General features: G+C 40.8%; 1 protein-coding gene across 3 annotated transcripts; it reads left to right on the plus strand.

The window, feature by feature from the left end:
* Positions 1–1,748: 1,748 nt before the first annotated feature.
* INHBA (inhibin subunit beta A) lies at positions 1,749–26,346 on the plus strand. Of its 3 annotated transcripts, XM_019958976.2 has the most exons (4): positions 1,749–1,923; positions 5,525–5,708; positions 10,452–11,010; positions 20,864–26,346. In XM_019958976.2, the coding sequence occupies exons 3-4, from the start codon at positions 10,623–10,625 to the stop codon at positions 21,751–21,753; spliced, it is 1,278 nt and encodes a 425-aa protein (XP_019814535.2). In that variant the 5' UTR covers positions 1,749–1,923; positions 5,525–5,708; positions 10,452–10,622; the 3' UTR covers positions 21,754–26,346. The 3 variants fall into 3 exon arrangements, with proteins under 3 accessions (XP_019814535.2, XP_070644153.1, XP_070644154.1); XM_070788052.1 differs by lacking the exon at positions 5,525–5,708; XM_070788053.1 differs by lacking the exons at positions 1,749–1,923; positions 5,525–5,708 and adding an exon at positions 5,792–8,016.
* The last annotated feature ends 45,743 nt before the right edge of the window (positions 26,347–72,089 follow it).

Raw genomic sequence — 72,089 nt, forward strand, 5'->3', positions numbered from 1 at the left:
GCTGTCAGAGGTTCCTCATCTGATAAATAGGAGATAGGGAAACTGGGCCACAGAGAGGCAGACTGACTAGTAATGGTCAAGCCAGTAACGGGGTCAAAATGTGCAGTCAGGGCTGGCCGGACCAGTTTGCCTTAATGCCTTTTCATAGCGCATTTCTCATCTTTTCAGAGCCCTACACAGCAGTTTCCAGAGAGGTCAGTTCAGCCAGCAAAGCCTTTTAGAGAAAGAAGTAATACTAGTGAGTAACATTAACTCTGTGCCAGGCATTTTTCTTTATGCCTTGCAGGTATTAACTCATTGATTCCTCGCAACAATCCTATGAAGGAGAGGCTAGTATTATTAGCACTCAATGAGAGCTAAGTTAGCAATATGGAATCTGCCCAGCATCCTGCAGCTTGAAGGCGACCCAGTCCGTCTAGCTGCAGGGCCTACAACTTAACTACCTACCGCCTTTGAGCGCATCAATCCAATGGTGCTTTTCATAATTCAGATCCCTGGGGTGCAGAGATTGTGTCCTTGGTGATCATGAGACCCTGGGGAGCCGCATCTACCCACATCCTTCTGGTCCTCTTTAAGATGAGCTGTCCTGTCCAGTCAGAGGCCAGAGTAAACCAAGAGTTAACTGGGATGTGATGGTTCTAGAGACCAACTCCATCTTCATCTTAAGACCAGGAAAAGCTGTTTTGAGTAGGACCTTCCTCTTTGGGACAAGGAACCTTGGTGAGGTTTGGCTCCTATATGCCTCCACCTGAGAGCTAAGCTTTTCTCTGGGAGTTTGAATTTGAAGGTTAGGGATGGTGGCTCAGAGGGGGAAAGTGTGAATTGGTAATCGCTTTCATATGACTCTTGAGAGATGTTATAATAAAGCTGAGTAAATTGGAGCATGAGTTAGCCGGCCCTTTGCCTAATGATGTCACCCACTTTCTGCTTCCTCCAGCCTATGATTAATAAAAGGGGATTATTACAGTAACTCACTCCTAGTGGGCAGTAGTGACTTCAGCACCAGCTGAGCAAACTGACTACATTTAGTCGTGCGTGTGCATGTGGGCATTTTTTTTTCCCTGTGACTAACATGAAACTAACAGCATCTAGTAAAACAAAAGCTCCTTGAAATTTGGGGAACTTATTGGGTGAACTTTTTTCTTCAGGGATCACAGTTTTAATTACTCTCATTTCATACTTAAATGAGGCAAAAGGACAGGATTGGCTTCATGTCCCCATTTATTAAGTGATCACAAATTCACCCTTGGCTTGTTGGAAAAGAAGTGTTCTGAAGTTTTTTTTTCCTTCTAATACATTGTCTCTTTCTTCCTCCATCATTTGATCCTATCTTTAAAGAGGAACTTGGTGAGTATCCAGAAAAGGGGGACAGGGGCTGTAAGTTAATTTTTGAAAGTCTAAGGCTAGTTGTAGACTCCAGAGATTTCAGTGAAACTCTCCAAATATTGTGTTTAATTATAGTGTGCTTTCCCAAGTTGATAAAGACTAACAGAAGTCCTGCCTGCCAAGGCACCATTGCAAACTTGACCTTCCTAAAATTAGGGTGGGGCACCTGTAAATATTTACTAACCAAGCCACAGTGTCAGTGTCTGTGAAAGTACACTGTGCCCAGAACAAGGGCACTCCTGTCATGCAGGCCTGGATGGGCCTTGGGGGTGCTCCAAGAGAGGGGTAGAACCTTTGGACTCTCTATCAGCACAGGAGGGAGGCAGCGATTCACTGATTAAAAAAAAAATACACACAGGACTTTCCCCATTCTTTTCTGTGTCTTTCCTCCAAAGCTACAACTTGGGAGCAGGTTGTGGATGGGCAACATTGGATTAGGATCAAGATTCCTTCTTTTATGAGTCTAATGGCATCTGTAGGCTAAGCTTCTGAGTCCTTCAGGCAGCAACATGGAACTTTCAACCCAAGGGGATCCAGGTGAGAACCACAATTACGACTATTTGTTATTCATTCCTTTGCAAGCATTGTTCATCATCTTCTGGGGCAATAGGAAGAGCAACCAGATGTTCCCTGATTGGATTAGAACTGACTTTTGATAAACACTTTTGAAATATTATGTTGGTTAGTAAGGCCTTTTAGTGTTAGTGTTGCTTTTATTTCTTTTTCAATATCAATTTTTTCTCTAGAGGTTATAACTGTGTATTTCTCTCTCTAGATTGAGTTTTTCACCAGGACTAACTGATTACTTCTTGGGAAGAAATCCAGGCTTTTCTGAATCATTTGGAAGTGGATGGAAGTCTTTGGTTCTAAAATAACCATCTATTGCATAGACTAGATTCAGGTGTTGGCGTTGATGAGATGGCGTCTGAGTGTATAAGACGTTCCCCTCTTGCTATGTTCATCTCAGAACATTCTCTGACTGACCCTCTCCTCTCTGGATAACCCAGGTCACTTAGGAACTAAGTGATAAGCCTGGAGAGCTGGCCTTATTGTGCAGAGATCAGCATTTCACATGTCAGCTAGATGGATCCAGCCAAATTCCCTTTTGTGGGTTTCACTAGCCTTTGTTGATGATGCTGATTATTTTCTGTGATATGGGCTCCTTCACAATATTTCCCCCAGTCCTCACAGGACAGCAGCACCTGAAGGGGCATGGCCTTCCTTGAACATTCATCCCACTTCCTTTACAAAGGAAGTTTGGCGAATATAACGTTGCTTGGAACATGCATTAGGATTTAGCAAAGCACTGTTTTCTCTCTGTGGATATTGACTGTGTGTCATTCCCCCAAGGTATTAAACAAACAAAATCAGCCACATCATATTTGCTTGCTCTGGGAGCAAGGCATGGTAATCTCACTTTTGCAAATTTCACTTCAGGGAATTTTCTAGTGAGTGGATTTCTCAGATACTGACTTGCTCAAATGAATAACTCATTCCTCATTCACTTTTTGTTTTCCATTACCTGTTGCCTCCTAACAGCTTGGGTGGGGGCCAATTCATCTCGCTTTGCTGCCGGTCACCAAGATTCTGCTTTTGGTTAGAACACAAAGCCAGAAGCAAATACTTGGAGGCCTCCCTGGAAAGTTGGTGGGGATGCTTGAGAAGTACCCTTGCTGTGTCAATATCTGCTCTGCTGTGCAGGTTTCCGGTAATCAGGAAGCCCAAGACAGACAAGGAGGCAGAATTACTTGAATGATTCCTTTCTTGCATAGATGCCGAGGCCCTTTGGAGCATGTATGGGAAGGAAATTAGGTGAAACTTTGGAACAATAACTCAAAGTCAGGGTTTCTCCACTGCAGAGGAGTTACCATTTGGGGTTGGATGATTTCTCTGCTGAGACGGCTGTTAGGTGCATCATTAGAATGTTTAGTGGCATCCCTGGCTTCTACCCACTAGAGGCCAGTAGCACCTTCCTTCCCAGTTACACCAAGCAAAAATGTCTTCAGACATGGCCATATGTCTCCTGGGGATCAAAATCATCACAGTTGAGAGCCACTGCTGTAGATGGAGTGATAACAGTTTATTTACTGAGGTTTTTCTTTCTGTTTTTTCCTTAATCATGTTAATTCCAGCATCTGGGTTCCCTTGGTCCAGGTAAGGCACTTCCAACTACTCTTAAAATAGAGTAGTTGCACATAGCACAAGGCCTTGTGGGATATTCTGGTGGTTCGAAAGAAACAGGATGCTTAGGAATAAGAGTTTTAGTTTAACTATTTCTGATCCTGTTGTATTCTAGTGAATTTTGGAGGACTTTTTATTATAAATTTATTTGATTGAAGTATAGTTGATGGGCAATGTGTTAATTTCTACTGTACAGCACAATGAATCATTTATACACACATATGCCTTCTTTTTCATATTCTTTTCCATTATGGTTTATCACAGGATATTGAATATAGTTCCCTATATGGTAGGAAGTTGTTGTTTATTCATTCTGTAGAACAAGAGTTTGCATCTATTTATCCCCAACTCCTAATCCATCCCTTGGAGGAATTTTCATGTTTCACTCTTCCTCTCTATTGAGTTGTATTTATTCATTGATTTGACAAGCAAACAGCTTCCTAGTTCAGTTTAGAATGTGAAATGCTCATTCTTCCTTGTCCCAAATCTCTCTTCCTAACCCAGCGCCCAGGAGATGGGCAAGCTCTGGCTGTCCAGGAAACAGGCAGGGATTGCCAGTTCCCTATTCAACCCAAACCATTCGATGAGACTCCGGAAATCTCCCGGCAGCAAATACCACTCTGGATCCCGCCCACGTTTTCTGGATCCGGAGAGGCTCTGCCTCTCGAGGGAGTCACCACTCCCCACGGAGGCAAGGTTTTCCTGCCTGGAGCCCAGAATAACACGTCAAGCTGCTGAGAACACCTCGAATCTTATTGATTTCTCCCTCTAGTCACGTTTTCTGTTCGGTTTCCCAGACGGGGGGATGAACCAGAAATCATGCTTTTGGGGGAACAGATTTTTCATAGGAAGGAACTAAAACACCCTGAATCGTCAGCAGCCTAGTTAGTGCTGTGAACCCCCAGCCTCGTGCCATTTCGACTGAATCAGATGACAAGGTCCCAGTCACCTGCTTGGGGCGTTCACGCCTCCTAGTGGGTATTTTTTTTTTTTTTTTTAACAGAATAACAGGAGAGCCAAAGCGTGAGCAGCAGCTAAAACAACAGAGCCATGAAAAAAAAAAAAACAGTCCCCTTTTCTAGGCCTGTCTCCTTGTTCCAGGAGTAGTGAGCAAAGAGACCAATTAATAGCATGGATGGAAGCCGAAGGACAGACGGTTTGCTTGAGAAGGAAAATGAACATTCTCGCTCCTTGATCTATGCCAATTTTGCACGGGGACAGCTGCTGCCACGGGTAAACTCCACTATAGGTTAGCCGTGCCCCAAGGTGTGTGTCACCGCGGTCCCAGGATGGCACAGGGACTCTGGTCTCTCCCTCGCTCGCACCGTTGAGCTCTTATCCTTAAACGAACTTGGTTTTTTGACCAGCTCACTAATTGTGATTGAAAACACCAGCTTTCCCAGCAAGGCACAAGCCCTGGAGTTTAGCAGCAGCAAGACAGGCCCTAATTGCTCCATTTACATAAAAGTAGAAACATACAACTTCTAAATATAGATCTCTGGCACATCGCGCCTTTTGCAATTACAGTAAAATAAGGTACCACAGTTTCCCTCCCGGCTCCTCGAAGCAAGCTGCTCCACCGGGTTCTCCAGGGGCCGCTCCTCCAGGCGAGAACAGAGCCCTGCAAAAGGCTCCAGCGAAGAGACGAGGAGCTTTGTGAAGGAGTCAGTAAATCAGGCCTCCTGCACTAGGTGAAAAGCGCGGTGGCAGCCGGCCACCGTGCTAGCGCAGTGGCGGGGAGGACCGGGCTCTGCGATCCGAAAGGGGACAGAGCTGGCCGGGCGGGAGCGCTCCCCGCGCGTCTCTGTCCGCCTGGGAGCCAGCCCGCAAGTCCCCTTCCTGGTCCCTGACATTGGCCGTGGCTTTCAGTCTTGGCACTGATAACTGGGTTCAGAGATTCCCAGCTGCACTTACTGATCAGTGATTTCCCTCCCCCCTCCCTCTCTGAATTCTCTAGCTGCCAAAAGGGGGGAAAAATCAAGAGCTGCTCTTAAAAGAAGTTGCCCTTGCTGGTGCTCCGGGTAAAAATAGAGGCGGCCGCTGCGCAAGGCTTGGCCCAGACTCCAGCCCCGCGAGCCGAGCTCGAGCAGCGGCCGCGATCCGGCGTGATCCCCGGGAGCTGCCAGCAGGTGTTGCTCAAGGTACAGTAGCAGGCCGAGCAGCGGGACCGCAGGGCCGGGGTGGGGGAACTGGGGCGCGGGGGGAGGGGGCAGGAAGTGAAAGAGAAACCAAGTCGAGGAAGGAACTGGAGATGCTGATCAGGAGCTGAGCGGACCAGCTCCTCCACTCCCCGGAGCCCTGGAGTCCGGCAGGGAAAAGATCATTCCCCCATCCACAAGAGTCGACAGAAGTTATTTTAACCTGCCTGCTTCCTCTACCACCTCCACTTCATTTCCACTGAGTGAGGAGGCATTTCCCGCGTGGCTCAGCTCTGAGGTTGGGGATTCAGGTGGAGAATGATATCACAGCTGGTGGGCTGACCTAGGCAGGTGGGCACCTTGGTGGCATCCGTGGCCAACGCGATCTGAATCACCCGAGAGAGAGGGTGGCTTCTGTGGTCGGGGTGCTGCATATTCTTGTGACACATATGTTCAGAGAGAGGCACCAGGAAATCTTTATCACCCAATATTTTCTGAGCACGTGCTTGATCCTGCAGTGGAGTAGGTGGATCCCACTTTATAGATGAGTACACTGAGGGCTGAGGTTATCTGGTTGGTAAGCATTAAAACTGGGGTCTCATCCAGGTTGATTTGTGCCCCGAAACTCATAAACATGGTGCTATTTCCAGGACACCAGGGTTCATGTGGGGAGGAGGGGTGAATTTAGATGCCCCACCACCACCCCCCAGGTCTCATCCAAAAAGGATCGGGAAGTTCCTTTCTTATAGAGAGGTTGGATCCATCCAGTTCAAACCTGATGGGCAGCTTTGGAGTTAACCAACACTGATCCTGTTTCTATCTTTCCTTCTCAGATTCCTTCTGTTTCTGTACAACCTAACATTTTATTTCCTACTTCATTTCTGAATATGCAATTCTCAGACTACTCTGCCCCACCCCAATATACAGTTCAGCACCTACACGTGCTCTGTGTTTAGCCAAGACAGACCCCTTGAGACAAACTTCTGGTGTCCTAAAGGAACCTGCTTAAACTGCACATCAGGAGACCAGAGTCTCTATATTTTGCTTGTGGGCACAGTGAAAAGTTTATTTTATGCATGTTAAATCCTGCATACAAAACAACATATCTGGTCATATGGCTTTCATTAGCTCCCAATTTTGCACGTTTTATTCAACTTGTCATGAATACCCGACTTAGGCTTTAGCTATGCTTCTTCTAACAACCCTTCCCCAGCATTCTTGTCTGAGAATTCCTTCCTCCTATGTTATCCCTGACTAGCTAACTCTGCCTCCTCCCTCCCCCAAAACACCCTGACCAACTTAACTCCAGTTTCAAGAAATGTTCACTTTTTTTCATTAATCTCACGTTGTATTTGTAACAATTTAGAAATCATAGGACTTGAAGTTCTGATAAAGAAGAATCATGTAGGAGATTTTTTTTCTTTTCTTTTTCTTCTAGTTAGATTGGGATTCTAAAGGCTTGGGAAGCATACTTATAAAGTTCACTAGCAGAGAGTGACTATCTCCAAAGTTCTCAGTGATAAATGATTTATAAAGCAGGTATTCAATTTCAAGATGTAAAATAATAGTGTAAGTCAAGAGAGGGAAGAACATCATCCCATAGGGATACATATTTCCCTTGGCTTTTTCTCAATAAAACATCTTATTTTAAAAAATTAAGTTTTTCAAGATGTTAAATAATGCTGTAAATCAGGGGAGAGGCGATCATCCCATACAGGTACACCTATTTTCTTATTTTTTTCCTCCCTGGAATATCTTATTTAAAAAAGTAAAATCAGAATCTCTAGGAAGAGCACTGTGAACTTTCTTCCCTGTAAGAAACAATAAAATACTTTGTAAATAGAGGCAACTTCATGAAGTAACAGATGCTTATGTGAAGATATAAAACTGAGCCTGAATATAAGAAGAAGTGTGTGCTCGATTGGTCAAAGAAAAGTTGAAAGTTGGACCCTCAGTGAGACAGAGTTTTTGGATTCCAGGATTGTTCCAAAGGGGAGTCCAGTCAGTCAGACATTTCACTGGCTCACTGATCGCCCAGTAGTGTTACTGAAGCCAAGAAAGGCTTTCCATTAGATAATGAGTTATGAAATATGTCTCACACTGGAAAAACCAGTCATCTGCTGATGTCATGCTGATTCTAACCAATCCCAAACAAAGCCCCAGCCCTCCTCTGCTTGACTGGTACCCATGTGTGACTGTACAAATAAGTAGTACAGTATAAAACTCCTCAGTGCCAATACCATGAAGAGGAACCCGGACAGCTCTTACCACATGAGACAAGAGTCTGCTGGTGAAAGAGAGGACCGGAAAGGTAATGCTTTTTAACTTAACTTCTGAGCTCTTTCCACATTCCTAGGCAGGATGGTGAGCAGGACTTTTACAACTTCTTGGCACATCCATGCAGATTGTGATCTGTACCTTTTTATGTGTTTAAGCAAGTGAATAGTGTTTTTAACAGTAGAGCATGCAGATAGATTATGTGTTTCTACAACCCAATTCAGCATCTCTAGGCAAGGACTTGTGTCAAAGAGAAAGCTAATTTTTAAGTTACATTCACAAATAGTAAATTCAGGGAATACACACAAACTCACATACAGAGAGGGTCCTGATGATGAGTTACATTTATCTAAATGCAGGTATTGGGACTCTCAAGTTGTTTGGAGTCATTAAACTTTGAGTTCTATTTCAACCTCTCTTGTAAAACTTAATTGGACTGCAAAATGCTTTGGGTACTGCATATGGGACGCCAAATAGGTAGATTATGTTATAAACCTTCAGTTTCAAAGATGTTTTATTAAGCAATTATTAACACAAATGCCACCCTTTCCCCATTCTCTTTCACCATCCCCCACTAGAAGAAAATTAGACTCTTCAAGGAATGTTGACAAAATCTGAACAGTAATACCAGGGTAACTGATGTTCCTAGAGGTAAAAATTCTAAAGGTGGCTGGTCACAGAGAAAGTCTCACAGGCAGATGCTTTAGAAAAGGGGGATGGGGTATCCAATTCAGAAAAGCTTTGTTACCTGTGCAAACTGTAATTTTAACTTAGTATCACACTGGTCTCACCCTCTTCCCCTCGCTCTCAGTTCTTATGCTTCTAGTAATGTTATTTATTAACTTTTCCCAACCAAAGTGCATTGCTTGACTATAATGCTCTGAACACACTAGGTGTCAGATATAAGCTGACTGTATCTACAGAAACTGAGAGGGCTTGCTTATGTGTGGGAAAGAAACTGAGAGGGAAGGAAAGCTTTAACAGATGGACCTCTTAAAGATACTTCTGCAAGATAAAAGCAATAAGACAGAAAAATGAAAAAAAGGAGGGGGGCGGGGGGAGGAGAATAAAAAAAAAACTCAGAGAGGCATTGTTTAAAAATTCACATTTTTCTTTTTCTGTGAACACTGAAATCCATGATGATTTCATCTGTGCTGTTCCTTTGAGAGAAAAAGAAGCCAGTCTGTTGACTGGTCCAGGATGCGGGTAAGGGGCAGGCTGAACAAACTACCCCATGACAGAGAAAATTATTTACCAGTATATTTTAGAGATTCTTCCCCCCGCTAGGACCAGTTATTCAAGTCATAGGAGCTCACTGTTTGTATAAAATAATGTGGGAAAAGCCAGCGGAATTCTGCATTTTACCTGTGAAGTCAGAGCTAGTGGTGGTGAGCTGTCATCTGTGAGTGTGTGTGCTGGGCAGGAGGGGTGGCCACTAAAGACAGGGCACAGAGCCTCACTTCACATGACACAAGCGTGTAACCCGCTGCCTGCCTGTGGATCTTTCAATGCCCCGCTGCCTTTTGCAGTTGGAAAAAGTAGAGTGTATTATATGACCCCAAACAAAAGTTCTGTTTGCACTCCCCTCTGATCGCCTGCCAGTGTTGATGGCCCTGAACATTGAGATATGAATGAATGGGGGAAAGGACAGTCTGCAGGATTCCCTTCAGCCGGAACAGTCAGCTGGCCCCAGTGCCACAGTGGCCCCTCTTCTTGACCTTCACCACCTGCCTGCCCACCTCTGGGCACCCTGAGCCCCACCTTCCAGGCAGTGGCCAGGCAGGGTGGAGGGGCACTGGGGCAGGCTGTTTCAGTCTGGTCCTCCCTGTTGATGGAGACAGGGCGTTGCTTGGGGCTTTGCTTGTCCCTCTAAAAGAGGAAGAAGGTGAAGCAAGGGGACTGGGCAGAGAAAGAAACAGGGTCGGGGGGAAATGAAGAAGAAGTAGTAGAACCGAGTCAGGAGAATTTCCTTCAGAAGGGAAAGTAGAACTCCAGAGAATGGTGATATTTGAAGAGAGGTGTGTGTGTAAGGGAGCAGAAGGCAGGCAGCCTGTCAGAAAGAGCTGTCCCTCCCCTTCCTAATCACAGCCTTTACTCACAGACAAACTCCCTCCCTCTCCCATTCACTCACTCACTTAGGGCCAATCGCTCCGTCTCTCCGTCTCCCTCTCTCTCTCCCCCTCTCTCTCTTTCTCTCTCCCTCTCTCCCTCCCTCCCTCCCTCTCCCCCTTCTCTCCCTCTCTCTTCTGTCTCCCTGTCTCTCTTTCCCTCCCGTCCTCTCTCTGTCTCTGTCTCCCCCCCCCACCCTGTCTCTCCCTCCCTTCCTTCTTCCCTCCCTCCCTCCCTCTCTCTTACTCGGAGACAGTCAGAACTCTCCTCCCTGACAGCCACAAACCTACAGCACTGACTGCATTCAGAGAGGGAACCTGCAAACAAAACTTCACAGAAAACTTTTTGTTCTTGTTCCAGAGAATTGACTGAAGAGGAGAAAGGAAAAAAAAAAAAGAAAGAAAGAAAGAAAGAAAAAAAAAAAAAAAAACAAAAAGGAAAAAAAAAAAAAAAAAAACCAAACCCTGTGCGTGAGGGGGGAGAAAAAGCAGAGCCTTTTAAAAGGGCAACACAACAACTTTTGCTGCCAGGATGCCCTTGCTCTGGCTGAGAGGATTTTTGTTGGCGAGTTGCTGGATTATAGTGAGGAGTTCCCCCACCCCGGGATCCGAGGGGCACAGCGCGGCCCCAGACTGCCCGTCCTGTGCGTTGGCCACCCTCCCAAAGGATGTACCCAACTCTCAGCCGGAGATGGTGGAGGCCGTTAAGAAGCACATTTTAAACATGCTGCACTTGAAGAAGAGACCCGATGTCACCCAGCCGGTACCCAAGGCGGCGCTTCTGAACGCGATCAGAAAGCTTCATGTGGGAAAAGTGGGGGAGAACGGGTACGTGGAGATAGAGGACGACATCGGACGGAGGGCAGAAATGAATGAACTTATGGAGCAGACCTCGGAGATCATCACGTTCGCGGAATCAGGTGGGTGCCTGCCCGGGGATGGGGGTGGGGGGCACACTGCTCTGACAGCCCTCGGCGGCGACGGAACTTCTTGCCCTCCAGCTGCACCCTGCCTGGGAAGGTCATGAGTTATTAGGGGACGGTAGCGGATGGACCGCGGTGGGGGTAGGGGGGTGGGGAGCGGGGTAGAGACCTCCCAGAGCTGGGGCGCTGGGGTCCTGGGCAGGAGATGGCTAGCTTACACTTGCTCAACTCAGCCGGTCGTCCCGGAGGAAGCTCTCGGCCCAATGTGGAGCAGGAAGGCAGTCTGAGAGAGGCTCCCTCGCCCTGCCTGCCCGGGGAACTAGATCAGAGGAGCCGGAGGAAAGTCGGGGCATTTTCTGGTGCTGGAGGGAAGCCCGGAGGCTTCCGGACCCCATCTGAAGTTTTTACTGTGGGTGGGTGGGGTGGGTGGGGGGATGGCGGCAAGCGCAGGACCGGGATGGCATGGCCCAGATGAAGTCATTGTCTTAAAAACATCCCCTTTTCTTTAAAAGTCCAATCAGGGGCCACATCGAGAAGCAGGGCATATTAGTGACAGTCATTTTTACCTTTAGAAACTCTGTCTTTAAAGACACAAGCATCACAATCTAGGCAGTGAAGAACGACTTTGGGGGGATGGGGTGGGCTAGGGAACAGATGACATTGAACCATCAGTCACTTTTGGAACACTGACTTTTGCTCTCTGAACTAAAAAAAAAAAAAAGAGTTTTGTTCTCTGTAAAGTTACTAAGAGCTCTCTGCCAAGGAATGCAACCTTGACAAAGTGCTCTCAGATACTACACTGAACTCCCACTCAATCCTTAAGAGGAAGAACTTTAATAAATAGATTCTAATCGTTGGCTCAGGACCACGCTAACCTGTTGCTGAAGAAAACAATACCTGTCAAAAGGGCCTGCTGGAGACCAGGGGTCAGGTTATTTTTACAGTTATGTGACCCAGATCCTTTTGCTTGTCTACAAGCCCCTGTGTGCTGTGCCTGGGCACACACAGATGTGTTAATTTCATGTTACTTTCATGGTAATGCCAGGCTAAAGAATTGCATCTCTTGCCAAATCCATTTGAAAGGAATGCCATTGTTTTGTTTGGTAGAGCATATGGCCAGTAAAGTATGTGCCGGGACTCCCAGCATTGCTGTTTAAAAGTTTGCCGCAGCAGTATAAACAATTAAGGCAACACTCAGAATTTCCAATCCTGAAAACCTGTTGACTCAGATGTTATATTTTCAAGAAAACCACGTGAGACCAGGGCATCCTTCTGGGGGATGTCACCCAGACATTCTGGGGTGGGGGGTGGGAGTGGAGCAGATAGCCTGCTGACTTGCCGGCTCCCCCTCCTAGGAAAAGCTCTGGTGTCCCGCAGGCCATTTAGCTCTCACCAGAAGCGTCTTTCCTTTCAAAAAGGTCTGACTTTCTTCCCTTAAAGCTCTTTTTCGATGCAGTCCCAAAGGACTTTTGACTTTATCTTGTGAAGCTTACTGAGGGAAAGAGGCAGGTTGGAGTCTTTCTGAGCTGCTACCCAATTTTTCTTAACATTTTCTGAGGTCCTGAGCGGGGAAATGGATTCCAGTGGTCTAGGCGCTGCTCCTTCTGCCACAATAGGGACCCTGTATATGTTTTTATATACTAATTGCCACACAGAATGGCCTTAATTGCAGCTCTTCCTCAATTGGCTTTACCCACATCATATGACTAAGCAGGCCTATGCCTTTGGCCACTTTTAACTGTACACCTGATGCTCGCAGTGCACCCGCTTCCTGACTTCTCCAACTTGTAAAGCAAATCACTCCTTTGGCATTAAGAGATTTTGCAGGGAAAGAATTTGAGTTTTTGCCTTCTTTCTTACTTATGGCCTTCATCTCAGTGCCAATCTTTTTGTCAATTATTTGAAATCTTGTCATTTTTCAAAAAACCTTTTCTGGTACCTGTTTGGTTTGAAAGAAATTGAGCTACTTTTTGAAAAGGTGGATTCATTTAACTTACGTGTTGACTACAGTTTAAGGTCTATGATGGAAAACTCCTCCGGGTTGAGTTTACAGCTTGACTTGGGGCAAGTTGCTGGCTTCTTAGAAAAGGTTTTTGACCCTTGCTCATTTTTCTCATTTGAGAAGTCTCACGCATCAACTTTAAGGCGATTTAGTATGATTTCACAAAAATGATTGCTATAGGGACAATCTACTCTCCAAGTAGAGTAAGTACTCTATGAGTATTTTGCTGCTCCTTTGCTAACCCAGAAGAGAGATTTATCATCAGAACAATTGTCGTGAATATATAAAAATGTCTTGTTGCTTTTGGAATAATTCAACCTTAGTAATTCTCAAATGACATCAAACATCAAGATTTTTAAGAATAGCAAAGGACATTCAGTTTTGTTTTCTTTAGATACCATTCTGTACAGCATAGAACTCAGTGTCACCTGCATGCATGTCACAAATGCTCACCCATACACGCATTCTTCAGCCTCATGATTCCTCACTTGAGGAATCATGTTTATTGTTCCCTCTACTCATTATGACGGTTGAATAAGGCCAAGACATGGACTCACAAAACTCAGGTGCCAGGAACTTTTTGAACTGAGTCTGCCCCTTGTATTCAGGTGGAAAGCACCCACCTTGGTAAAGCTGATATGAGTTGCTGTTGACTAAGCAGTACAGCATTGCCCTCAGCTTCTCTGAAATGTATTCTCACAAACAACAATGATTTTGTTTTTATATCTGTAACCCCAGATTGCTTACCAAGGTGACTGCATTTTTTGCAAGGCTGGCAACAGAATCCTTTGTTGTTTAACACCTTAAGGAACAGGAGGAAGAGATGGGTAGAGTCAAGCCAACTATCACCATAATTATCATTGAAGCCAAATTAGTGGTCTTCTTGACTTCTCTCTCTATTTTCTCTTTTTATGATTTGTGACAAAAGCTAGTCAGTCAAAGGAGGATAATGGTATATTTGAGTCTCATGCTGATTCTGGTGATGAGGTCAGCAATTGATAGCACTTACTGAAGAAAGTATAGGGAAAGAAAGACAAATCAAGCACCAAGAAATAGAAAATATGCACACAGCCAGGTGTTGTTGAAAGCAACACATACATTTCCTTCCTTGGAACATTCTAGTTAACAGAAGATTTGAGTTAAAATGTACATACACAAATGTTCCCAGACAGATGTCTGAGGTGGCTTGCTAGGATGACTGTTTTCCTCCACCCCAGGAAAGCCATCTCAAGGTGGAAATGACTCCCACTACCCCATGCCCATCTTCTGAACTTGCTGGGAATTCACCCTCACAGAGGTTATACACTCTCTTCTCTGAATAATGAAAATAATCGGCCACAAGAGGGCGCGTTCCAAAGACTTTTGCTCCTTACCAGTTAATCTTCCAGGGAAACAATTTCACCTACTGGAAGCCCCAGCCTGCATCGCCCTAATCTTGCTGATTAACAATCCGCCCTCCCCGCCCCACCCTCCTTCCTTCCATCCTGCAGGAAAAGTTAAGATTTTATGGGTTGAGAGGAACATGACTACCTGTAACATATTACATGAGACAGAAGGTAAAGAAATAGGAATTCTAGTGATACATATGGACATTCCACAGCTCTATGGAAGACAGAGGAATGATAAATTTCAGAAGCAAACACAGCAGAGCGGGGAGAAGTGTGACCGTGAATCATCAGCAATCCTGATTTGCTCACACATCTCTCCCTAATACAGCCGCCTGGGCTTTGACAAAACACTTCTTCCGTCTCCCATGATGTGGTTGCCTAGTTGGCCTGTTTTATCAGCAGTTTTTACCAGCGACAAAGGACAAGTGACTTCAGACAGGGAGGAGAAAGTCTATTTATTTAATGCCTTGTGGGAACAGCACATAAGGCTTTGGAGGATGCGTTTGTTTCTGCACGGAGAGTGTAGAGAGAAATGGTGGAGAAAAGATGTGAAAAGAGATGGATTAGTGGTTTGGGCCAGAGGAGGAGGTGTATTGGAGTGCGTGTGGGGGAGGATCAGGGTAGAAATTCAGTTTTCATATTTGGAAAACCCAGAATCATACCTTCCCAGGCATTTTGCGTAAAAAATACGTGTTTCTCTTGGCCCCTCTTCTGCTAAAATGTACTCAGGCACGATGTCTTAGCTGTAGTTCAGAATGCTTTATACCCGACTGGTTCCTAGCTCCAAAACCCAAAGTGTAAAAGTTCTCAGGAACTTTGGAAGAAGTCTCTGAAAGTCCGAGGGTTAAACCTTCAGAAATTTTTTCTCCTTTTCGGCATCTAAAATCCCTTCCTCTCTAAATATTTAACCTTTTTTAAAATTGCCATTTAAATGAAAGATGCAGGAATGTGGCCGAGCATTTACAATTCAATAGCAGATCCTAAGCAAAGATAGTAAGTCTTTAAAAAAAACAAGATAATTTATAACCAAAGTTCTGCTTTGGCAAGACCCTCTCCTGCAGGTTAAAGGAGGCATAACCTTCAAGGCCTCACTTGCTGCTTTTAGCAGAAATCCTTGGGAACAGTCCAGATGCAAAATTAGTGCTTCAGGGAACACACATGCTGTATTCTCCCATCAGTGACTGTACCATGTCTAGGCACAGGGAAACGCTGATGAAGAATGGAAAATGAAAGTAACAGCTGTGTTTTACAGCGAGCCCCCCCACCCCCATGTGGTGAGTTTAACTCCTCCATAAACAACAAGGCTCTTTACATTAACATTAGAGACTTAATTATTACCCACATGGAGAAGGGCAGCATACTTTAAGTAGGACCCTGGTGAGGAGAACAAAACATATCAAAAATGAAACACTGCATGTTAGTATCATTTATTTCATCGGAATTGCTCATGGACCCATGATCCTGAAATGCTGGTGGGGTTGGGTAGGGTAGGAGCAGCATTTTGTATCCTAGTGTGGGGGAGGGGGAACAACCCGGAACTTGGCTGCTTAACCCTTGGCATGCCTGCCTATATCCCTCAGTGAGTTATGAACACATTTGAAAAATTCTGAAAGCATCAAAGCAAAGGAAAATGTGCTTTCAGGTATTTTCACTTGCAGGTTTCCAAACTCATTCCTCCATTCAATGCCTCCCACTCAGAAACATTTCTGAGGTGTTCCCTACAAGGTGCAGTAATCATCTCTCCTATCCGTTTTTAGACACTTTTTTTTTTTCTCCCCTTGGTATGTGTCCACCAAACTCAAGAGAGGTTTAAGTGATGAAATATTATCACCCACATGGGTTTGCGTGGGACTTCTTAGTGAATTACTCAGGCAGAGCAGGCTGTGATACAAGCGTTGCTCACAAGCCTCGGGAGGGAAAAAATAGCACAGAGGATGAAAAGAATATTATCATAGAGTAGGTAATGAAAGGTTAGCAAAGCCAGCAGCTATATCTAGTTAGGTGGGAAATAGTGTAGGAACCCGGTACACACCTGTATAAACGAATGCTGTACCACAAAGCACTATGGGAAGATTTCCATTCCAAGATTTTATAGCAGGAGATATTTAAGTCAAGCCTGAAACTGACTAGTAATTGATCCTAAACACCGCAGCCTTAGGCAAACTCCTTCCATTTTTCGAATTGCTGTGCGTGGAGATTTGAGGATTGGAGCATCCTGAAAGCATCATTGCAGTATAGCCATCTGTCTCAGATAAAACACAGATAAAGCAAATGTAATCAAGTGACTACTTATATTTTTCATGCCTAAGAAATTTGAGGGTTGTAATATCTTTCTGAAACCTACAGCCCTGGTAAATATGAATTCCATCCAGCACCTAGCTCTCTCATTCTGTGCCCCCACCACTTCTGCAAGGAAAGCTAGATGTAAAAGAAAAAATAAATGCACTGCTTAATAAGTCAGAATATAATAGAACTTTGAAAATGTACCTGCATATAAGGTAGACATTAGGAAGCCTTGAATCTCTCTCTTCCCCCTGTTCTCCTGAGCATTATGGCAACGGCATTTTCGTGAAATTGAATCTCAGTTTTATTTTTTTTTCCCTGATAAAATATCATGCAATATACAAATAGCAGTTCCAGAAATGGACACCAGGAGAAGGAGGCGACAGGCATGTCAATTAGTAGGGGAAAATCCAAATGTCAGAAATCTGGGGGAGAGATCCAGCACGCAGGCAATGGAGGCAAATACAGGGAACCAAGTCTTTCTGCTCAGATCATTAAACTGATGCATATTTCAGCACTGCGCCTCTTCCCAGTACGCAGGCGATGCCATGCAGTTAATTATCAGCCAGGACCAGGATGAAAGTCATTTTATGATGACTCTCTGATCCTAATATAACAGCACCTGACAGATTGAGTCCCCTCTAATGAGTACTCTCTTTGTACAATCCTCTCTCAGGAACACTAAATCATTTGCTTCCAAGTACAGCTGCCTGTGGAGAAGGGGTGGGGCTATATTGTGCATCAGAAACCACCTCTTGAGAAATGAGGGGCTGCCCTGTAGGCTGTCCCTGGGAGCAAGGGGCCTCGGCTCCTTGACCCTGTGGAGGCAATTTGCATGTGCTGTCAGTGGTACAAGTCAGCCAGTTAGCGTCTCACCACCTCTTCCCAGCATCTGTAGACTTCTCTGGATTTTATTCAAGGAAAGTCCAACGTGGGTGGGTCCGCACTGCCAGCTGGACCCTCTGTTTACCCAGGACCATCTACCTTCACCCTCAGCTCCTGCCCCGCTGGTTGAGGAAGGATTGTAGCAGAGCAGAGCCTGCGGAAATGAGTTACCTGAAACCCAGAGCGCCCTCCCAGCCTGGGGCCAGTCAGACTCTCCCGTTTCACACTCTTTCCTAGAAAAGCAAATCAGAACCTTGTGCCCTCTGGCTCCTCTAACTTAGCAGCTACTCTATCTCTGTCTTTAGAGTGGCACCCTGTGTGGTTCAGGGTTTCAGAAGTTGGCCTGTGTGGAGGCAGAAGGGAGACCAGCAGGGAGCTTGTTAACATTCTCTGCTGGGCAGGGTGGCTGTGCCCACACTGGAGGGGACCACAGGCTCCTCCACGCCTGTTCACGGAGCCTAGGGCAGTTTCCAGCTGCCTTTTCCTCTCATCTCTGGAGGACCCTACAACTCAGAATCTACAGCTGATGATCATTTTAGAGTTAAGTGATGAAGCTCTGCTTTGTGGTCTCTTCTCTTTTGTTTTCTTAAAAGATAAACAGTAACAACCACCACCCCCCAAACCCCACCAATTTTTAGCAAAGGGGAGTACTGGATTCCCGTTTTGAAAAAAAAAAAAAAAAAGTCCTCATGCTTCCTTAAAAATGACAGTTTTCTCCTCTAATTGTTCCCCGCTCTGGTGATCTAATCATAAACCTAACTTCATGATTCATTTCAACTCCTGCCAGAGATGCGAGGTTGGAGGCAAAGGAATGCTGCTCACCAGCACCACCACCATCAGAGCCAATGTCCTTTCAAGTTTATACAGGGATACCAGAGAACCCTTCCTATACACATGCAGCCCTGCTGGGGCCCCGGCCTCAGTGAATTTACCACTAGCACTATCACACTGTTAAATTAAGAACAGAATCTACAGCTCTCCCTACACGGAATAGCCTTTCTGCTGCAGAGAACTTGAAACCATGCCTAAAATTTATGGTCCCGTAAACATCTCAGGGCTGAGAGTGATAAGTATGGCTGGATTTCCGTTAGCTATAGAAATCCAGGCAGGGAGACCCCCTAGGGAGTTGCAAGTTCTAAGAGGAACTTTCAGATGGTTCTCAGATTTGTGCTCCTCCGGATGCATGTACTCGAACAGTCGGAACCAGGTACACAGGGGCGGCAGTTGAGAAAAAGAGAACTTGTTTCAGATACCACCAAGTGGTAGCAGGGGAAGTGAGGGACCTCACTTTAATCAATCAAAGAATTCTACTCTGGACACCCAGTTCTTACAGTAAGTGTTGTTGCAGGAATATAGGTGCTTGTAGTAAAAGAAGGAAATGAATGACTTTTTCTCATTTTAGAATTAGGCAAGAACTGAGTGGTCCCTGCGTTCAACTGCTCTGCCAATGTAGGGGTCTCCTCTCTTATTAAGAGCTGTTGCTATTTTTGGACTCTCTAAGCAGCATTCAAGGGCTTCCCTGGTGGCTCAGCAGTCAAGAATCTGCCTGCAATGCAGGAGACATAGGTTTGATCCCTGGGTTGGGAAGATGCCCTGGAGAAGGAAATAGCAATCCACTCCAGTATTTTTGCCTGGCAAATTCTATGGACAGAGGAGCCTGGTGGGCTATAGTCCATGGGATCACGAGAGTTGAACACAGCTAAGTGACTAAATCTACAAACTGCATTCTAAAGGAAAGGAGGCAAAACTGAGGGATACAGGGGTAGGAGGTGGATCTCTTCTAGTTCAGTGCTAAGGGTGCCTCCATTTGTTAATAAAGAAGCAAGTAATTGACTACTTCCTGCTAATTCCTGGGCTGTGACAGTGAATGAGATAGACAGGACCTCAGACCTGGGGTGTCCTCAGCTGGACTGGCAGGAGAGTGGGGGTGGAGGTGGAGGGAAGAGGGGTCACTTCTAGGGGAAGATGGGTCATCCCATCTAAAAGTCAAAGCTTTATTAAGGGCAGTCACTATGGATGGTGTTTGGGGAGCAGGGGTCTTTTAGGTAGAAAGAACAGCAACTGTCAGTGCCTGGAGATGAGAGCTGGTATGAGATGTTCATTCTGTGAAGCTGGACCACAAAAATGGGGTAGTGGGAGAGAACTGAGCTGGAAGGTGGGAGAAGCTCAGGTAGACCCCAGAGTTCCATACAGTTTCTGTGTTATATTGAGGACAGTAGGAACTCAGAGCAGGACTGGACGAAACAAGTGATGGGAATGAATCCACCTTTCCTTTATCAGCTTAATGGAGAAATGATGGGAGAGGGGCCTGACTCCATGCTGGCCTGACAGCTTGCACATAAAAGAAATGGCTGTTGCAGTGACCCAGGAAAGGAATGGTGGGGCGTGAAGCAGGTTGTGGCCATGGAGGAGGCAAGCCCCATGGGTACATGCCAGGAAGTGCTGTGCGTGCTTAGCTGCTCAGTCGTGTTCGACTATTTGTGACCCCAGGGACTGTAGCCCACCAGGCTTCTCTGTCCATGGGGATTCTCCAAGCAAGAATACTGAAGTGGGTTGCCAAGACCTCCTTCAGTGAATCTTCCTAACCTGGGTCCCCTGCATTGGTCCCCTGCATTGCAGGTGGATTCTTTTATCATCTTAGCCACCAGACTCTACGGGCAGTCTTACATAGCAGGGGTGTTTGCATATTTGTTTCAGGGATAATAGTGTTTCCACAGCTTGCTAGAGCTTATACTATGTCTTCATCTATCTTATCCTGTTGGGTCCTTCCAAACCTGTGAGATAATGGGCCAAATGTCACTATGTTATTCCCATTTTATAAAAGGTAAGACTCAGGTTAAGCAGTTAGTCAGCAGACCCAGGCTCCCAGACACACTCAGATCTAGTCTCTTCTTTCTAGAGTAAGAGTTGATGAAGTTTTTTCTGAAAAGGGCCAGAGAGTAAGTCTCTTAAGCTTTGTGGGCCAAATGGACTCTGTCGCGGCTACTCAAATCCAAGTTCTAGTGCAAAGCAGCCACAGACAACCTGTAAAGAAATGAGCCTAGCTGGGATCAAAAATTCATGGGTACTGCAACTTAAATTTCATATAATTTTCACATGTCACAGCATCTTATTTTTCTTCAGCCATTTAGAGATGTCCAAACTGTCCTTAAGATACATAGGCCTTCATTCGCAGAGCCTGGTTAGAGATGATTTGTAACAGAGGCTGCCATGCTTGCCAGAAATTAGGAGGTGGCCTTGAACTTGACACTAACATATCCCTGCTCTCTTTTATGCTGTGTTTCATCTTTAGGCACAGCCAGGAAGACGCTGCACTTTGAGATTTCCAAAGAAGGCAGTGACCTGTCCGTGGTGGAACGTGCAGAAATCTGGCTCTTCCTGAAAGTTCCCAAGGCCAACAGGACCCGGAGCAAAGTCACCATCCGTCTCTTTCAACAGCAGAAGCACCTGCAGGGCAGCTTGGATGCAGGGGAGGAGGCTGAGGAAGTGGGCTTGAAGGGGGAAAAGAGTGAAATGTTGATATCGGAGAAGGTGGTGGATGCTCGGAAGAGCACCTGGCACATCTTCCCTGTCTCCAGCTGCATCCAGCGCTTGCTGGACCAGGGCAAGAGCTCCCTGGACATACGGATTGCCTGTGAGCAGTGTCAGGAGACCGGCGCAAGCCTGGTGCTCCTGGGCAAGAAGAAGAAGAAAGAAGAGGAGGGGGAAGGGAAGAAGAGGGATGGAGAAGGAGGGGCGGGAGGGGACGAGGAGAAGGAGCAGTCGCACAGACCTTTCCTCATGCTGCAGGCCCGCCAGTCTGAAGACCATCCTCACCGGCGCCGGCGGCGGGGCCTGGAGTGTGACGGCAAGGTCAACATCTGCTGTAAGAAACAGTTCTTTGTTAGTTTCAAGGACATTGGCTGGAATGACTGGATCATTGCTCCCTCCGGCTACCACGCCAACTACTGTGAGGGTGAGTGCCCCAGCCACATAGCAGGCACATCGGGCTCATCCCTCTCCTTTCACTCGACGGTCATCAACCACTACCGCATGCGGGGCCACAGCCCCTTCGCCAACCTCAAGTCGTGCTGTGTGCCCACCAAGCTGAGACCCATGTCCATGTTGTACTATGACGATGGGCAGAACATCATCAAGAAGGACATCCAGAACATGATCGTGGAGGAGTGTGGTTGCTCATAGAGCGCCCAGCCTGGGGGGGATGGGAGCGAGACGGTCCAGAGAAGACAGTGGTGACACGAAGACATGTTTAAGGTTTCTGACTGAAACAACCAGGAAAAAAAAAAAAGAAAAAAAAAAAACTGAAAGCAAAACCTGAAACAGATGAAGGAAGATGTGGAGAAATTCCTTAGCCAGGGCTCAGAGATGAAACAGTGAAGGAGATGGGAATTGCGGGGGAGAGGGAGAGTGGGGTACCTTTCGCTTCTTCCTCCAGCATCCAAGGGGTGACAGCAGTTGCTCAAACGGGAATATCGTCCTCTCCTTTTCAGTTCCCTTTCCGTATGAGCCTCGAAGTCAACCTGTCTGGTCTGCAGTAATGTGGGCTGGCACAACCCAAATAGCATCTAGAAAGCCATGAGTTTGAAAGGGCCATTTATAGGCACTTTCCCACCCAGTAACCCAGGTCGTAAGGTATGTCTGTGTGACCCTCTCTCTGTGTATATCAGCCCATGCACACACACAAAGACGCACACACCCCTCGCAGACACATACATACCCAGCACACACACCCCCCCACTACACACAGATGAACACACGTACAGACCACACACCCCACCACGTACACGTGAACACACACACAGACCTCATGCACGCAGAGACACACATCGAACACACACAAAGGCATTTCCACAGCACACACACACATACACATATTCTGGTAAAAGAACACTAGTGTGCAGGTGGTCACACCTTCTTTTTCTGCACCACTTCCGCAACAAAACAATAACCAACATGAAAAAAAAAATGAGAACAAGAATGGGAAGCATGAAAGATCAAGGAAAAAAGAATACCAAGTTACATTTCGTTAAGGTGCTTATGATCTTAGAACTATGCAACCTAATAGGTTTGAAACTGTTTACCTGAGAGAGAACAAAAAGAGAGACTTTTTTGTATTGGAAGTAACCTGATTAATTTTTATTTTCTTCAAGGAGAGATACTTGAAAGGAATATGTTTGTCCATCTGTTGGATCCAAACATTTCTATATTTTGTAAATGTTGTTTTTTTTTTATCGTTTACTATTTGCACTACAATGGTGTTCGACCTGTCTAATCCTTATTTAACAAGTATTTTCTTTGGGTGGGGGTGGGGTGGGGTTCAGAGCTGCACTTAATGTGAGCTATAAAAGAACTGCTACAGCACACAAAATAGCTATTTTTATTATTATAATTATAATTATTATTATTATTTTGTACCTTAAAAAATAGACACATACACCAAAGACATTTGTGTGAGCCTTTAAACAGTCTGTCTGTGGTTGGTATCATTCACCATCAATGAGTCAGGGGTTGGGATTCAAGGTTGAGTAAGGTGGATTGTGTTCAGGCTTGAGAGACCTGAAAAGTTTGGTTGTTGGTTTTTTTTTTTTTTGACTCCTTTTACATCCATGAAACAGGACATTTCATACTGGATGTACAGTAGTTGTACACTGTTGGATATCAAGTTCAATCAGATTCATGGAACGCTCCGTGCTCGTATGTGTATATACAGTGCTCGGGCACATGCATGTCTGTGTGTATGTATACATGTGGCGCATCGTGTCCATACACATTTTAAGCACTTCAGGCTGTCATTTTTTAATGTTCTTAAGGCAATGAATGTTTGTGTGCAAAACACAGTATTTTTAAGAAGGATAGGCTATCGTTTTTGCTTTTACTCTGAACTAGGTGGGCACATTTCAAAGATTGGGATGGGAAAAGCCTGGGAATTCCAGTGAATATTCAGCAAGACCCTCTTTTAATGTAAGGGATCCAATTCCCTCCTCTTTCTTGTCCTCCAACCCCATCCTACAAGTTTCTTACTCCCTGCAGGGAAAACAAAACTGGAAACTCGTGTTCAATCTAGGCTGATTATTTGGATAACATATGTATTATCTGTTGGAATCAATCTTAAATCAGAAGCTTTTTCAGAAAAAAAAAAAATTAACCTGTAGGCCAGGATAAAAGAGGTGGGTGCATTTTTTAATTTGTTTTTTTATGATTAAGGTCTGGTTGTGAGAAATATTACCTGCGCAGCTGGACTCAATAATGTTGCTGTCACTAGTTAAATGATAAATAATTTGGGGGAAGGTGTTTCAGAGCATGGGAGTAAGAAAAAGAATGGGAAACAGGAACGAGGGCAGTAGTAAAAATCCCTGATATTTTAATTTACAGCCCGAATTCTTGATGTATAATTGGCATGCATTGATTCAGATACGAAAAGAAAAAAAACCCACTTTGTTTTATAAATATCAAAGTACATGCTTAAAGCGAAATTGTTACTGATTTATTCTATGATATTTAGCTTGCCTAGGTCATATGTAATTCATTTATGTGCTTTTTAAAATACAGAGCCTTACTTATACTGACTTGTTGAAATTTGTGAAAGTTGGGGGGAAAAAAGGTCTCATGGGGGAAATTATGTTTGTTAGAGTTCTGTAAAATATTGAAGCTTTCAGCCCTATGCCAATTTGTAGATTTTTAAAAAAAATTAATAGTAGGAAAATAAAGTATCAGTGAGCAATCATTCCCAAGGTGGTTTAGCTCTTCTTGAGAAATAGACCAAATCAGTCTGCTACCTACTAGGCTGTATGTAAGCCGATTTAATGTTGTTACCTGGCTGTACAAGCTACAGTCTAGAGGTTCATCCTATGCAGGAAACCCCACACGAGTGCATAAGAATGGATTCTAATTAAGTATGAGATGGAGTACATGCAACATTGATACTTCCTCACCCTTAACCATTGACTAGGAAATTGGGCAGCTGAGTGTCATGAAATTTTCTTGAAAAACTTTGAGGGCCTTTTGAACTCCTTATTTAGCATTGGAATGAATAGAGGAACCTATGAAAATAGTATGGGAAACCAAGTCCTAGTTCACTGTGTAATAGCAGAGATGGCCCAGGCAATAGACAAAGCGAAAAGAGGTTGAAAAAACAGCTGATCTTTCTCTGTGGCTCCCATTCATCTCAAATATGTATGCCATCTACTGAAGCCTTTAAATCCTGGATGTGTTGAGGGTACAATGGAGTTTGATAAGTGGCCACAGTAATTAATAGCAGAGCTAAATGAAATTACATATGACAATACTTTAATGGGAAATTTTCATTTATTAAATTACACATCTCCAAACTTTAAAATATTTTATTAAATGTATATGGCCTTGAAATAGAATGATAAATTACAACTATCTTTGATAATCTTGGAAGTTATGCAACTTTGTAAACAACCATGCTGTTCATGGAGCAGTGTGAGGTCAAAAGAAAAACTTTTAAATTCCACCGGACTATGTCTTCCCTATCTGTTTTCCTAAAGCAAGTTTAGCTTCATCTGATTTGTGCTCTTTCTGCAGGGCTCATCTCTAGGCTCTTAAAAGTCTACCCACATCCACTCTTCAAAGATCTGAAAAGCATGTGTTCCCAAATAATTTTTAAGAATGCTAAATATGTTGTAGATTTGATTGACTTTTTCTTTTCCTTTTTTTTTTTCCCGCAAAAAGTAAGGTGAATTCCAGAACACTGAGTTGGGATTTTCTTGTCTCTGAAGACCAATCAATTCCATACTTATTTAAGATTGATTCCACACTCTGATTTTAAGGAGAGTATCTACCTTCTCCTCTTAGATAGAACAAGTGAATTTTTTTGTCACCCTTGAGAGATTGAACGTCAAGGTGACTCTAAAATCAGAAAAGGCAAATGCCTTAGTGCTATTAAGCTTAGACTCAAATTATCATGTTCACTTGAAAAAATGATTTCCTGTGGGCCTTTTGGCAACTTCTCTTTTCAATATAGAGAAAAACTTAGTCACCCTGAAAACCTACACAATAAATGGAACTTGTAGATGTGGGCAGAAGTCTTGGGGGTGGACACTGTGTATGTTTAAATTAAACCCTTTATCACTGAGAAGCTGTTGTATGGGTCAGAGAAAATGAATGCTTAGAAGCTGTTCACATCTTCAAGAGCAGAAGCAAACCACATGTCTCAGCTATATTATTATTTATTTTTTATGCATAAAGTGAATCATTTCTTCTGTATTAATTTCCAATGGGCTTTACCCTCTATTTAAATGCTTTGAGAAACAGTGCATTGACAATGGGTTGATATTTTTCTTTAAAAGAAAAATATAATTATGAAAGCCAAGATAATCTGAAGCCTGTTTTGTTTTAAAACCTTTTATGTTCTGTGGTTGGTGTTGTTTGTTTGTTTGTTTGTTTTATTTTGATTCTTTTTTTTTGGCATATTACATGCAGTTCTTTAACCAATGTCTGTTTGGCTAATGTAATTAAAGTTGTTAATTTATATGAGTGCATTTCAACTATGTCAATGATTTCTTAATATTTATTGTGTAGAAGTACTGGTAATTTTTTTATTTACGATATGTTTAAAGAGATAACAGTTTGATATGTTTTCATGTGTTTATAGCAGAAGTTATTTATTTCTATGGCATTCCAGCGGATATTTTGGTGTTTGCGAGGCATGCAGTCAATATTTTGTACAGTTAGTGGACAGTATTCAGCAACGCCTGATAGCTTCTTTGGCCTTATGTTAAATAAAAAGACCTGTTTGGGATTTATTATTTTTATTTTTATTTTTTTGTCTTATTGATTTCCCAAGATCAACCTTGCACACATATTGCCATGTCTTTTGCTGGGTGATAATTTTGTTTTTACCATAATTATCTGGAAGAGTATGAGGAAAATAGATCACATGGGAGAGACAGAACAAAAGCTGAACTCAGAGAGCTCAAATAGAAAAAGAATATATATTGCTGTGGCAGGCAGAGATTTGTAATGGATTGCAGGTACTTGTGAAGTGAAAGTGAAAGTGGGTTAGTCATATCCGACTCTTTGCAACCCCTTGAACTGCCGCCTGCCAGGCTCCTCTGTCTGTGGAATTTTCCAGGCCAGAATAGTGAAGTGGGTAACTGTTCTCTTCTCCAAGGGATCTTCCCAACCCAGGGATCGAACCCAGGTTTCCCGCATTGCAGGTGGATTCTTTACCATCTGAGCCACCAAGGCAGGTACTTGGACCAGAAATATTTAAATTAGATACATTTTGTTAATTTCCCATTTCTCAATGGCAAAATTCTTGTAAGTAACATGAAATAGACATTTCCTCTTTCTCTCCCTCGAACTTTCCTCCTTCCTTCCATCCCTCCTTCTTCTTCCTTCTCTTTTTTCTTCCTCCTTTTCTTTCTGGAGTTGCATGGGACTACCAGGTCTCAAGAACTACACACACAGGAAAGAAACAGACTGGTACCAACCGGACCCATTCAGAATCACACAAGTACAGTCCCAAACTGATCCTTTTCTTTCACTGTTTTTTTCATTGGTATTGGTGCCCATCTTAGAGATTATATGGAGAAACTAACTTCCGTGAACGCCAATACAAATAAACATGACTTCATGCTTCATGTTACTTGCAGTTCCCACCTCATTGTTTCAACCAACCAGAACACTAGACATTGATGATCCTGCTTTTAAAGATGAATCTGAGACATGGTTAAATAACATTAATTAGAACTAGTATTCCAAGCCAGATCTGTATTCAAGTCTCAGGTTAATCTTTTCTTTCTGTTTTATACTTCTAGTTTTTTTTTTGGTTAACTTCCTTATGTTCCAAGGGGAAAAAAGCTGATGGAGGAGGTGGAGGTTGAGTGTTGAACACACTTATATATATATTTTTTAATGCAAATACTTTACAACTGCCAGACAATTTACTTATCTCCAAGAAAAATGCCCAATTCATGTAGATTCATGTGTGTGTGAGTGCTCCGTCACTCAGTTGTGTCTGACTCTTTGTGACCCCATGGACTGTAGCCCTCCAGGTTCCTCTGTCCATGGAATTTTCCAGGCAAGAATAATGGAGTGGGTTGCCATTTCCCACTCCAGGGATCTTCCAGACCCAGGGATGGAACCTGCGTCTCTTGTGTCTCCTGCCTTGGCAGGCAAATTCTTTACCACTGTGCCACCTGGGAAAGTTCCAATTTTTTAAAATTGGAAAATGAGAATTGCTATAGTTTTGCTTTGCATTTATTAATTTCTCTTATTTTTTTTCTGCTTATATTTTGCTGGAGGAAACCTTTTGTCAGAAGTATTTTACTTTATAGGCCTAGCGATGTGTGTGTGTACACACACACAGGCATTAGCCTTCATTTCCCACCAAATTGAATAATGAATGCATATTAGGAACTGAGTAAAATCCCACTGAACTACAAATGGGTAGCACTATTATGAAATTTATAATGGACATTTTAAACATTATGGACATTATCATAAGTAAGAAAAAGAAACGAAGAGAAAACAAAAGTCAGTTATAGAAAATTATATAATTATGTATATATGTGTATGTATAAAAACATGTATGTATTTGTAATATATATATTACATATCTAATACACACACAGAGACATATGTTTGGGGCAGAAAGAGAGAGAATATGTCATTATTTAAAGGCACCATCTAAATCCATTTCATATAGAGGTTTGATCCTTTTTCAGAAATCAGTTGTCTGAGGAGTTGTCCAAACTGAAGGGAAGAGAGAAGTACAATAATTCTTTCCTGCATCAAAGCCATTGTCAGCTTCCTTAAAAAAAAATTTAGTGTTTTTGCATTTATCTTAAAATAATTTTGATGTTTTCCTTTCTTTGGTCCATGAAAAGGTAGGATCCATAGAAATTCTCCATTATTACCTTTTCAGGGTTTCTTTAATTATCATGTCATCAGTGCCTACAGTTAAAAAAAAGACAAATTGTTTATCTACAAGCCCAGCATCACAGTGCTGTTTCAAGAGTTCTTAGAAATAAAAAATTAATTGCCCTATTTGACCATGTCCACTTTTGAGAAAAGTCTGTCATCCTAGGAGTCCTACCATGCCTTTAATTCACTAGAGGGATAGAGAAGTACTTTTCCTGCAGGAGACTTGGCAGATAAAATCTGAAAGTGTTTTGGGAAATATTAGGTCAACTGATTGAATAAAAATGATGAAGGATCTTCTTTTTTAAAAAACTGATTTCTGCTCGGAAAACAGTCAGAGGAAGCGTTGCGGGAAGGTTTAAACACTATTAGAAAAAGAGCATCGAAAAAGCCTCCCAAGACTAGGGTTAATTTGCAGCTGTGATTCTCACTATCATGGTGGTGGTGTTGCCTGCATTATTGTCATATGGGGGACACAGTGTTCTAAGACAAACTCTATAATGTGGCAACGGAGGTCCCGTGGAGTACGTCTTTCATTACTGAAGTTGTCCACACAGTTCAGGGCCATAGCCTAAGCTGTTTGAAAAGCTTGGTACTCACAGGGGAGAAAGACAATCTTTATGGGGAAACTGTTCCATTGTGAAACAGAGAAAGAAAGAAAGAAATAGCAAACAGCGCTAATCTATGCCAGAAATGGCAGGCCTGAGGCAGGGGGATGACAAAGCACTGGGCTTCAAAGTGTTTATTGTCCTAGAGCTGCCAAGCACTTTGAAGACAATCATCAAACCCTTCTAAATGGAACCAGGGAGGTTTCTCACCATTGATCTCAGCAACAAATGTTTGTGTTTCATGGTCAGTTTTTTTTTAATCCTTCAAAGACTCTAAGTAGAATTGTCATTAAATAGGCTATTTTAAAAGATAAAACTAATTTTCCATCTGAGTAATCATATCCCAAACATGATCAAATGCCAACTAGAGAAATGGCTTGAAATGGTATCCAACAATATATTCAGTAGCTATTATTATGCCAAGTTATTATAGGGTTCAGGATCCTGAAATCAACTAACCATTATGTTCTCAAAATGATGAATTTTCACCAGTCTCCATAATATCATAGGCTGGTACATGTTGCCAAGGAAGTTACTACCAATGGCTTCTTAAAAAATGGCCTCATAAAAAAATGAAATGAGCAGACACAGCCTCTTCCTTTTGGACTTGGCATAATAAGATGTGAGTTACATTGAAGACTCTAGCTAATTAGATTGATTTAATTATTTATTTTGGAGAAGGCAATGGCAACTCACTCCAGTACTCTTGCCTGGAAAATCCTATGGATGGAGCAGCCTGGTAGGCTGCAGTCCATGGGGTCGCTGAGAGTCGGACACGACTGAGAGACTTCACTTCACTTTTCACATTCATTCATTGGAGATGGAAATGGCAATCCACACCAGTGTTCTTGCCTGGAGAATCCCAGGGATGGGGGAGCCTGGTGGGCTGCCGTCTATGAGGTCACACAGAGTCGGACACAACATTTATTTGGGCTTTCCAGGTGGCCCTAGCGGTAAAGAACTTGTCTCCCAATGCAGGAAATATAAGAGACACAGGTTTGATCCCTGGGTTGGGAAGATCCCCTGAAGGAGGGCATGCAACCCACTCTAGTATTCTTGCCAGGAGAATCCCATGGGCAGAGAAGCCTGCCAGGCTACTCTCCATAAGGTTGCAAAGAATCAGACCCAACTGAAGCAACCGAGCATGTGCGCCATCGTTTATTTAGCCGGTATACCAAAGCAGTCTGGGGCAGAGGAGTCAAGAGCTTCCTCTAAGTTCAGTGTTGGCCAGGAGGTAGGATGGCCCTGTGACTCCTCAGAAACAAATGCTCCATGGCCCCGTCAATGTTCCAGGAAGGCAGGTGTCAGCATGGTATGGAGAACCAGGATCAGCATGGCTTCCTCTTTCTAAGAGAGCTTGTTCTCATCCTAGTACCTGGGGCCCCTCCAGCTCACTCTTCACAACCAGACATTGTAGGGTTAAAGTTAATAGCTTTTATTTGGGGGCTTTAACCATTTCACAAGACAGGAAATGAAATCTAAATCCATTTAATATGAAACAAGTACCCAATTGTGCTTCTGGTCTGATCCATCCATCGTTTGGAAGCCTGATGTTCCATGTAGTCAGTTCAGAATTGGGAGAACATAGGTTAACCACTGAAGGTAAATTCTATGGAAATTACTGTAAAAAAACAAAACAAAACAAACCTTTGAGACTGTTAAAATGTGGCAGAGAAGGAGATGAAACTCAGGGGTGCTGAGAATGAGGTCAGTTGTGACTTAGCCTCACCTTGGAAGTGATTGGATCAATGTACATGCTGGCCTCTAGGAATCAGATTGCTTGAGGTTTCTTTTTCTCATTTTCTTGAAGAAAGAGTAGGTACCTAGGGGAAGGTAGAGTGGGGAAAGCTGCAACCTCCCCCTTTCAGACTTCCAGGACTTGGGTCTTGATCATTGGAGAGAAGAAGCTGCAAGCAGAAAAAGAATAAGTCTTTACACCAATAACTCAATGTAAAGGGACCATTCCTTTGGTCCCCAAGTAACAAATTGTGATAAGAGGAAGATAAGGATAAGGATAAGAGAAAGGAAAAGGAAAAGAGACCATTTCCTCCAATTATGCACTGAAAATAGCTCTATGGGTAACACATGGAAAATGGTCCAAAAGCTTTGAGAGCTGTGAAATATAGGACATTCACCAGATTTTGGCTTTGGCAAGGTGGCCTCTGGAAGAAGTGGCATTGTGATGTATTCCACTGGCAGTGTGGAAGAACCCAAGAGCCACCTTGTAAAGCTGAATGGGCAAATTATGGCACATGTGAAACAACTGAGGTTTCCCAGGGATAAGTGGAAAAAATTTAGGGATGGGTTAGGTGGCACAATGGTAAGGAATCTGCCTGCCAATGCAGAGGACACAAGAGATGTGGGCTGTATCCCTGGGTCAGGAAGATTCCCTGAAGGAGGAATTGGCAACCCATTCCACTGTTCTTGCCTGGAAAATCCCATGGACAGAGGAGCCTGGCAGGCTACAATCCACAGGGTCTCAAAGAGTTGGACACAGCTGAGCACTGCGCAGAATGGACTTAAGTAAGTTCGTCTTCGAGAAAATGAGGTAAGAGCTCATTTTTTTTTTTTAATTCAGTCTGTTTGTTTAGTTTTAAAACTCTCATTAGTATATTTTTTGTTTACTGGTGAAATAATCCATACTGTTTATGTAAATTACAAATGGTACAGAAGGATGTGAAGCGATTTAATGCCACCATTTCTATTATATTTCATGCCGCCATCTCTGCTTTTACAGTTCTTCTAGGGTGGAGAAAACTGTGTTTATGCTGGTTTTATAGTGACACAGAAAAAGTGTGGTAGATCCTCAGAAGAACTATTTTTAAACCCCAATTCAAACAAATCACAATAAGTATTTGTCTTACTAATGAAAGTCTTTAAAAGCAACTCCTTATAAGAACTCTAGGAGGTGGACCTTCCTTTTCAAAGATGGACCATAGCCACATTTTGCAGGTGAGAAACCTGTGGCACAGAATCCTAACATGTGACAGCAGTAGGGTTTCCATCCAGGGAGGCTTTGAACCCTCTATTGCGCCCTCATATGCTTTATTGCTTCTCGACCAAGAGTGCAACTGCTCTTACCCCACGATTCTGCCGACGCCACACAAGTGCCTTATTCTACTTCTGCGTGTAAGTTGTGTATTAACAGTTGTTATCACCAACTACTTCTTCAGCCAGTAGGTAACCTGCAGAGTGGAGGCATTTTGGTGAGGAGGAAAACGTGCCAGAGCATGAGTCAGGAAATCCAAGCTTCAGCCTGCTTCTGTCACTGAGTAACTCTGTCTTGTTCAGTCCCATTTACATCTTTGGCTTTCATTGTCCGTATCTATAAAAAGACCAGAGTTAGAATCTCCCCAAGTGCATCTCAGCCTCAAGATTCTAACATTCAAACTGCCTGGATCAGGGTTAGACACACATCTTTTGACCAAAGGACCTACATCTCCCATTTAGCCAAAGAACCTGTAATAGATACTACCCTAAGGACGTAGCTAATCAAAAGATACATTTTTAAAATGAATGTCATTCTGTTTTTGATGTCCCATTCACTGCTTTTGTTGTAACGGCAACAACAGTAAAACATTTGGTTTAATTACTTCTTGTGGAAAAAACAATTGTCAAAAACGCTCAACCAAATTGGCTAGCTGTTGCTTCAGAATTACTCATGTTGCTTTGAAAGAAGAGGTCAAAGCAAAGAGATAATGTTTGGCTACATGACAGATATATTTATGTACAACTTAATGTTTTTAGCCCATCTAGCTATTTTTTTAATGCATTTATATATTTCTGGACTATGTTTTACTCTACACATCATTGGATTTCTACCTTTTTTTCACTATAAGGAGTGTGTATTTTTGTGTTTTTATTTTCTATCATTCCTCATTTCTTCTGGCTTTTTCTAAAAGTCAGAGATAAGGTCATTAAGAATAAAACATTTAGGCAAAGAAAGTTTCAAATGGGGCTTCATGGCCAAGGTCAGAAATTCTCTTAGTGTACACAATCACCCGGAAACCTTGTTTAAAATATGTATTTCTGTGATCCATTCACGGAGATTTTTGAGACAATGGGTGAGGAATAGGATCCAGGAATCCATATTTTGTAAAATATGGACATTTGTAGGCAAAGTAATGTCTCTACTGTTTAATTCATTGTCTAAGTTTGCCATAGGTTTCCTTCCAAGGAGCAAGTGTCTTTTAATTTTCTGGCTGCAGTCACCATCTACAATGATTTTGGAGCCCAAGAAAATAGTCTGTTGCTATTTCCAAGTGAATGGAGGTTTACAAATTAGAAACGTTGGGACCTACCACACTGTATTGGTGGCCCTGAACTCATCTTTGAGAATAAGTAGATGGTGCCTTAGCACAAAGTGGCTAAAAATCATACCTATCCAGCCTGGATTCTTTCTCTGTTCTAATAATCTTTTCCAGAAATGTGGGTAGGAAGGTGAGCCCAGGGTGAAGAAGAAGACACTTTCTTCGAAAGATTATTAGTAGCTGTTATCTAATTAGAGATGGATATGGCTTTAAGCTGTATATATGAAAGTGAAAGTGAAGTCGCTCAGTCCTGTCCGACTCTTTGCGACCCCATGGACGGTAACCTACCAGGCTCCGCGGTCCATAGGATTTTCCAGGCAAGAATACTGGAGTGGGCTGCCATTTCCTTCTCCAGGGGATCTTCCCAACCCAGGGATCGAACCCGGGTCTCCTGCATTGCAGACAGACGCTTTACCATCTGAGCCACTAGCTGCTGCTGCTAAGCTGTATATATAGGGCTTAGTTATCTTTTCCTAGCTCTTTGTTTTCTCTTTAGATTTAACATGAAGGTAATTTTAATAATCATATAAATTCATATATGATAAATTCAACCTGGTTTCACACTGCATTCACCTTACTGGAAATTGACAATGCACGGAAAAACAGAAGATGAGTGGATAGTGAAGGGAGCACCAAATGTATTCAGTCCAGGCTGCTTTTTCTGTACTTCATAATGTGACCTTGAACTAGATGCTCTGATTCCAAATTTATTCTTCTGTATGGTGGGGCCAGTGATGCCTATTCTGCTCATATCCCTGAGGTCCTATGAGAAGGAGGTACATCAAAGTGTTTTAGTGATGGAAGAATCAAAATAGTGATGAGACTTCTCTTTCCATTTTCTTTAATCAACAAACACAATCTCCTAAACCGTTCATTTGTTTATAACAAATGGCTTGGGAGATTCAATAATTCAACATTAAATTATTGAGTTAAATAATTCAATACACAAAACACTCAGCACCCTGCTTTGAGATGAGTGGATGAAAAAGCCCAGTCAGTTTAAATATAGCTTTTAAAGAAGGATCGTGACCAAGTTTCATTAAGCTGGATTTTTAATAGCACTTTATTTTATAAATTTGAAAAGATATCCCTCCATAAAGTAGAATCAATCACAAAATCTCTTTGGATTGATGTACTATATATTTGGGCTTCCCCTGGAATGTGAAGTCAAGTGGGCCTTAGAAAGCATCACTACGAACAAAGCTAGTGGAGGTGATGGAATTCCAGTTGAGCTATTTCAAATACTGAAAGATGATGCTGTGAAAGTGCTGCACTCAATATGCCAGCAAATTTGGAAAATTCAGCAGTGGTCACAGGACTGGAAAAGGTCAGTTTTCATTCCAATCCCAAAGAAAGGAAATGCCAAAAAATGCTCAAACTACCTCACAATTGCACTCATCTCACACGCTTGTAAAGTAATGCTCAAAATTCTCCAAGCCAGGCTTCAGCAATATATGAACCCTGAACTTCCTAATGTTCAAGCTGGTTTTAGAAAAGGCAGAGGAACCAGAGATCAAATTGCCAACAACTGCTGGATCATCGAAAAAGCAAGAGAGTTCCAGAAAAACATCTATTTCTGCTTTGTTGACCATGCCAAAGCCTTTGCCTGTGTGGATCACAATAAACTGTGGAAAATTCTTCAAGAGATGGGAATACCAGACCACCTGACCTGCCTCTTGAGAAATCTGTATGCAGGTCAGGAAGCAACAGTTAGAACTGGACATGGAACAACAGACTGGTTCCAAATAGGAAAAGGCGTATGTCAAGGCTGTATATTGTCACCTTGCTTCTTTAACTTCTATGCAGAGTACATCATGTGAAATGCTGGGCTGGAAGAAGCACAAGCTGGAATCAAGATTGCTGGGAGAAATATCAATAACCTCAGATATGCAGATGACACCACCCTTATGGCAGAAAGTGAAGAGGAACTAAAAAGCCTCTTGATGAAAGTGAAAGAAGAGAGTGAAAAAGTTGGCTTAAAGCTCAACATTCAGAAAACGAAGATCATGGCATCTGGTCCCATCACTTCATGGGAAATAGATGGGGAAACAGTGGAAACAGTGTCAGACTTTATTTTTTTGGGCTCAAAAATCACTGCAGATGGTGATTGCAGCCATGAAATTAAAAGACTCTTACTCCTTGGAAGGAAAGTTATGACCAACCTAGATAGCATATTCAAAAGCAGAGACATTACTTTGCCAACAAAGGTCCATCTAGTCAAGGCTATGGTTTTTCCTGTGGTCATGTATGGATGTGAGAGTTGGACTGTGAAGAAGGCTGAGCACCGAAGAATTGATGCTTTTGAACGTGTTGTTGGAGAAGACTCTTGAGAGTCCCTTGGACTGCAAGGAGATCCAACCAGTCCATTCTGAAGGAGATCAGCCCTGGGTGTTCTTTGGAAGGAATGATGCTAAAGCTGAAACTCCAGTACTTCGGCCACCTCATGCGAAGAGTTGACTCATTGGAAAAGACTCTGATGCTGGGAGGGATTGGGGGTTAAGGAAAAGGGGACAACAGAGGATGAGATGGCTGGATGGCATCACTGACTCAATGGACGTGAGTCTGGGTGAACTCCAGGAGTTGGTGATGAACAGGGAGGCCTGGCGTGCTGCGATTCATGGGGTCACAAAGAGTCGGACACGACTGAGCGACTGAACTGAACTGAACTGAACTGTAGACTCTAGAAAAATGGCACAGATGATCCTATTCACAAAGCAGAAATAGAGACACAGATGTAGAGAACAAATGTATGGTCATCAAGGAGGAAGATGGAGATTGGGAGATTGGGATCAACACATATACACTATCAATGCTTTGCATAAAATAGATAACTAGTGGAAATGCCTTTATTGTACCACTTTCCAGATACTCACAGCAGAAAACTATTCTATTTGAAAAAGCAGAGAGAGGCCCATTGAGAGGGTACATGGTATTAGAACAAAGGAAGCTGAGTTAGCTGTCAGTAGAGAAAAGTGTTGGAAGATATTTCCAATCACTATAGTTATGCATGCCCTGTAATACTTGGCTTCCAAGGTTCATTGCTGTTTTTTCTTCTCTTTTTAGCCTGTGAGTTAAAGAAATTAATTCAATTAAATATATATCATAGTGGTGAACAGAATAACTTCTGTGTTAGATAACAGAAATTTTAGCACAGCTATTTAGTGGCAGTATGACAGTGGGGCAAGTTATTTAAATTCAACAACCATGTTTCTTTCTCTTCTTTACATTTAGGATAAAAATAGTATTAGGTAGATATTTTTCAAGTGGGAAGACATCTAAATAGAGCTCAGTGTCTGATGTGGACCCCTGCTAAAAATATCTTATAATATTTTTATGCCTGCATCCTCCAAGAGTGATCAGAAACACCTCTTTCAATCAGACCCTTAGCCCATACATTCTAGAACTTGAGTTCTGGCAGTGGCCCCACTGAGCATTTTGAGAGTTGATGTTGCTTGCTAGGACACCAGTTGTAGAGGGTTATTATTGTTTTTAACCCAAAGAGCTTTCTTTAATAACCCTGTTATAACTAACATTTTCAGCTTAGTCTACCTCTTGAGGTAAAAATTCTATTAGTTTAACATACACATTAAAGTGGTACATAGTTTTCTTGAATTGATAGAGACTGAAGTGTCCCATAGAGATTTTTTTTCATAATTGAAGAATAATCTTTTAAATATTGAAAAAGAAATCAATGTTAGTTTGGACATAAGAAGTAAGCTTTTGATAAGCAGGTTTAAATAATAAGGACATTTGTTGCTCAAGGAACTTGGAACCAAGTTTTCTTGCATAGTATGATCACAGCTCCATTTCTTTATAATTCTCTAATCACTTCCCACATCAGTATTTTGACTTTTTCATCCAGCTCTTGGTCTCAACACAGCCTTTGGCAAAAACCTGGGCATTATTCATTTTCATTTGCATTCAGCATAGAATGCTTCCCATAACTTTATTTTAAAAACAATGAAGAAATTTCGCAGAAGTTACTGAGTGAGTAAATCTTTCCTGGTGACTTTTTGGCTCAAATGGACACAGGCCAATCACAAAGACGGGAGACTATGATTGACTAAGACACATCAGACTCAACTTTCTGAGAATGGACAGTTCCCAAAATTGCATTGCTGCTGGGTATGTGGGGTTATTAAGGTGAATGGTAAAGATTCAAAAAGCAAAAGCACCAAACTTTTATTCCCATATTCTTGGCAGAAATCTTTATATGTGTCCCTACTTTCCACATCCTAAAATACACTGCACTGATCACAATTTAGCCTTGTCTTTTTTCGGAAGATAATATATAAAGATGATCATTCAGTGCTAACCTTATCAACTACTATTTAGGTGAGTAGAGATGATTTGCTCTTAAACTAACTAATTTCCGGTTCTTTTTGAATTTTATGGCTGTTCTTCCGAATATTTCATATCCTGAGTTGCTGTGATGCTAACAACTTAAGCTTTTGTGGCAGAAATCCATCCTTTCCCAACTTTACTTTGCCAGGAGAAGAAGTAACACAGAAAATCTCTTAATGGATCTCACTTAACTGACTCTGGGATTGATGAATGATCTCGATGTTCTGTATGAAATACATTGTCTGATACTCTCAGAATATTAAATATATGTGGCCAGTAGGTCACTCTACGGTACGTGTGCTATTTTGCCCTCACTGTATGCTTGCAAAGTTGTATGCTTATGAGCTCTATCCTTATGAAGGCTTAATTGTGTTTGTTCCCAAATCTGTTTATGCCAGTTGTAGTTGTGATTGTATGACATAAAAACTTGAAATCTGAGAAAAGTGAAAACCAACCAGCCAAACAAAAAAGACTGGCTAACAATCAAATTAATTGTTTCTGTACAGTTAAAGGAAAATTACTAAAAACATATTGCTAAATTAGCCAGGAGAGAGACAGCCATAGAAGAGTGAAGAAAAATGATAAAATATGAAAAGATTCTACAGTCATGAATTTGTGCAGGGACCTTTAAGTTCTTGTTCTTCTTTAAAGAATCCGCAACTGGAAAATAGTAGAAGATGCATTTTAAGTACAATTCACACAAGAAAATGGTGGCAACCTCCAATCAGCAAATCCACTCGCCAAGAAAAGGCCTTGGCTGTATATCAAAAGCTTGGGAATGAATGTACAATGACATACTTTAAGTTAAAACCAAATGTTAAAAGTACATGTTCTTTTGTGTAATTACCCTCTTTAACCAACTTCTTCTGTTAATCAACCAACTCCCCGTCAGGCAAGAAGGCTTTATGGTCTATTGTGTGTGTGTGTGTGTATTTGTCCCTCAGTCATGTCCAACTCTTTGTGACCCCACGGACTGTAGCCCACCAGGCTCCTCTGTCCCTGGAATTTTCCAGGCAAGAATGCTGGAGTGGGTTGCCATTTCCTTCTCCAGAGGATTTTCCCCACCCAGGGATCAAACCTAGGTCTCCTCCATTTCAGGCAAATTCTATACTGTCTGAGCCACCAGGGAAGCCCTTACGGTCTATTGAAGGGATGAAATTGTGGAGATATGTACATATGCATGGTTAGGGGCGGGAATGGGGCAGCCACTGGGTTACAGGAATAAGAATGCTATGTCCTCAACTAAAGTAGCAAGACAATTTCTAGAGTTAATCACAAATCATAAAATGCATGTTGTTGATTACCTTAAAAAAACTATTCAAGAACTTCCCTGGCAGTCCAGTGGTTAAGACTCTGTGCTTCCAAAGCAAGGGGTGGGTTCATTTCTGGTTGAAGAACTAAGATCCCACATGTTGCACAATGAGGGCAAAAATTTTAGAAAAGAAAAAAAAGAATAGCTATTCAAACAAAAAGAGCTAATGATGTTGAAAAGCATTTATATCTGGACAATAGGACTGTAATAGTTGGTGGAGAGGGGATTACCTATGGAGAACTAATGCTTGCATTATCTTATTCTGATTTGTTCCGTTCTGTTCAGTCGCTCATTCGTGTCCGACTCTTTGCAACCCCATGAATCGCAGCACGCCAGGCCTCCCTGTCCATCACAAACTCCCAGAGTTCACTCAGACTCAAGTCCATCGAGTCAGTGATGCCATCCAGCCATCGCATCGCTGGCGTCCCCTTCTCCTCCTGCCCTCAATCCCTCCCAGCATCAGAGTCTTTTCCAATGAGTCAGCTTTTCGCATGAGGGGGCCAAAGTACTGGAGTTTCAGCTTGAGCATCATTCCCTCCAAAGAAATCCCGGGGCTGATCTCCTTCAGAATGGACTGGTTGGATCTCCTTGCAGTCCAGGAGACTCGCAAGAGTATTATACAACACCACAGTTCAAAAGCATCAATTCTTCGGTGCTCAGCCTTCTTCACAGTCTAACTCTCACATCCATATAAGACCACAGGAAAAACCATAGCCTTGACCAGACGGACCTTTGTTGGCAAAGTAATGTCTCTGCTTTTGAATATGCTGTCTAGGTTGGTCATAACTTTCCTTCCAAGGAGTAAGCGTCTTTTAATTTCATGGCTGCAATCACCATCTGCAGTGATTTTGGAGCCCCCCAAAATAAAGTCTGACACTGTTTCCACTGTTTCCCCATCTATTTCCCATGAAGTGGTGGGACGGGATGCCATGATCTTCGTTTTCTGAATGTTGAGCTTTAAGCCAACTTTTTCACTCTCCACTTTCACTTTCATCAAGAGGCTTTTTAGTTCCTCTTTACTTTCTGCCATAAGGCTGGTGTCATCTGCATATCTGAGGTTATTGATATTTCTCCCAGCAATCTTGATTCCAGCTTGTGTTTCTTCCAGTCCAGCGTTTCTCATGATGTACTCTGCATATAAGTTAAATAACCAGGGTGACAATACACAGCCTTGACGTACTCCTTTTCCTATTTGGAACCAGTCTGTTGTTCCACGTCCAGTTTTAACTGTTGCTTCCTGACCTGCATACAGATTTCTCAAGAGGCAGGTCAGGTGGTCTGCTACTCCCATCTCTTGAAGAATTTTCCACAGTTTATTGTGATCCACACAGGCAAAGGCTTTGGCATGGTCAACAAAGCAGAAATAGATGTTTTTCTGGAACTCTCTTGCTTTTTCCATGATCCAGCAGATGTTGGCAATTTGATCTCTGGTTCCTCTGCCTTTTCTAAAACCAGCTTGAACATCAGGAAGTTCACGGTTCACATATTGCTGAAGCCTGGCTTGGAGAATTTTGAGCATTACTTTACTAGCATGTGAGATGAGTGCAATTGTGCGGTAGTTTGAGCATTCTTTGGCATTGCCTTTCTTTGGGATTGGAATGAAAACTGACCTTTTCCAGTCCTGTGGCCACTGCTGAGTATTCCAAATTTGCTGGCATACTGAGTGCACTTTCACAGCATCATCTTTCAGGATTTGGAATAGTTCAACTGGAATTCCATCACCTCCACTAGCTTTGTTTGTAGTGATGCTTTCTAAGGCCCACTTGACTTCACATTCCAGGATGTCTGGGTCTAGGTCAGTGATCAAACCATTGTGATTATCTGGGTCATGAAGATCTTTTTTGTACAGTTCTTGTGTGTATTCTTGCCACCTCTTCTTAATATCTTCTGCTTCTGTTAGGTCCATACCATTCCTGTCCTTTATCGAGCCCATCTTTGCATGAAATGTTCCCTTGGTATCTCTAATTTTCTTGAAGAGATCTCTTGTCTTTCCCATTCTGTTGTTTTCCTCTATTTCTTTGCATTGATTGCTGAGGAAGGCTTTCCTATATCTTCTTGCCATTCTTTGGAACTCTGCATTCAGATGCTTATATTTTTCCTCTTCTCCTTTGCTTTTCGCTTCTTTTCTTTTCACAGCTATTTGTAAGGCCTCCCCAGACAGCCATTTTGCTTTTTTGCATTTCTTTTCCATGAGGATGGTCTTGATCCCTGTCTCCTGTACAATGTCACGAACCTCATTCCATAGTTCATCAGGCACTCTATCTATCAGATCTAGGCCCTTAAATCTATTTCTCACTTCCACTGTATAATCATAAGGGATTTGATTTAGGTCATACCTGAATGGTCTAGTGATTTTCCCTACTTTCTTCAATTTAAGTCTGAATTTGGTAATAAGGAGTTCATGATCTGAGCCACAGTCAGCTCCCAGTCTTGTTTTTGTTGACTGTATAGAGCTTCTCCATCTTTGGCTGCAAAGAACATAATCAATCTGATTTCAGTGTTGACCATCTGGTGATGTCCATGTGTAGATTCTTCTCTTGTGTTGTTGAAAGAGGGTGTTTGCTATGACCAGTGCATTTTCTTGGCAAAACTCTATTAGTCTTTGCCCTGCTTCATTCCATATTCCAAGGCCAAATTTGCCTGTTACTCCAGGTGTTTCTTGACTTCCTACTTTTGCATACCAGTCACCTATAATGCAAACGACATCTTTCTTGGGTGTTAGTTCTAAAAGGTCTTGTAGGTCTTCATAGAACCGTTCAACTTCAGCTTCTTCAGCATTACTGGTTGGGGCATAGACTTGGATTACTGTGATATTGCATGGTTTGCCTTGGAAACGAACAGAGATCATTCTGTCGTTTTTGAGATTGCATCCAAGTACTGCATTTCAGACTCTTTTGTTGACCATGATGGCTACTGATTTGTTAATAGTGTGCAAATTTATTCTTATGAATACAAAAATATTAACCAGGAACACTTACCAGTCCTGTCTTTATTGATGTGGCAGCCAACTTCCAACATAGCCCCCAATGAACCTTGCTCCTTGGTGATCGTGCTCTTGTGTAATTCACTCCCACCCCATGTGTCACGTTGTACCATGGTTGATCTGTGTGATCAGTAGGATACTGCAAAAGTACTGGTATATAACTTTGGAGATAAGTTATAAAAGAGCCCTTAGCTTCTGTCTCTCTATCTCTGTCTCCCTCTTCCTTTCCTTCTTGCTAAGATCACACTTTGGGAAAGCCAGCTGCCATGTTAGGAGAAGCCCTTCAGAGAGGCACACATGGTGAGAGCCTCCTGCTAACCTCTTTAAGTCTCATTCCTTTTTAAATAAGTTTAGATAATTATACCTTCCCCTTGAGTTTAGATATAAAATATATAAAGTTCAAAATAAGAAATAGACCCTCAATCACAGCTTATCATTAATATTACTGATATAGTTATTAAAGTTACCCAAATAATTCAGCTAGTATGTGGCAGCGATAGATTTTCAGAACAGGTGTATCTACATGGTCAATCCATTGCCTGTCTGCTGTACACTGGTGTCAACTGATGCCCATATGAAATTTGGGTACATTTTTCTCTTCTTTGTTATACATCTGCATGGATTACAGCTATCCCTGTAACTGTCCTCCAGTGACACCTGCAAAGAATGGACCTCCTGTTGGGTCAAGGGGGTGCGTGGGAGCACAGAGACAGAAAATGAAAGAACAGGGCAATCTCTACAGAATTACATACTCATAGGAAGAGAGGAAAGAAATATGGCACATATTAACTCAAAGTGAAGGGAATGGAAGAAATGCCATCTCGAAAGTTTTTGAATAAAGAAAGAGGGGATGGGTAGAACGATTTGGGGTAGGTCACTGGTTGCAAGGAGAGAGAGAAGCCAGATGTGCTTGCCTAGGGGAGTGATTCTGATTAGCAGTATGGATAAAGATCATTTTAAAAAATTTTATTGGAGCATAGCTGATTTACAGTGCGTGTGTTAGTTTCAGGTATATAGCAAAGTGATTCAGTTATACATATATTCATTCTTTTTCAGATTCTTTTCTCATAAAGGTTACCACAGAATATTGAGTAGAGTTTTTTGTGTTACATAGTGAGTCTTTGTTGATTATCTATCTTATATATAGCAGTATGTATGTTAACCCCAAGCTCCTGATTTATCCTCCCCCCCTGCACGTTTCCCCTTTGGTAACCACAAGTTTGTTTTCAATATCTGTAAGTCTGTTTCTCCTTTGCAAATAAGTTCGTTTGTATCATTTTTAAAAATTAGATTCCACATAAGAGTGATATCATACGATATTTGTCTTTCCCTGCCTGACTTGTATGATCATCTCCAGATCCACCTGTGTTGCTGGAAATGGCATTATTTCATTCTTTTTGAAGACTGAGGATATTCCACTGTGTATATGTACTACACCTTCTTTATTCATTCCTCTGTTAATGGACAAGATCTTGATGTACATCACTAGGAGAAAAATCAACCAGGGACTTTCTGTGGATTTGAACCCAGAGTGTGGGAAATGGCCAGGTTTGTAGTGATGGAGTTAGGGCTAGGAAAACTGTTGAAATTGAGCCCAACTGATGGGAAATTGTAAGAGTTCATCTTAGTTGGGAGATGGAAATGAGGTGAGTGGAGCAAAATGAGCGGTGCTCCCAACAGAGAGAGGTCAGAGGAAAGATGGAAAGAAGCAGAGGAGTGGGATGATATGAAGAGCCCAAGAGGATCTGCTGAATGATTATATTTGGTCTTGTGATCAGTCTCAGGAGATTGGTTGTTTTCTTTTGGCTTTAAGGAACATAAACCCAAATATGGTTTAAAAAATTAGCTGTGTACTTAAAACTATTAAATGAATTGAATAGGGTAAGATATCCTCAAGACTTGGGGTAGAGGCATCTGATGTCAGTGGTACAGAATTTGGGAGAGGATCATTTTTCCTCCCCTGTACCTGGTCACCAGCCACTGTTCACTCTGCAAGTAAGTTGACAGCCCACAGTGGAGGACAGCTGTACCTGGTGGGGATGGTACTCTCTGGGAGGCCCTAGCAGGATAGGTAATAGGGAGACACCTTGGTGAGATGACAAAGAATAAGAAGGAGAAGAAAGATTTTCAGAAACCCAAATGAGAAGCAGAAATGACATGCAATAAATGCTGTATTCACTCCATAGTGTGACTTCCTGAGAACAGGAGCTCTGTTCACCTGGCTCTAACGCTGAAGAGTGTCTGACACAAAAAGCCCAATAAATACTTGAATGAATAGCACACTTTATTAATCTGTCCAACATGGAGTTGAATATCTTATATCTGTGTCTGACCACAAAAGAAAGAGATCTTGTCCCAGTATAGACTTGGGAGTAACTAAATCAAAGATTTAAACAAAATTCCAGGGACAGACTGAAGACAGCAACCTAAAGGGCATCAACATTCAAGGAGTGACCAAAAAAGGAGAAGACACGGAAGGTCCAAAGGTGTGGATGCAGAAGCAGAAAGAGTGCTAGGAAAGAATAGTCAAGAAACCGCATACTGAAGAAGCAGGTGCTCAAAAGGGGCACAGTTCCCAACAATTAAAAAAAAAAAAAACTAAGGAAGATATTGACTGAAAAAATATCTTTTGAATTTAGCAACAAGGGGGTCATTTGTAACTTTTGAGAGAGTCATTTTGTTAGAGTAGTGAGGCAGAAATTAGATTATTCTGCTTGAAGAAAGCAATGGAAAATGAAGAGATGGTTACAGTGAAAATATTGTTTTAATGAGCTTAACTGTAGGAAAACCACCAGACAGCCTTAAGAGAGGAGCAGAAAATGAGAGAGAGTTTTTTAAATGAAAGATTTCAGCATGTTTGAAGTTTTCACCCGAATATCAAATTGGACTTCCCTGACTCTTGAGATCAAAACAAGATAGACTTGAAGACCATCCTCTAGGGATTGTCGTAGTTACTGTTGGGAGAGGAGATTATTGATTGTTTATATTCTTATGATGTCCTCTGAATCCGACCTCATATCTTTCTTAGCTTCCTCCATTATCACTGAATTGACCAAACTGGAAACTTAGCCCTTCTTTAAGTTCGTTAAAATCTATACATGTTGGCATTTAAGGGGTATTGCTGAATGTAAGCTATTACCCATTTTGTATGTCCCAAGTAAGCCTAAGTTCCTAAGCTTAGGTTCTACTTTCTAAGATTATCTTTCTTTGGCTCTACACATTAACAAGAAGTCCTTGCTCAGTCTTCTTTGGGTTTGATTATACATGACCTTATTATTATGATAAATATCAATATGATTTCATATGATCCTCTTCTTCCAGTAACCCCTTGAATATTGGTGCTTCTCAGTTGGTCACGTTTGCCTTCTCTTTCATACTCCTTACCTGACTGAGACTTGTAAACCATCACTCTGCAGATCATATCTGGGGAAAACAAGATTTTTCTTGACCTGCACACTATTTTTTAAATCAAAGTTGTAAATTTGAGATATTTATAGATTCACATGCTGTTGTACAAAATCATATAGAATTCTCATGTACCCTTTCCCAGATTCTGCCAAGGGTATGCATAGCTAAGGGCAAAAACACATCAGGATATATGAACACAGCAGCAGTCAAGACAGAACAATTCTTTCACAAAACAATCTTTCCTGTGGTTCTTTTATATGCCAAACACTTAGCTTGCATGTCTACCTTTTCTTAACCTCTGGCAACCATTAGCTTGTTTCCCACTTTGGGAGTTTTGTCATTTCAAGAACGCTATATGGATGGAATCATACAGGATATAACCTTTTGAGAGTGGCTTTTTTTTTTTTTCCACTCGGCATTATTCTCTGAAGTTTCATTCAAGCTTTTCTTTGTATCAGTAGTTCAGTTTTTTTTTTTTTTTTTTTTTGCTGAGGACTATTTCATTCCCTGAATGCACCACAATTAAACATTCACCCACTGAAGCATATCTGAATTGTTGCTGGAATTTGGCTTTTATGCATAAAGGTGCAATTAATGTTCATTTTGTAGGACAATGAATCGTCCATTTCCCTGAAGTAAATACCCAAGAGAGCAGTTGCTGGGTCGTGTGTTAGTTACATGTTTAGCTCTATGAGGAACTGCCAAACTGTACCATTTTACATTCTTACTAGAAATATGAGTCATCCAGGTTCCTTGTCTCCCTGGTAGCATTTGGTGTTGTCGTTTTTTCCTTTTTTTGCCATTCTGATAGATTTGTAGTGGTATTTCATTGTAGTTTTAATTTGGTTTTTCTTGATGGCTAGTGATGTTTAGTATCTTTCAATATATTTATTTGCCATATATATAACCTGCTTTGATGAAATAGCTCTTTCTGTCTTTTCCCATGTTCTAATTTTATTGTTAGTTTTTTCGTTTTTGAATTTTGAAGGTCCTTTGCCAGATACATTATTTGAAAACATTTTCTCCCATTCTGTAGCTTGTTCTTTTATTCTCTTAAGAGGATAAGGTACCTCAGAGGTCTTGTGAGGAGGTCTTTTGCAGAACAAAGATTTTAATTTTGATAAAGCCCAAGATATCAAATTTTCCTCTTATGGATCATGGTTTTAGTGTCATGTCTAATAATCCTTTATCCATAGTTCTTGAAAATTTTCTCATACTTTTTATATATTTAAAAAATTCTAATTTTACATGATATATTTGTTTACTGTCTATAGATATTTGGAATGCATTGTTGCATAAGGCATGATACTTAGATTGAGCAGTGCCTATGTTTGCGTGCTAGCACCATTTGTTGAAAAGGCTATCCATCCTCTGTTGAATTACTTTTACATCTTGTTCAAAACTCAGTTGGACATATAATTGTGGGTCTATTTCTGGGATCTCTGTAATGTTCCATTGATCTATGTGCCTTTCCTTTTCCAAATACCTCTCAGTCTTGTTTACTGTAGCTATGTAGTAAGTCTTAAAATTGAGTTGACTGAGTCCTCCCACTTTATCCTTTTTTTAAAGCTGTTTTAGCAATTCCAGTTCCTTTGCTTCTCAGATAAGTTTCAGAATAATCCTATTTATATCTTAAAAAAATCTTGCTTGGATTTTTTAAGTATAGCATTTAGCTTGTATATCAATTTGTGGACAATTGGCATCTTTACTATGTTGAGTCTTCCGATCCATGAACACAATATGGCTCTCCATTTATTTAGATCTTCTTTGATTACTTCCAGCATACAAGTCCTTTGCAGGTTTTCTTAGATTTCTTCCAAGTATTTTATTTTTTGACTGACTGTAAATGGTTTTATATTTTTAATTTCATTGTCCACATATTCTTTGCTACTGCATAGAAACACAATTGATTTTAGAATATTTATCTTGTATCCTGTGATCTTGATGAGCGTATATTTTAGTTCTAAAAATATTTTGGTAGATTCCTTGGGATTTTCTACATATACAGACACGTAATCTTCAAATAGGAGCAGCTTTTCCTCCTTCCTTTATGATATGTATACCTTTATTTTCTTTTCTTACCTTATTGCACTGGCTAGAACTTCCAGCTGTATGTTGACTGAGTCAAATAAAAGCAAATATTTTTGTCTTGTTACTGATCTTAGGGGAAAGTATTCACTCACCATTAAAATTATAATTTTAACTATAGGGTTTTTTTAGATATGCTTCATTAAATTAAGGACATTCCCCTCTATTCCTATTTATTCAGAGAGTTTTTATTCAGATGCTTATCTGACATAGCTTCTTTAAAATTTTTGTCAGATAATTCTAATGTCTCTGTCATCTTGATGTTGGCATTTATTGATTGTCTTTTTTCATTTAGTTTGAAATTTTTCTGGCTCTTGGCTTCCTAAGTGCTTTTCATTTGAACTGAGGACAATTTTATATTGTCTTATAAGACTCTGGATATTAAATCATCTGGTTTTGCTGGCTTCCACTGACACTCATTCTGAAGGAGAGGAAAGGAAAGTACCTTGCTACTGCCAGGTGGGTGTGTAAGTCCAGGTTCTTGACTCAGCCTAATACCTAGGGTGGAAATTCCTTGTTATTCCAACTTAGGATAACAGCTCCATGTCTACATGTAGTCTTCACTGAGACTCAATTGCATGGTGGGCTTGTTACTGCTGGGTGATGGTAACAGTCCTCACTTTCCAGTAGGCTTCCTATGACACAAGCCTGAAGCAGAGAGGGAGAGGGATACCTCATTACTGCCCAATGGGATCGGATGTCCAGGATTTCCCACGTGGTGTCTACTGATAAAACAGAGATGGATGGAGCTAATTGTTGGTTGAACGTGGATGAAAGTCCTAGTTCCTTACTTGGTCTTCTGTGATCCCACCCTGTCAAAGGTGTTGAAGCATCTTATTATTCCTTCATGAAAGTAAAAGTCTAGGCTCCTCACTTGGCTTTAGCTAGCATGAGTTGGGGAGGGGCTACAGTTTTTTTCTATGGTGTAGATGGAGTAGATCAGTCATTGTCTAAAAGTTTTTTGACCTGATAGGCTTCCCCTTTCCTGGTTCTTTGATTGGAAAAAGCAGGGTTTGTTGGGCTTTGTTGCCTATGTCATTGTTGTTTCCTGGTTACCAACTGCTTCAGCTCCAAGTCTGAGACATATAAGAACAAAGAAAATTCTGGAAACTTTCCACCATGTTTGTCCACTCATCCTAAGGTCCTGATGGGTCTGCCTTCTTTCCACCTCTGAGAATGTACAGGGTTTTTAGCTCTATTTAGTGGCAGCAATAATAAAAGGTATGTCTACTTCATCTTCCCAAAGTGAAACTCTGCTCTCCTGTGGAACAGTGTTTTTAAATTCTTGTTGCTACCCCCAAATCTAGATTGCTCACCTACTGAGTTCCAAGCAGGTGAGTTCACCTTTCTGAATGTTTTCACCTGGATATCCCACAAGAAATTTAAATTCAATATGAATATGTGGGCTCCCTCCCCCATTGTTCAACCCCTGTCCTTAATAACTCTACCCTGATTATTATCACCACATGGCCATGTAAATCAACAACCAGAAATCATTCCTCTGTACCTTTTTTTCCCTCACTTGCTATGTTTTAGTCATCCAAATATTTAACTCATGTCTGCCTTTATCACCTATTCCTTCTGTTCAGTTCAGTTCAGTCGCTCAGTCATGTCCAACTCTTTGCGACCCCATTAACTGCAGCACACCAGGCCTCCCTGTCCATCACCAACTCCTGGAGTTCACTCAAACTCACATCCATCGAGTCAGTGATGCCATCCAGCCATCTCATCCTCTGTCGTCCCCTTCTCCTCCTGCCCACAATCCCTCCCAGCATCAGAGTCTTTTCCAATGAGTCAACTCTTCTCATGAGGTGGCCAAAGTACTGGAGTTTCAGCTTTAACATCATTCCTTCCAAAGAACACCAGGGCTGATCTCCTTCCAAATGGACTGGTTGGATCTCCTTGCAGTCTAAGGGACTCTCAAGAGTCTTATCCAACACCACAGTTCAAAAGCATCAATTCTTTGGTGCTCAGCTTTCTTCATAGTCCAACTTTCACATCCATACATGACCACTGGAAATACCATAGCCTTGACTAGACGGACCTTTGTTGGCAAAGTAATGTCTCTGCTTTTGAATATGCTATCTAGGTTGGTCATAACTTTCCTTCCAAGGAGTAAGCGTCTTAATTTCATGGCTGCAGTCACCATCTGCAGTGATTTTGGAGCCACCCAAAATAAAGTCTGACACTGTTTCCACTGTTTTCCCATCTATTTCCCATGAAGTGATGGGACCAGATGCCATGATCTTCATTTTCTGAAGGTTGAGCTTTAAGCCAACACTCTCCTCTTTCGCTTCCATCAAGAGGCTTTTTAGTTCCTCTTCACTTTCTGCCATAAGGGTGGTGTCATCTGCATATCTGAGGTTATTGATATTTCTCCCGGCAATCTTGATTCCAGCTTGTGCTTCTTCCAGCCCAGCATTTCTTATGATGTACTCTGCAAAGAAGTTAAATAAGCAGGGTGACAGTATACAGCCTTGATGTACTCCTTTTCTTATTTGGAACCAGTCTGTTGTTCCATGTCCAGTTCTAACTGTTGCCTCCTGACCTGCATATAGGTTTCTCAAGAGGCAGGTCAGGTGGTCTGGTATTCCCATCTGTGGATGGCTCATTATTCAGGCTCCAGTAACACTTAAAATTTATGATGTCCTAAAATGAATATTTCACATCATCTTCTCTTTTAATTATGCTTCTCTTCTCTTCCTTGTTGAATTTTTGTTAATGCCACCCTTACTTGCCTATTCCTTATAGTTAAAATTTTTTTTACCATGTTTTCTACTCAAGTTTACCCTGTATCCAATATTCCAAAATTTGTCAATTCTGTGGTGCTACATGGGCTTCCCAGGTGGCTAGTGGTAAAGAACCTGCTTGCCAGTGCAGGAGACATAAGAGATATGAAATTGATCCCTAGGTCAGGAAGAAGACCTGGAGAAGGAAATGGCAACCCATTCTAGTACTCTTGCCTGGAGAATATCATGGATAGAGGACCCTATAGTGGGCTACAGTCCATAGGATTGCAAAGAGTTGGACATGACTCAGCATGCACACACACTTCTCCCACCAGCATCTTTCTATATATTTCCACTGTCATCGTCCAATCCCTAAATTTTATTGAAACTATGTTTATGTCCAGATTTTCATCTCACCTCATCTGTATTATTACAGCTGTCTCTTCATTGGTCTTACCACCAGCCTATGGCAATTCTTTAGGTACAATGCCTGGTTAATTTTAAGCTGTTTCTTAACTTGATTATCTTGCTTCAAGACCTCCAAAATGTCTCTATTGTCAGAAGAATCATGCCCAGGGATTTTGGTTTGATGTTCAAGCTCTTCCATGCTCACTTTTTTTATTCTGAGTTTCTTCTCTGGGTTTTGTTTATTTTCCTCTCCTGGATCTGGTAGATCCCCTGCGGTGACCCCAGGCAGGTTATGAATGATCAGTTCAGCCCGTACCACTGCTTTAATTCAACGGCAGCACAGATCACATTGTTTGGTTTATTATTGTACTTCTGGCCTTTGCTGCATGAAATGTGAGGTGAAAGAGGGGAGAAAACATAACAAAGCAAAGATGAGTGATGTGAGAAGATGTGGATAAAAAAAATTAACTCCGTGTTGAGGTGATCCTCATGTAAACAAGGGTCCTGTGTAGTTATTCTCTACAAGGAGAGGAGGGAAGTACAGGCTCGCAGTGAACCATGCATATGACTTCAAAGATAGGAACACATCAGTTGGCAATAAATATTTATAAAATGAGACTTAGGTATTTAGGCCATTAGCCTGCCACATACTTCTTCTACACAATGAAATATGAAGCTTGAATTATGATAAAGACAGGCAGTACAAATAACAGGGAACCTAAATTTAGGCTTGGGTAAATGTTCAGATTTATTTTAAAATACTGATCTATGCACATTGGCCTTATAGGCAAAACCAGATTTTCAAATAGTCACACTGGTTTTCATTCATTTCCCTTTGTTTTTACTATATCTTCATGAACAAAAAACATTTTCTCTCGATTCATAGTATCTTTTCTTTTGTCTTATCACACTTCATCATGTCCATTATGACTATACATTCTTGCCTTGTCAAGTCAAGTGAGATTCATTTGTTAAAATAAAGAAGCGCTTGAAGCTGATTTTATCCAAACCAAATTTTCTTCAAAGTCTGTGCTGATTCCCAGCTAAGTGTCTAATGTAGAGTCTTTTCTTTACCAATCTTCCTATAAATTCAACTATCACAGCCATGAAATAATAACCTTCAGGAGCGAACATAGGCTCTTGTGTTAACAGAGCTGAGGTTTAGTGCTTATTCCAAATTCTGGCCTTTCTGAACTTCATACTGATTAAAAACTAAATGTTTCATTTTCCTTCCTTTGAGGCAGTAAGAAGCAACGAGCTAATGAGACAAACCAATTAAACCAAGCAGCTAAAGAATAGCTAAAGTAGCTAAGAGGTTTAATGATGCACTGTCTGTTTCAAATGAAAGAGATTCTTTCTCCGGGACCTTTGAGGTCTCCAGCCATGAGCCATGGCTGTGGTGGAGGGTGCTCTCCCAGTCTGGGGCACTGCCCAAATCCTATCTCTTAAATGAGGATTTTTATGCATAGATATGTGAAATAAACCACTATAATCTCAATACTACAGTATGGAAAATAAGTATACAGTTTAGAGCTAGGTGATACAATATTGAGTCTCACCTAGATAATCTTGAACCATTTATTTCTCACCTAGAAAATGAGAGTGATGTTGGGTTCCTTGCTTTTGTGAGGATTAATTATGATGACTGTTGTTATTGTAGATAGAAGCAGCAGGAACAACAGGGGACTTACTGACCAAGTTAGTCCATTCATGAGGATAAGTTTAAAACATTGATTTTTTTGAGTTCTATCATTTTTACTATGATATCACTCAATAAATTTATTATCATGTTTTTGAAAACATTTTTTCATCTCCCATCTCACTGTATCCTGTTAACTGCTTGGGAGGCCAGGTAAATGTATTATGCTCATTCTCCTGTGACTGAAGCAAAATATTACATATACAGGAAGGAGTTGCTCTAAACCATACTGCTATTAATATTTTGTTTAGAACCAAGTCAAGAACCTTCCTTATACTGTATATATAGTGGTTAAGTTCCAGAGAATCACAAATTCTATTGGCAAAGTCCTTTTCAATTAAACAAGAGGAGATAAGAAATTCCCAGGAAAAAAAACCTTTGACTGCGGCACTCATGAACCCTTTATGACCCTCATCTGAAATTCACTAGGTACCACTTCTGCACATCTACAGCAGATCATCATAAAACTCTTGAAAATGTAGATGTTAAGTATGAATATGATTAAGAGCTGTTTTTTCTATTCTCCTTCCTGCTATACTTTAAGAATCATTACCAACTTAAAAATGCACAAATTAAGGCAGGAAAGAGTTATATAACTGAAACTGTACGTTCCCTGCCATAGTGGGGAAGAAAAAAAGTGTGGAAACACACTGTATGTGGTTCTGAATCCTGCCTTTGTCGCTCCCCAACTCTGTGACCTTGTTCAGCTATTAACCTCACGCGCCTCAATTTTCTAATATATATAAAGATGGTGATGAGGTTGAGAAGGTGATAACTACCTCCTAGGAATATTGTGAAAATGAAATGAAAGTATTTGAAAATTGCTAGCCCACCACTGGAGTCATAATAAACTCAGTAAACACTGTTTATTTCCTTTCTTTTCACATATTGTCTTAAGTATGTCTCTCTTTATATACCAAATCTCATTTTAGTGGAATCTTGGAAAGCACGGGTTTCCTCCTTATGAAGTAGGATTTTTAACTAGGCATACCTGTAAGTCTAGCAGGCAATGAATGCACAAGCCACTTAGCCAAGTAAAGAACTTGCTGTGACCATTTCTTATAAGAATGTCTTTAATATTTTTGAGGTTTCTAGAGCAGTGACAAGCTTTTGGAAAGAAGGCTTAGTTAGATTTTTGCTTTCTTTTTGAAATTATCTTATTAATGAGATCTGTAATGTCAGCTAGGCTATCCTAGAAACAACCCAAGAATAGGAAAAACAAATGCACTGAAAGTCTGACCTGAAATCCAAGGAGCTGAACTAAAGAGTCCTTCTGGTAAGAAATCAAATGTGACGAGAACTACAATGGTTATTTTTTCATGCTCTATTAGAGGGGAAAAATGTATCCTATCAGTAATAGCCAACAATTTAGTAAGATGGGGATAGCTAAAAATCAAAATAAAAGGTGCCTTCCTGGAAAATATTTTCTGATCCTAAATATCCACTGAAGTTTATAAAGAACGTTTATCTAAAAGGTACCCTAGCCTTCTAGATTCCAAGAATTTTGAAGATATGGGAAAGAAAACAAGCCAGCAGTTCTTGCTTCCAATGGGTGAAAACTTGAATTTACCTTTGGGATATTTAATTTATAGATAATACTTTATATTTGTCAGGCAAATGTAATGTAAATGAAAGTCTCTCAGTCGTGTCCAAATCTCTGTGACCCCATGGACTATAGAGTCCGTGGAATTCTCCAGGCCAGAATACTGGACTAGGTAGCATTTCCATTCTCCAGGACTGAACCCCAGGATTGAACCCTAGGATTGAACCACAGGATTGAACGCAGGTCTCCTGCATTGCAGGTTGATTCTTTACCAGCTGAGCCACATGGGAAGCAATGTAATGTAAGACTCCACTTATTATTTTGGGGGTTGACTGTAGCTTTGAAGAAAGCTGAAGATCTGCAGTTAAGCATTCTACTTAATAACATAAACTGTGAATAAATCATTTTGATTTTGAAATGGGACAGCCTATCAAGCCATCAATTCTATATCATTCAACAAAAGTCTTCTCTTTCCAACCTCATATTTATACCCAGGCTTTGCTTTTTCCCTCTTAAAATGAAAAGTAACATTTATGGATGCTTAAATGATCATATATTTTACCTGCTATTTCAGAGAGATAGCAAGTCACAGTACATTTGTTTACGAGGGTTGCTGGAACAATTTACCACAACCTTGGTGACTTAAGAGAAATGTATTTTTTTATAGCTCTGGAGGCCAGATGTCCAAAATCAAGGTGTCAACAAGGCTGCACTTCTCTGAAGACTCAGAGGTAGAATGCTTCTCATCTCTGGCCGCTTCTGGTGGCGTTTCTTAGTTTGTGGTGTAATTCCAACCTTTGGCCCCATCTTCACACAGCCTTCTAGTCTGTGTCTTCTGTTCTAAAATTTCCCTCTGCCTTTCTCATGAAAGGACACTTGTCATTGACTTTAGGACATACTCTGATAATCCAGGATGAACTCACCTCAAGGTCCTTAATTTGATTTACAAAGATTTTTTATTTTTTCCAAATAAGGTGACTTTCACGTGGGTTTCAGTGATTAGACATGGACATATCTGTTAGAGGCCACAGTGCAACTCACTGCACCTAGTCATGGGGGACTATTCTCTACTAAGAGATCTTTGTTACCATAGTGGTTGTTGGTTATCAGAAGTGATGTTGCCAATGTGAATTTCATCAAAGAAACAGATTTCATTGGGTTCCAGGATGAGCAGCTGTGGTATGAGTCTATTCTTCACTGAGCAGTTAAGCCATCATAGGTTAAACACAAACAGTCCTTCTTCATTGTAATATTATAGAACAGGGAAATATAGAGTGCTAAACTGTATACCTAAGAATGATACCAATGGCTCATTAGACTCCTCCTTTTACATTTCCTATTTTTTAGGAGGAGAAAAGACTTGAAATTTCACCATTTGTACAATAGGTGATCAGGTTAGCACTTGTCCAAGGGAACAATGAGACTTCTTTGAAAGCAAATATTTTCTGGTTGGGTGTCTTCAATACATCAAAGAAGGATTGTAACTGGGCAAATGACAGCTACAGAATACAAGGGCATGGTGACCATACACTGAAATTGATTCAGACTGAAAACTCTCAAAGGACCAAAAACCACAACTTGAATGGAGGAGCAGCACATGACTCTATTAGTTAAGCTAGAGATAATTAAATATAGCAATACGAGCTTGTCATTTTGAATAAGATTTATTAATTATGTGAATTAGTACAGGCAACCTTCAAATGCACACCTTTAACTTTCATTGGCCAGATGGGTTATGGTCCCAGTAACAGACTTTGATTCAAAGTATGTTCATGTGTGTGTGTGGTAACATGTGCTCATCATTTAGCTATGTGCAATGCACTCCTTCTGTAAGAAACAACTTTTGAGTGGCCAAAATTTGAAGCACATGTTTTTGCCATAGTAAGATAGGGTACCAAGGAAGAATTTACTAATGTGATTAGCAAAGATCTAGGGGTTTCTAAGCAATTCTATTATAAGTAGACATTCTGGTAAAAGGACATAAAATTGAAGAGTGTTTTTGATTTAGAAGTATAGTAATACTCTAATTACAGTGCAGAAACAACTTATAAATCTATTAAGAATTAGAAATGGCAGAATGGGTAGGATTTTGAGACATCTCAATGACACTTAAACATGCTGTGTTCTACAAGGGACTAGAAAGCAATTTAGTTCAAGAAATGAGGAAATTTGGAACACTTCTCTCCCATCCATGTGAATTAATTCTGACTAATATACTTGACTGTGTTTAGTCGCACTGATTTAGGTCTGAGTTACAATGAAAAATGTTTTCGTTTAAACCATGTTTAATAACTAAATCCTTGTGGCATTGCCTGAAATTTCCCATGTAAGTGTAAAAGAAAGCTGCCTACTAGTTTTCCTTTTATTTAGAATTTAGACAAGTTGTTGCTTTATGGAACTCGGCACAGCTCCCACAGAGAATGCAGAGATGGAAATTTGGTGATGGTGGCAGGGATCTTTTAGGAACCAGACATAAAAATCAATCCATAGACCATCTCTTAATAAAGCAAGTTGAAGACTGAGGTGAGGTTAGAACTCCAGGAGTTTAGATTCATTGGTTCTTATACCTTTTCCTATAAAGTTACTAAAATAGCTAAAATAATTTCCACTGACAGTTATGCCCCTCCAAGAGAGGCAAGGAGATTGAGACCATGTTGGTTGCCTGGGTTAATATACCCTTGTAACTGGGTGTTAAGAGGAATGAGACAGAAATTGTTTGGTGAGTTAAGACTTTCATTTTTTTTCTCACTTGAGGGAATGCCAAGGAAGACCCATCATGGTATTTTCTCAAGAATAGGGTTAAAAGACCACCATAATGCCTGACCATTTAGAAGGTTGTTTTTAAGCTATTTCATGCCCCAGAAGCCATTTACTTTTGTGGGAACCATTTATATTTATAGTGGAAAACTTTTCTGAGAGGTAGTGGAACCTTGGACCTGGAAACTCATTTCTCTTATCCTCCACTCCAGCTCCACCTCCCTTGGGGTCCCCTGAGGCAGATTTTAAGACTATATGAAACAGTTATTTGAAACATTGTTTAAAAAATCTCTCACCTACCATGAAGATGGGGAAAAGCTGCTTTAGGCCCAAGAAATGATTTCATATCCTATTTTTCTTTCGTTTTGCTGTCACACTTTTTCTTTCCCTGCTTTCTTTTTTCTTCACTTTCGTTTTATAGGTTTGGTGTGCCATTTTTCCATAAATTACATAACCATAACGACTCTCTATTAAGGTTAGCTCAGTCTCACCCTTGGGAGAAAGAGTTTTGTGTTTTTGTTGTGTACCCACCCACAATTTACATCATCAGAGAGCTTGCTCCATACCCCATTATCACCTCTTCAACCTCATTTTTTTTCCACTGTAAAACCAATTTTATGTTGCCTTGACCATGAAGATGTCTTAACTCATTCAGGAAAGATCATTTTCCCTCTCTGTCTTACTGGAATTAAAACCCATTGTTTCTCTGATCATGCTATTGGGTTCAACTTCCTCTTGGCTGCCTGGACCTCTTTCCTAAGGTGGAGCCCTCTTTCTTTAGCAGGGTAGTCCTCACGCACCACTCTATTCTGAACCTGCCTGGCCCACCAGATTGCCTAAGTGAAAGCGGACCTCTGATAAAGTGGAAAACAAGGTTGTGCTTGTAAGGAATGAGCCAAAAAAAGATCCTCCATGCATCCGTCCACCCCAGTTGTCCACAACAGTGTGATGGGGAGGGCATTCACTGTGGGAAGAGAAGTTTGCCCATGATGTTCCTGCTGAAAGCTTGTTTCTTGAGAGCATGGAGTCTACTATATACATCTAAGAATTTAATGCTCAGCCTGATTGAATGACTGTGTGGGATGATCCAGATCCCTACCAGGCTCAGGATGGAAGCTGAGCCTTGAGTTATAGTCTATACAGATGTGGCAAATCCATAGATTAAAACTGCCATAGTGGTACTTTCCTGAAGTCCAGTGGTTAAGATTTTGCCTTCCAGTATAGGGTATGTTGATTCTACCCCTGGTAGGGGAGCCAAGATTCCACATGCCTCGTGGGCAAAAAAAAAAAAAAAAAAACCAGCAAAGCAAAACATAAAACAGAAGCAATATTGTAACAAAATCAATAAAGACTTTTAAAATAAAAGGTCTACACCAAAAAAAATAAATAAATAAAATTCTTAAAAAAAACTGCCAGAGTGATTCTTTTTCTTCATCACATAACCTGAGTTTGTTATGGTGTGCTTGTGCTCAGTCATATCCAACTCTTTGAGACCCCATGGACTGTAGCCCTCCAGGCTCTTTTGTCCATGGAATTTTGCAGGCAAGAATACTGGAGTGGGTTGCCATTTCCCACTCCAGAGGATCTTCCTGACCCAGCGATTGAACCCATGTCTCCTGAGTCTCCTGCACTGGCAGGCGAATTCTTTACCATCGCACCATCCTAGTTGGTTATCTGCTGAGTAAATACCAAGAGTAGGGAATGCAGTAACTCCTAGGATGGATTTTAGCCTGGAAGGTAGCACTCTTTCCTCAGGTCTCCCTCAGGCAAGATGGTCTCTGCCCACATAACTTTCTTTTCCCAGCCTGCATTCCTCAGTAGGAAAAGAATGCAACTCCTGATGCTCTTCTCTGTTCTTTATGCTCTAGATGAATGGGGACTCTTTAGTCTATCTACACTTAAGTCTGGAAGACTCCTCTAAACTTCTTAGGTTGGTGGCTGGGGCCTCCTGAAAGAATAATGGAGAAATTGTTCAGTAAGTGCCTTGTACCCTCCTAGGAGCTGGCTCTGTTTGGATGGAATGGGTGGGGGCAGGGGAAATGCCATAGTTCTCTCTGCCAAGGAACAGACATGGCTGACCTTTCCACTGGGCAGATGTACCAGCGGCAGCACCTCTGCCCAGCTGCCAGCCCAGTTTCAGAAATGGCATTATTAAAATTTAATTCCTTTGAATCTAGACTTTTTAATCTGCCAAGACTCTCTATTAGCCTCTTCCCACAATAAAATGTAGATATATAGGTTCTCTTGGGATTGGTCAGTTCAGTGAAACCAAAGACCAATGGAAATAGAATTTAGATCTCCTAACTTATGGATGAGTATTTTTTACTTTGTTTCTAATAAAGTCTCTGAGTTTATCAAATTAAATATGGATTGAAAAATGTGATCTTCTATAAGGCATAGTATTAATTTATTTCTTTTATTTGTATATTGGCCATAATAAGAATATCCACAAGATACTACATAAGTGACTCTTGCAACTATAGAGATGTAAAGTTTTATGAAAAGAATATAAATACCTTCTAATAATTATGTCTGGGATACACTAAAATACATTCAAAAGTATAGAATTTTTTGATGTAAAAATAAATTTTGGCAATTTTGTTTCATATGGTAGATCTAATTTCAAATTTAAATTAAAATGTGTGAATTCCATTCATGAGGTCTCCAAGGATAGCAAAAATCTATAAACACATTAGAAAGCTATCTCAGAGTAGAAACAGAAGAAAACAAACACAAAGACTGAATGAAAAGTGAAAAGTGAAAGTGAAGTCGCTTAGTCATGTCCGACTCTTTGCGACCCATGAATTGTAACCTGTCAGGCTCCTCTGACCATGGGATTTTCCAGATAAGAATACTGGAGTGGGTTGCCATTTCCTTCTCCAGGGGATCTTCCTGATCCAGGGAGCTAACCCAGGTCTCCTGCATTGCAGGCAGCCTCTTTACCATGTAAGTCATGGCAGGAGTAAAATGGAGGCTTCCTTTTTGAAATCTAAAATAGATTGTTTTTTTTTTTTTAAACTAGCTTTGTAGAAGTACAGCAATACAGTGTTTACCTTATTCTGATTCTTTGGTTTGATTTTTCTTAGATGTTTGTAGCTTGCAAGTTTCAATAAACTTTTTACATTATTGATACTCGAAATATGAAGTTAAGGAACTTCCCAGTGGTCCAATGATTAACGCTCTGCCCTTCCAATGTGGGGAGCACAAGTTTGATCCTGGTCAGGGAATTAAGATTCTCACATGCTGTAGCCAAAATAAGTAAAATAAGATAAAATGTGTTTAAACATATGAAGTTCAGTGCTGCAGAGATTGCATTGGCCAGAGATCCTGGATATGGGAGACAAGGAAGCCCCAGTAAACTATCTCCCTACTTTTCTTCTCTAGTAAATGCTTTGTGTTTTTAGCCAGGCGGGGCCACTTCCTGTGACCTATTTCTACATTTGGGATGTGTTAGTGAATGAAGGCCAACCATCCTGCTGACCAAAGTTGGAAGATACACAAGTCCAGAGGACTCTTTGACAGTATTGGGGATCTAAGACATGCCTCAAAGATGTGCCTGCCAGAATAAGAGGACATTGATGGTTATGCTCTGGCCATCAGACATGGTCTTTCTTGAATGTGTCTACAGTTTAGAGAAACTACAGCTACAACTGGGACCCTGAACTCACTCAGGAAATGTGGCAGGGATGTGTGACATATTCCTGATCCTGAGCCAGCCTCATGGCACAGTAATGCCAGGGACATAAAAAATGGAAATGTGGTTTCAATAAGAACACTCTCAAGGAAATGTGCGCTTACACAGACCTCTGCAAAGACCTAAGATAAATATCTGAGATCTATGTAACGTAAGACAAGGAATTTAGAAAAAAAAAAATTAAGCTCATCTTCTTTCCTAGATCATCTCCTTCTTTACTCAGCATGACACACTGTCAGATAGCATGCTTTCTCTGGAAAATCTTGTGTTTTTTTAATTAATTTATTTTTAAATTGAAGTATAATTGCTTTACAGAACTGTATTGGTTTCTGCCAAGCATCAACATGAATCAGCCATAGATACACATGTGTCCCCTCCAAGGGAAAAATCTTGTTTTTACTGAGGGTTTGCCTGGGATGAATTATAATACAGGTATTGAAATTGAATCATAAAATGTTTTACTATGTAAAGTATATGTATAGATCATAAGTTATTTTACTATATAGGGTGGATGTAGATCACAAGTTATTTGACGCATACACAATTCACTTATAAAATTTAATCAAAAACCTCATCTGCTGGAAATAATCATAAAAATCAGCCTAAATCTTCTTCTAGGGTAAAAATTTCTGCTTTTAAAGGATATATGGTATAGAGATCATTTTTAGCTTGCATAGCTCTACTAGCTGTAAATGCATGAAAACAAAACACAAACAGAAAAATAATGCCTCCAGATGTTTTGGTGGGTATGCATGCTCCAAAGTAGAGCAGGTAATTAACAATCTCAATGCAAGGGAGGTCCAGGCTGAAACCTTGTCAACCTTCTTGACATTTTCTGTGAGTTTAGGTTTGGCTCAGATGAGTAGAGTTCAGTGCCTTTGTGGGGGGTAGGGGGTGGGCGTAGAGAGTCTGGTTGGAGCTAGGAATTTGGCTCCATAGCAGTTAGATGTGTTGAACCTCAGAAAAGTTCACACAGTAAGATTAGTTTCTCTGCAAGTATTCAAAGGTTTATGGACACAGAGCTCATCTGAACCCTCTAAACCTGTGGAGTCGGCCAAGTTGGCTAGAATCACTGACAGGATTGGGCTCTTTCCCAAGCCTTCCATCACTTCCACTCTGATCCCTGCCAGAAATCAAACAAGAAAAAGCCTTTCTTGTCATGTTTTGACACCCCTAGCTTTAGTCTCTGCTATAAACTCTGCATCCAAATATTTCAGCATATCAACCAAAGGTTGATAATATACATGGGCAAGGGTTCAAAGGGTGGCTAAGAGCCTGAAAAAGGGTCACTCGATGTTATATAAATAATGTGCTCCTTGGATAAATTAAGAAGTGAATGATTATGGGTCCAGTCATGTAAGCATTGCCTGGCTGTCTCCAGTAGCACAGAGCTGGGTGTAGGGTTTGGTCAATAGGTGTGCTCTAAAGTCACAAAAAATGTCAGCTGTAATTGAAAATGTCCCTTCCATGATAAAAGAAAGAAAAACAGCATCCAGTAACTTGGTTGAGTTCAAAATATATATCTAGCCAGGTATATATATCATTTTGTATGCAACTGTGTCAGTTACACAGGTGTATGCATTGATACTAGTCATCATATCTGACATCTTTCTTCCCACGGATCACAGTCAAAAAATTTGAGAGCCATTGATTTAGACATTGAAGTACGAACTTTGAGACATCCAGCTACTTGTGGTTTAAACCGTTATTCATGTTTATTCTCACCACAGCAGTCAAAGTGGGACTTTTCCAAGCCTAAGTCAGACCATGTTGCTCATTGGCTCAGATCCCTCCAATGTCTTCTGCATTTACCTCAGGGGCACCTCCGACCCCTTGACATTCACATTCCCTCAGTCACTTCCTTTCTCTTCCTCAAACACATTAGGTGAGTTCTTGCCTCAGGAATTGCCTGCTCAGAAATTCTCTCTGCTTAGAATCGTCTTTTCCCAGTTATGCCTCATCTCTTGCATCCTTCAAATGTTGATCTCCTGTCTCCTTCAGTGAGGCCTCCCTGAACCACTCCATATATATCCCACTTACTCTACTCTATTTTTCTAGGGCACTTGTCACCATCCTGCATGATTTACTTGTTTAGGGCATTTGGTCTGTGTTTCTCTTGACTAAGATGTGCAGTGAATGAAGATAAAAATTTGTTCTGATCATGCATATACACCTCTGGCACTCAGAACCAGCCATGCCAGGTAATAAAAGAAAAAAGTGAAAGTGTTAGTTGCTCAGTCATGTTCAACTCTTTGCAACCTCTGTAGACTGTAACTCACTAGGCTCCTCTGTCCACGGAATTCTCCAAGCAAGAATTCTGGAATGGGTAGACATTTCCTTCTCCAGAGGATCTTCCTGAACCAGGAATCGAACCTGGGTTTCCTGAATTACAGGCAGGTTCTTTACTATCTGAACCACCACTGAAGCCCCTGATAACTATCTTTGGAATTGAATGTATTTGTGAAAGAATTGCATTCAGATAACCCACTTTTCTTTGCCTCTGGGCCCATTGGAGACGCCAGGATCTTTGCATAATTCACATCAACTCCAGTTCACCTCTCCTTTGTGCTGTAGATTCACTGAACAGCCACCCTTTGGCCTGTTCTAAGCCTAGGAGATAACTAGACAAAAGGCAAAAAGAAACACACACTTTCTGAGCACCCAACAGTATCCTTTTGTGACCTGCTTCCCACTGATGTTCACAGTATCACACTCATTTTTTTCTGGTTCTTCATAGACCTGGGAAATAGATAGGGAAACAGTGGAAACAGTGTCAGACTTTATTTTTCTGGGCTCCAAAATCACTGCAGATGGTGACTGCAGCCATGAAATTAAAAGACGCTTACTCCTTGGAAGGAAGGTTATGACCAACCTAGACAACATATTCAAAAGCAGAGACATTACTTTGCCAACAAAGGTCTGTCTAGTCAAGGCTATGGTTTTTCCTGTGGTCATATATGGATGTGAGAGTTGGACTGTGAAGAAGGCTGAGCGCCGAAGAATTGATGCTTTTGAACTGTGGTGTTGGAGAAGACTCTTGAGAGTCCCTTGGAAGGCAAGGAGATCCAACCAGTCCATCCTAAAGGAGATTGGTCCTGGGATTTCTTTGGAAGGAATGATGCTAAAGCTGAAACTCCAGTACTTTGGCCACCTCATGCGAAGAGTTGACTCACTGGAAAAGACTCTGATGCTGGGAGGGATTGGGGGCAGGAGGAAAAGGGGACGACAGAGGATGAGATGGCTGGATGGCATCACTGACTCGATGGACTTGAGTCTGAGTGAACTCCGGGAGTTGGTGATGGACAGGGAGGCCTGGCGTGCTGCGATTCATGGGGCCGCAAAGAATCAGACACGACTGAGCGACTAATCTGATCTGATCTGATCTGATCTGACAGACCTCCACGTTCACAGCAAAGCTTGTTTTCTAGACCTAATGGAACTGCAGTTCTCTGGATATGTTGTTATTTCATATTTGCATACTTTTAAACATAGTATTCCCACTGCTTTGTGTTTTTATTCCCTTTACCCATTTAGAGAATTCATTTACTCATCGAGAATAGCAATTTTCACTTCACCTTTGAAACCTTCTCTGACTCTTCTTTGCCACTTCTTGCCCTCCGGCCTTTCTTGATACTCAGAAGGCAGCTTGTGGAACAGAAGGGGGACAAGGTAAGACAAACCAAATTTTGCCATCTTCAAGTTATATGAACATGGGTAAATTACTTTTGCTTGCTTCTTAACCTTTAAGTGGGGGCAATTTGGCTGTCTATGAGGCTGCGTTAAACCTAGTTAGATAGCATTGTCTAGCATAAGGCCAGGGTGTGCTAACGGTGAGTGTGTGTAAACGTGGCTTTCCTCTCCCCTATCCTGGATCTGTGTTCGTTGTCCTATCAACATTCAAACTCACTTTAGGCAATTATTTATTTATTCTCCTATCTTCCGTAATTGAATAACATTCCAGAAGGTCAAAATGATGCTCTATGCATTTTTGTACGTTTAGCAGTGAACACAGTTAGGGGTACATAATAGCTGCTCAGTCAATGTGTGTAGAAAGATGATAATGGTCTTCATAATTAGAAGTGGCTAGTGTTTCTTAAGTCCTATTGAGTCAGCTCATAACATGGATCATCTTTGTGCTCCTTCACAGCAGTGTTCCCATTACCTCCATCTTATAGATGAGGTAACTAATCCTCAGAGTTTAAATAATTTGCCCAAAGGCGCAGAGCTCTGGTGAGACAGAGCCAGAGTTTGAAACCAGTCAGTGCACTGAAAAAGCTTCAAGCTATAGACCACACCTCTGACTGGAATGCTCTTATGTCAAGGGTAAACCTTTGGTCAATCTTGATGCTATTTCCATGGTTCCCCAACTCAACATACAAAACAATCCTGCAGGACAGACCCAGACATCTGGCCAATGGGAACTGGACAAAGCTCCATCTGGAAGTCATCAGCACCTCTCATGGGTCAGCTGCAAGGGATTTAATTTCAAATGACCCCATGCATTTCCTCTGCTTCCCCTTCACAGACAAATTTGTTGGCTGCACCGTTCTGATAGCTTCAGGGTAAAGGGTCCATCTAAATGGCAACTTAATCTCAAATCAGCGAGTCCCCAAATACTATTTGCTATTATTGAAGTGTATGTTTCCATGTTCCAACCCAATCTACATCAGAGGCATTCTGATGGCTTCCGTGGATTACAGGTGATAGGAGAGCTCAGACTGGTTCTAATTCTGCAAATATTCAATTTATTTTCCTGTTCAATTAAATAATCTTAAGGTGCATTGCCTCATTTTAATTGATAATTTGAAGGCACTTGTTCCTTCTGCTTCTTACTGCCCAGTGATGAACTTGACAATCAGGGAGTCAGATTGCCACAAATCCCATGTAGGCATCCTCGTCCTTTGCTGGGGGATGAAACTGGGGTGGCAGGGAGCTGGGACCCTAACAAGGTCTTTGGTTGTCACAACTAGTAGTTATCACTTCAACCAGAAAGTCTCAACTGAGATCTCAATAAAACGTAGTCAGAGTCTTGCCCCCTGGACATTTGAAGACTTAAAAATCATCAAAGCATGCAAATTCTTTATTCTACTCTTAATAGTAATATATCTTCAATAAAAATAGTTTTTTTTTAATCAGAAAGCAAAATACCAGAATCAAAGATGAATTTTCTAAGCAGTCAGGGAAGCATCTCTAAAAGTTTCTCAAAACTCGCTGATATAATCAGGAAGGGGAAATGCTTTGAGAACCAAATGCTGTCTTCTGCCTATATATTATATTATAATAGCATACTGTTACATTTTAAATTTCATGCTCATTTTTCACATGATTTATTTTGCTAATAAAACCATGAAATTCCTAAAGTCATATGAGTAAAGGAATGTTTTGACTTCAGTTTTCATATTAAAATCCTTATGGGATTTTTAAAAATTAAAATTGTTATAGACTATGAGTATAAATGTCTATGTACTTCATGGTAACTTATATTTTTCACTTAACAATATGGTAACTGTTTCCATGTCAATGCCTATACTTCTAGAGCATCAGTCATAGAAGCTACAAATATTCAGTTAGATAGTTGCATTAATATTTATTTCCTTAATCATTTATTGGAATATGAGTTTATTTCTAATTTTCCCTTAGTAAAAATAATATTGCAACAAAAATCTTTGTGTATATACATATTTACACACACATAATTCCTGGTTTATTTCTCAAAAATAAAGTCCTAGAAGTGGATAATCAGATCAAAAAACATGCACACTTAAAAATCTAGTCAAATCACCCTCTAAGAATATTGTACCAATTTATACAAGCAATAGCAAATGAATTCCAATATTTTTTAACTGAGAGAAATAGTTATTATATTGATAAATTATATTCAGACTAAATAATATTTAATTATCTACCATGTGCAAATGCACGATGAAAAGCAATAGTATCTAGTTATCTTGATTTACCACTTTGAAAGTTAATGAAATAGGATTGTCTGTATTCTATTGTGTTCTTGAAGTAAGTATGTGATAGGGTGGGGTGAAAGGTTGTGGATCAACTATTCTTCAGTAAAAATTCTAAGTTTTTTTTTTTTTTTGATGTAGATGTGGCCTGGGCCTGAGCCTTCTATCGTCCATGGATTTCACTCTTTAGTTCTGTGATATCCTTACACATATTGATTTTTGAAGGCAGTATAGTTGATGACTCTCGGATGATGTATCTCAAAATTATTGCGCAAGTTTAGCTAGAAAATGTCATTTTTGGAAAATGCCAGGCTTAAAAAAGAAATCAAATATGTTAAGAAATAAAATGTTTTGGTGTATCAGTTCCTTAAGGTTAGAGAAAATAATAATTTTGATTTCATTCATTCATTCCTTCAGTAGATATGTATTGAGTTTTATCAATAAATACCTATGGACGCTGAGCCACAGGCTAGGTAGCCAATGATGAACTAAATAGATATTATCCTTGCCCTTATGGAGCTTACCTAACAGTAACTATGGAATCACAAATTTTACAATGGCTATGAAGTACCAAGTGCTATGTAAGGGTATAACAGGAGAACTAAAGTAGTTGGCAGGGGGGTTGTGGGAGAGGGAGGGTTGCAGAGACATCCTTTCTAAGTGTCTTGAAGGATGAGGAATTAACTAGATCAAAAAATCTGGAACTCTAGCAGCTCCTCTAAAGTTTAGGCAGAGTTACTGTATGGCACAGCAGTTCCACAACTAGGTACATACCCAAGAGAAATGACAGCATTTGTTCACAGAAATTCTTATACCCAAATGCTCATAGCAGTATTATTCACAATAGCCAAAAAATGGAAATAATTCCGATGCACATCAGCTGATGAACGGATACATAAATCATGTGCTATGCCGGTACGATGGAATATTACGTGGTGATGAAAAGTGATGAAGTACTGCATGTGCTCAATAAATGAATCTTGACAGCACTATGCTAAGAAGACAGATGCAAAAATGTCACATTGTACAATTCTTTTCAGTTTGAAAGCCCAGAATACACAAATCTATAAGGATAGAAGGTAAATAAGTGCTTGTCTGGACTTGGGGTGAAGAAGCTGGGGGAAAATGGGGAGTGACTAACAGATATAGGGTTTCCTTTAGGGATCATGAAAATGTCCCCAAATTGACTGTAGTGATAGCTTGCGTAACATTGAATATACCAAAAACCATTGAAATCAACATTTTGAGTGGCTGAATTGTATGGGATGCAAATCTCAATAAAACTCTTATATTTAAAAAAATGAAAAAGAGAAATGGGAGCAACTCTGGGAGATTCATTAGTCACACAGAGTCCTTTAGTTGAAGCCTGTAGAAAAAGTAGCAGGAGTTGGTTTCCTCTGCCTTGGGCTCCCTGGAAATGCATTTTCCTGTAGGAAAATGAGAATAGTGTTAATAAAATTTTAGATCAGTCAAGTCACATTACTGCTTGTCCTTTTAGCTGCAAAAAATCCCAGGTCAGCCTCACAAGAAATCATTGGCGTTGTGTTTTGCATATCTCTGCCTCATCATTTGCTTATATCATAGTCACAGGGGAGATGAAGGTGGAGTCACATAATTTTAGAGTGTATAAAGGTACGCACAATGTACAACCATCTACACCAACCTTTCAGAAGACATTCAGCCACCTTCGATGTGAATCCTCTAGCACACCACTGAGGCCTGACTTTTCCTTTCGATTTTGTTCAGTGAGTGAGTGCCAAACAAGTTAAGGTCAACAAGCATTTGTGGCTTCTTTTATATTTTAATTACACACTGAATCACAATTCTTTTAAAGTACTGTGTTGGCCAAAAAGTTCATTTGGATTTTTCTGTAATCTTACAGTAGAAAGTTTTTCAAATCATTGTTAAGGTTTTTTTTTGTTTTTTGTTTTTAAGGTAGGATTTATCTATTAAGCAACTAACTAAGTATAATGCTAGGGTGTGCAACTGTACAAAGAAATTAGGTCCTGATGGAGATCAATTCCAAAACATGAGGCAACAGACTCTAGATATATAGATATAAAATTGGCATGGTCTATATACCTGGGGACAAATTAGAAGGGCCTCCTAACAGTAGACAAACTTTTGGGATTCTTTTAAACTTATTTTAGATTGCCATAAGACATGGATTTTGAATGACTATTTTAATCACTGGCATGAGGTAGAACTTTTCAGAGGAGCTGGATGCTATTCTTGCCAAGATCTCAGTGGGATATCACTCTGCATTTGAGGTTGAAGTGAGATTCCCTTTGAACTGTCCTCAGATTTTTCTTTTCTCTTTATGCTGTTCTTTTTTTTAAAGAAAAAATGTAAATTGATTTTCCTTCTGCCTTAAAAATTTTATACAAATAAACTGGAGGGAAATATACCATAAAATCATGGTTATCTATAGTTTATAAGAGCATGTTTTCAAAATTTTCTGCATTGAAGTTTTATTACATCTGGGTCAGAGAATAAAAATATGTGTCCTTGAATTTCTGTAGGAGAGTCTATTGCTTATTTGCTTCTCATTTCAAAATAGCATCTGGAATTCTAGTTGTTCTAATGCCCCGAGTCCTCTCTCTATTTATGACATCATAGAGCATGAGTTTTGGAGTCAAACAAACTAAGGTTTAAATCTCTACTTTGGCTGACAAGAAGAGAACTAATATAAGATGCTGGCTCTTGATGCCAAAACCAACTCTAGAGATGAAACAAAAACAAGACAGGAGTTGATTGCTCTCAGATCTTAAAAACTGTGAAAAACTCTTGGAGAGACAAATATGGAAGGGAAAAGCAACAGCAGGCAGGAGCAGAAGTGGACCAAGTACTCGAGGGTAGGAAAATGAGCAAGGATTCTACTTCTGAGGGGTATAAAACAGCAGCTCTGGGTGCTGGGGTGAGCAGAAAACAATGAGGTCAGTCTCTGGATACCACCCCCCCAACACACACACCCTGGGAAAGGTTTCTGTTACAGGGAAAGGCTGCCCTTTCTCAGGCAAATGCAAAAGAAGGTTCTTGAGGGCGGAGGGAAATGAGGAGAGGATATGACCAGGTTGGAATGCTGTAGGTTTCCCACTTGAACTACACCCTCAGAGTGAGAATACTTTGTATGGTCCTGCAATGGGGGATACACTGCAATGGGATCCGTCAAAACCCATCAAATATACATCAAGTGTTAGTTGCTCAGTTGTATCAGACTCCTTGTGACCCCACGGACTGTAGCCCACTAGGCCCCTCTGTCAATGGGATTCTCCAGGCAAGAATACTGGAGTGGGTTGCCGTTTCCTTCTTCAGCAATCTTCCTGACCCAGGGATTGAACCTGGGTCTTCTGCATTACAGGCAGATTCTTTACCATCTGAGCCACGAGGGAAGCCAGGGTATCCAAATGTAATCTATGGACTTGGGGTGATAATGATGTATCAGCATAGGTTCATTGATTGCAATAAGTGTACCACTGCATGCAGGATGTCCATGATGGGGGAGGTTTTGGTATGCAGAGATGAGGATTTGTGGAAACTTTGTACTGTCTACTTAGTTTTGTTGTGAACCTAAAGCTGCTATAAAAAAATAAAGCTTATTCACTTAAAAAGAAGGATTTGTCAATGATTGGAAACAGTTTCACATGAGAAAACGTATCAGTTTTACTCACCTTATCAATGGCAGAAAAATGGGCCAATGGGAAAAATATCACATTATTATCTCCAGAGCTCTAGAAGAAATTGCTCAAGTTCAATGTCTATGATAAAAATTTAAGAAAAGGATTAGAAGGACATTTTTCAAGCCTGACACAATCTATTTCCAAAAAAAGTTACAATAAATACCAATGTTAATTAATAAATGTTGAATATATTCTTTTAACATAGGTAGCAAGTCAAGCATACCTGCTTTCATATGATCCTACCCTTACCATAGACCCCAAAAGTCCTGGCTTAAGAAATATGCCATGAAAGATAAATAAGAAGATTAAGGGTTGAGAAGAAAGAGACTCAAGTACTTTATTATTTTCAGATACTAAAATTATTTATAGAGAAACCTTGAAAGAATTAACACATTTACTGGATATTATGAGTATAAACAAGTTGTCAAATATGAGATCAACACATAAAAATCAATAGCTCCTTTTAATACTAAAAGTGAGTAGAAAACTTTCTAGAAAAGAAGACTTGTTTCATAAAAACAATAGCATCTATAAAATACCTAGAAATTAATCTATTTTAAAAGCACAGGAGAAAAAAATAATGGAGAAACATATAAACCCTTATTTAAATTCATAAAATAATACCTGAATAAGTAAAGAACTAGAGACCATGTCCATGGATGAGACAATTTAACATGTCTTGATATCAATTCTTCCCAAATTAATCTATGTATTCCATGCAATTCCGGGCAAAATTTAAGCAGATATTTAAAAAGAATTTATAAAAGTGATTTCAAAATTAATATGTAAAAATAAATGTGCCAATTATGGTAACCAAATTTTGAAAAAGAAAATCAAAGTGATCCCATAGTTTGATGATGGTAAGTGGGCAGTATAACTGTTCCACAAGATGTTAAGAAATACTTCAAAATCAAACTGATTAAAAAGCAATGTGCAGGAGTAAATAGAACCCATCCAGTAAAATAGATGATCTGATGTATATGAAAACTGATATAAAAGTAACAATCCAAGTCAGTGACTAAAGAATGGATTATTTAGTGGAAAGTCTTAGGGAAACTGGCCCACTCTATACGGAAAAATAGAACTCATTACATATAAAAGTGAAATCCAGGTGAATTAAATGTAAAAAGCAATATTAAAAAAAAAAACTTAGTAGCAGAAATTGTAGGAGAATATCTTCATTTTTATGTTTTTTTGGATGAAAATTTACAACCCAGATCCCAAAATCAGAAATTTTTCATCCTGAAAAATTGATGAATTTCACTATGTTTAAAGTAAGGATCATTCTTCAAGGAAGAATCTTAGACAAATGGATAATAGACTAGGAGAAGATGTTTAAAACATAAAAAATTAATATTGCAACATAAAAGTAACACTTGGAAATCAATAAGAAAAAGAAAATGCCATAGAGAAATGGAAACAATTTAAATATGGACAAGGCAAAGAAGGAGAAATCCAAATGGCTAGCAGGTGGAGAAAGATATGCTCCATATCTATAATAGCTAGCATGTGTGGGTGCGTGCTTGGTCACTTCAGCCGTGTCCTACTCTTTGCGACCATTATGTATGATAGTCTGCCAGGCCCCTCTGTCCATGGCATTCTCCATGCAAGAATACTGGAGTGGGTTGCCATGCCCTCCTCCAGAGGGTCTTCCCGACCCAAGGATCAAACTTTTGTCTCCTGCATCTCCTGCATTGCAGGCAAATTATTTACCCACTGAGCCACCTTTGTAATTAGCATAATTCAAGTTAAAACCATGATTAAATCTAATACAGTAGGAAAAACTGGAAAGATGTATAATACCCAGCATTGCTGAGAAATGCCAACAATGTTAATTCTTATGTATGGACTGGTAATAGTCCATAATATTATATCCATTCTGAAAAACTCTCTAGTAATACTTAATAACATTGATAATGATGCATCTTCCGATTCAGAAATATCTTCCCGAAAATAGACCTTTAAAAAACTGTGGCTCATAATATTTGATGTTTGGGCTTGTTTATCGCATTGTGGTGATAACAGTGATTAGGAGAAAACTAGGAATGTCTGGTAAAAAGTCATTGACACATATGATGCAATACTATGCAGCTATCAGAATCCGTAAACTA

The sequence above is a fragment of the Bos indicus genome, chromosome 4, assembly GCF_029378745.1.
Source record: "Bos indicus isolate NIAB-ARS_2022 breed Sahiwal x Tharparkar chromosome 4, NIAB-ARS_B.indTharparkar_mat_pri_1.0, whole genome shotgun sequence".
In the NCBI taxonomy this organism is placed as follows: domain Eukaryota; kingdom Metazoa; phylum Chordata; class Mammalia; order Artiodactyla; family Bovidae; genus Bos; species Bos indicus.

What these genes read in the sequence shown, in the direction of transcription:
- INHBA (XM_019958976.2), top strand. Translation starts at nt 10,623, where the DNA reads ATGCCCTTGCTCTGGCTGAGAGGATTTTTGTTGGCGAGTTGCTGGATT. An exon ending in CATCACGTTCGCGGAATCAG is followed by an intron (nt 11,011 to 20,863) that starts GTGGGTGCCTGC and finishes TTTCATCTTTAG; the next exon opens with GCACAGCCAGGAAGACGCTG.